Below are 57,500 nucleotides of genomic sequence, written 5' to 3' on the forward strand. Positions count from 1 at the left end.
AACTAAAAAGAAGGAGAATTCGTGACAATATCAGAGCTTGAAATGAATGAAAACAAACTGCTGGTTATGAAGGTCGATGAAAAACGAGTTGCCAAAACTAACAAACAAAAAAAAGAGTTATTAGAAGCTGAAGTGCTTCGGAGAGACGGGTTGGAAGGCAGCAGCGGAGCCAGATCCTGGTCTGTGCGCCCTGGGGGGGTCCCGCTGGAGTCTGAGCTGAAGGAGCGTCTGGTGACCCTGTGGGCTGTGAATCGTTTTGTCTTATTTGGGGGGGGTGTCTGATATTTAGAATGAGTATAAAGAAGTCTTCTTGCTGATGGTCTGGTTTACTAATGTAGGTCACAGAGGGACAATATTAAACTGAGACGGTTCAGAACCAGTTAAAAGTTCCTCAGTGACTTTAATATGAAATCTCTCTGATTAGCGCAGCTTTCATCAAAGTCATAACCAAATGTTTTTGATGTCTGAGCCTACAGTAACGACACCATTAGATACTTCTGTGCAGTACAAAAAGGGGAAGAAAAAAAACATTGAGAGCAAACATAATTCATGCATCAATTTCTCTTCCTTCGAAACATATTTGCCGAAGCAAAGCAGTAACATCTAAACACATTCTGTTGTTGACAGATTGGTTTCTGTGTGCTTTGTTATCTTTTTGCCCTGCGCACACACCAAGAAAGACTCACTCTGACCTTTCCGAGCGAGGAGTTTTCTCCAGAGCTTCTCGATTCTGAATGAGAGATCTCCATTTATGAATTTGTCTCCTGTTATTAGACCGTTATTGGCGGCGTGAGCGAATAAACTCTCTCCGGGTTATGTTTCATTCAGGAGTGACACGGAGCATTTCAAAAGGAGCTGACCTCATTTAAAAAGTGATTGATGGTTTGAATGGAAATCCCGTCGGTCGCTTTTCAGGGTCGGAGTCATTGTAAAAAACTTGGCTCAATGAGTGGCGATAACCTTGAGGATACAAAAGTCTGTGTATTTCTAATTATTGTATTTTTCCAAAATGGACACGGTGCTGTGGCTTCAGTGGGTAATGAAAAAGCAACATGAAGAATGCATGCCAAGTGGAAAGCACTTGACCAACGACCCCTCGGCTCCATCGCATGTTTCCCCTGAGAGGACGAGACATGTGCATTTCCAAAGCGCCACTCAGTCCACCAGACGTGTATTCGTTTTCTAATGAGCTCTCGGCAGTAATGTCCTTTCCCCGCCGCCGTCTCTCGGCCGTGCGCTGAGCTGGAGGAGAGTCGGCGCTGATGTCACTCCATCACAGATCGCTCGTGTGTTCTCATCCACGTGAGCCTGCTAAGAGATCCACAGAGTCACACCTGGGGGAGCGGGTCCGCTTCCAACCGGACTGGGAAGGTGTTGATGTTCAGTTTTAGACCTTCACTGGTTACCGGTGGCCGCCCGCATCCGCTTCAAAACATTGGTACTTGCGTACCGTGCTGCGTGCTGCGAACAGATGGGGTCCGGTCTACATCCAGGACATGGTCTAACCTCACACCCCAGCCCGTTCACTTCGCTCGGCTTCTGCCAATCGGCTTGTAGCTCCGTCACTTCGAGCTAAACACTCAACAAAGTCACGACTGTTTGCTGTGCTGGCTCCTCATTGGTGGAACGAGCTCCCCATTGACATCAGGACAGCAGAAAGTCTCTACATCTTCCGTCGCAAACTAAAAACACATCTTTTTCGACTATACCTTGAATAGGTAGCACTTAAATAATCAAGAGAAAGAAAAAACAAGGCCAAAAAGAAAATGAAGTCGAAAATGTCATTTGTGAAAGTGGAACAAAATTGAAAGGATTAATAAATCTATTAGCATTGCACCACGGTTAATACGTTGGACACGTTTTCTTTTGTACCTCCGATGCATGTTGTCTACACTTTTGTGTACTAAACATTCAAACGTTTCTAATGGGTCACATACCGAGGTCTGAATAGATGAGACTCAACCCAAAAGGTCCCAGCTCACGCATGTCTTTTCATACCGACGACGGATCTAGTCACATCCTAATATAGATTGGTCACCCAGAGAGCTGTGAAGGGGAGGACGTTTTACCCACAATGCCTTGCACGACCGTGAGTGAACATGTTTTTCAAGTGGAAATAAAACCTCTGACCCTGGCAGCATCGATCCACTGCAGAACAATGAAGAAGTGTTTGACTCAGTCGGCCTCTTCGTGTGGTTCATTCCAGGGTGCTCTGCTAAATAATTAATTTTTGTATTGCCACCAGCTAATAGGCTGTCGAGATCTCGTATGTTCAAGTGCGAGCAGATGCCAGCCTACGGGCTCTTCATTGGGTTAGCCGGCACGCCAAAGGTCACCACAAATTACAAGTGGTCATCTCGCCTCTGTCTACAGCGACCAGAACTCTGTCGGCAGAGAATTACACCACTGACCTTTATGTGTGTGTGTGTGTGTGTGTGTGTGTGTGTGTGTGTGTGTGTGTGTGCGTGTGTGTGTGTGCGTGTGTGTGTGTGTGAATGTGAGTTCTGTTATATCTCTGTCCCTCGTGTTTCCTTTCTGTCTAGGGGTTTGTGTGGCCCCGTTCATGGATGTGTTAATGCACGTGCATGTGTTCTCATGGAGGTATTTTCATATGTTGGTGTATGTTTCTGCCTCGTCTCACTCCAGCCTTGTACCTTCAGGCCCGACACTGATGTTATTACTGTTGCTGCCCTTTGTTTCATTACTCCAATGTGTGTGTGTGTGTGTGTGTGTGTGTGTGTGTGTGCATGTGTGTGTGTGTGCGTGCGTGCGTGCGTGCGTGCGTGCGTGCGTGCGTGCGTGCGGAAGAGTGATGTAGAGACACCGTATACAACTCTACGTCACTCCTGTCAATCACCTTGTTGCCCCGCCCTAAAGCATCCCCTGCTTTATGGTCTCTAAATAGATCATAATTTACTAAATGAACATCACGCTGTATTGAAGAAGACTTGAAACTAGAGATTGAGACCATAAACTCATGTTCACAATGTTTACTGAGGGAATAAATCAAGAGAAGTAGAGTCATTTATATAGACTTCTATACAACCAGAGGAGTCGCCCCCTGGTGGTCAGTAGAGAGAATGCAGCTTTAAAACATGAAGCATAGACGTCTATACAACCAGAGGAGTCGCCCCCTGCTGGTCAGTAGAGATAATGCAGCTTTAAAACATGAAGCATAGACTTCTATTCAACCAGAGGAGTCGCCCCCTGCTTGTCAGTAGAGATAATGCAGCTTTAAAACATGAAGCATAGACTTCTATTCAACCAGAGGAGTCGCCCCCTGCTTGTCAGTAGAGATAATGCAGGTTTTAAGACATCGGCTTCACTCCCCAGAACTGAAGGTTTCTGCCTGGTTTGGCCGTATATTACTCATGTTGTGGGGACGTAAATCTGTTTACATATTCATATTGTGGGGACCCGGCTTCCTATTAGGGGACTAACTGCACATCCCCCTAATGTAAATGTAGGATTAGGTTTAAATGGGTTGGATTAGCATTAGGCAAACACTTACGGTTCGGGTAAAGGTTAATGTTTTTTATTTATTATAAAAATGATGCAGTGAAAAAGCAACGGGAATAAAGGATATATTCAAAACAATACAACATTCAACACTACGAAGGCTCCTTAACCAGGAAGGCACACTTTATTGGACCTGTCCATCTTGACAAAGGCAGCACAAACCAGATCCTCCTCCGTCCATTCTTACCTTTCACAATAAAAGCCCTGTCCGTGCATGGCAGGCCACTGATGGCGTTTGTGTGCGTTCGCTTATCTTCATCGTCACAGAGCACCACACACTCTTCAACCAGGTGTCCAGATGGGTGATAATTCAACTTAAACGTTTGTACGTGTGTGTGCTCAGGTGTTTTTCGAGGCGTCACTGTATTTTTTGCCGAGTCATGTTTATGCAGTTGCACCTGTATTTATGTTTCTGCGTTTGATGGATTTATTCGATGTAAAGTAGATCATGTTTATTCAGGTGTGTAGTCGAGTGTGTGTGTGTGTGTGTGTGTGTGTGTGTGTGTGTGTTTGTGGGGTTGAGAGCTGGAGCGGCGGAATCATCTGCAGTGTAATGATTATGGCTTCTCTCAGAGTCATTTGCTCTCTCCTTTCTTTCTTTATTTCTTTCTTTCTTTCTCTCTCTCCCCTCCTTTCTTTCTTTGTCTCTCTTAATAGCATCCATTTCTTTCTTTTTTTCACCTTCTTCTCTCCCTTCCTTTCTTCAATTCTTAATGTATTTTTTTTCTTTCCTTCCCTTTTTTCCTTTTTCTTTTTGTCTGACTTTCTTTCTGTCTTTCTTTTAACTCACTCTATCTCTCCCTGCTTGGCTCCCTCTTTCCCCATCCATGAATAATCCATTCACCCAAGGCTGCCTATGAAATAACCAAAAGTTATGGAGCACTTTACGAATCCCCCTCTCTCTCCCTTCTCCCTCTCCCTCTCTCTCTCTCTCCCTATCCCTCCCTCTTTCTCTCTCTCTCCCTCTCTCTCTCTCTCTCTCCCTATCCCTCCCTCTTTCTCTCTCTCTCCCTCTCTCTCTCCCCCTCCCTCTCTCGCTCCCTCTTTCTCTCTCTCTCCCTCTCTCTCTCCCCCTCCCTCTCTCGCTCCCTCCCTCCCTCTCTCTCTCCCTCTTTCTCTCTCCCTCCCTCCCTCTCCGCTCCTGTAATCAGGAGGCTTCTGCAGAGCATTACGCCTGAGTCTGAGGATCTGCATCTCTCATGAGGGGTGTGTGTGTGTGTGTGTGTGTGTGTGTGTGTGTGTGTGTGTGTGTGTGTGTGATACTCTGCGGCTACCCTATTAATATTTTCTCCCAGTGAGGTCCATGTTGTGTGTTGTTTACATTTAAATTGCTGTGTACGTAAGATGGGATGGGGGGAGGTGACAGAATGAGGGTAAAACAGCCCTTTATTCGTGCTCCTATATGGGATGCACAGGGCCCGAAGGCGCACACACACAGCAGATTTAAACTCCTGTTGTATATTACATGCAAAAACCTGAATAGATAATAACAGGGAGTGACACGAACACACATGACATGTGTACATACAGTATACATGCCAGATGGTAAAGACGGCGAGAATGCCAAAGAGCAAGAGAACAGCGAGGAGGAGGAGGAGGAGGAGAGGGAGAGGGAGAGCCAGATGGAGGTGAGGAGCACAGACGTGGGTCAGCGCTTTGTACCAAAGTCAACTCAAGGGATCCATAAAGTAAGAGTCTCTCCTTCTTCCAGGACGTCAAAGTACAAATGGGTCCCAGTAGATGGCAGGTGGAGGGGGGGAAACAGGTCTGATTTCAAATAAATCAATAAATCGTTATTTTTGGCAGTGCAGATTGTTATCCAGGTCCAAATTAAAGGGCCAGTGTGGAGCATTTCGGGTGATCTATTTGCGGAAATGCAATGTATTTCTTTTGGGTATCACCAGCTGTAAAACATAATAATTGTGTTTCTGTTCACTGAGAGTCAGTCACTTCTACATAGGGAGCTGGTCCTCTTCCTCAGAGTCCACCATGTTGCACCACCGTGCTTCTACCGTAGCCCGGAGCGGCCAAACCAAACACTGGCTCCATAGAGGGCCTTTTCCTGTTTGTTTGTATGTTAACTTAACCTGAAGGCCACCGTAGTTCTCTGCAGGCTGATGTCATCCCGCGATCGTGTAGCAATACATGTGGAAAATAATGCGGCGTTATTTGTAGAGAAGTCTTTGTTGACGTTTTTGTCTCGTAACGTTCAGACTTCAGTAACAGTAAATATGGCACTTCCATATTTTATTTTATTTTCCCAAACCACGATCTGTTCCTGAACCCAGTCTGTTGCCTTGATCTAACTGAGTTTCCTGTGAAGACGGAAGTTTATTTTGAAATGTAACGAGCGGAAATGGACACGTGTTGTATGAGGATACGTTGTTCTGTAGCGTGAGCAGCAGAGTGTAAAACCATGTGTCTGGTTATTCAGGTGGTTGCAATCTGCAACAACACCACTAGATGCCACCAAATCCTTTAAGTTGGGACTAATGGGAATTAGCACCAAATGGTTCAAATGATATAGATGTCAGAATATTTGCTTTGCTCACTCCGGCGCATCTTCCCTATGACTGCTTTGTTGTTGTGATGTCCCCTTTATCCATAATGAGCCATAATTCACTTCACATGTTGCTTCCCAGATGTCCTGGTGTAATAAATGATCTGTTTTACTTAATGAAAATCAAGGTTAGCAATCAAGGTTACTTCAAGGGCAATGGGTCATGCACCAGGTCAGGGTTTCCTGCTGTACCAAGTCCAACTAATCCCCCATCGCACCGTTTGAGCAGACCATTACAGACACTCAAGTTTGGCTACATGGAGATACGATCTCAAAGCTGCGAAATCAATCAGGAATTCGTGGCCTGCATTCCCATCTCTGTTGATGCAGGGACACATATCTGGAGACCGGGCATCCCATGCAGCCTCATTCAGAGAGGAAAGCAAGCCAGCGTTGCTTCAAAGTACTATCTATCTGCCGCAGCAGTTCCCCCATTTACCCAAAATAACGTGAAACGGGAACTCGCACAGCACAGCACAGATTTCCCGTCTGTGAAGTCCAAAAAGCCTGTTCATAATGGTGATGGTTGGCACTTTGGTGGTGAGGCAACACACCAGTTAGCGTGATGGGACTGATGTGACCAATGATATGTGTCGAGGTGTCCTTGTAAGCCAGGAGTCGGCAACCCGCATGCGGCTCTTCAGCCCCCTGAGGCTTTGACACAAAAAGAAGATATATATATATATTTATTTATGTTTTGCCCTGTGGAGAATCATACAAAGGGAACACCTCTTATCTTTGAGTTTGAGCTATTACTGTGTCACTGAAAATAAATACTTTATATTTTATATAAATAAAATAAAATAATAATGTATATTTGTTTAACTAAAATGTGCATGGATAAATTTAAAAAAGAAAAGTCACAGAGAAAACTAGAGAGTTCAATTCTGCGTGGACGTATTAATTTGCTTTCACTGCCAACGATGCTGGCTTACCCGTATGCTTTATATGTGACAGGAATTATGAAACATGTAATGTTGAAAGACTCTTCCAGAACGAGCACACAGCGTTTGCTGAACGAGCGAAGAAGAGCCATTTCTCAACTGCTGCAGCAAACTACAAATAAATCTACTTTCACGAAGTGTCCAAACTCCACTGAGGCAGCTCGTGAGACGGTGAGGAGTCCGTTAGTGGACACGTGTCCGTCCTCGGTGCTCGAGTCTAAAGCTCCGTCAAAGTGACGACGCAGATATGCGTTTTAAAATGGTTACGTAGTAGTGTGGACATGGCCATTTCATTTCAGGACCTACATAGTTGTCTGTCACGTGTCTGCAAATCACGGCTAGTGACGTAGAGCCAGAGCCTTCAGTTATCAAGCTCCTCTTTTATGGAACCAGCTTCCACTTTCAGTCCAGGAGGCAGACACAGTCACCTCATTTAAGAATAGACTTAAGACTTTCCTCTTTAATAGTGCTTATAGTTAGGGCTGAATCAGGTTTGCCCTGGTCGAGCCCCTTGATATGCTGCTATAGGCTTATAGGCTGCTGGGGGACGTTTTAGGATACACTGAGCACCTATCTCCTCTTCTCTCTCTACTGGACGAATTCACGTCTCTTATTGCACATTACTAACAGTACCGCCTCCCCGGAGACTGCCTCTTTTTACCGGAACATCTGTAGAATAATTCCATACCTGATATGTTCTGATCCCCTAAAGTTAGGCAGGATACGAAAGAGAACAAATCACTGTTTTTGTTACCTTTGCCGACATCTTGACTGGAAGGGGGCTGGGAGGGACAATTAAGTGGATCTCAACTCTTCTTTGTTTGGGAGGAGAGAGGGAGACACACCTGGTGGAGGTCTGCCCTCTACACCTTATAGTTGCTCTTGTTATTTAGTCTGTGTGTTGTGATGTTATTCCCCTGAAGTCTGTGAGTGGCAGCTTTTTACCGCTTTGTCAGATCCAAATAAATAGCAACCCTCCAAGTCAGTTCTCAGGTTAAGAAAATATTTGCGTGGGTCTCCACCTCGCAACGCCGTTGTGAAAACAGGTGTGTTGAGAGAAAGCCTCAGAGTGGTTACCGCAGGAGAGGACATCTGTCATCCGGAGAGAGGGAGAGAGAGGGAGAGAGAGGGAGAGAAGGAGGGAGAGGGAGAGAGGGAGAGAGAGACAGAGAGAGGGAGAGAGAGAGAGAGAGAGAGAGAGAGAGAGGGAGAGAGAGAGAGCCCTTTGCAGCCTGCGGTCGCAGCACTTTGAGACATTTTTACCTGAATAATACAACTGAGACGAAGAAGATGCTCATCGGGATGCACTGCGTATCTCTAGACGAGGACACCGCCTATCACATGTTAGGTGTTCTTCCACTTTACAGGGCGAGGGCTGCGTACGCCGCTAGCACGGGCAGCTGGAGTTGGAGAATTCAAGACTTAACCTTGGCAGCGCTAAAGCCGCAATTAATATTCATTTCATCCCCCCCCCCCCCCCCTCTCTTCTTCTCTGTTCTTATTTCAGCTCTTTTCTTTCATCTGCTCCCCTCTCATCCCCTCTCAGCTCACCACCTTCCTTTCCTCTTTCAACTCCCTTCACCTCCTCTCTCCTTCTGTTTTTTCCCCTCCTCTCGTCTTTTATCTCCTTTACTCTCTCCCTCTGTCATTTGGGTTAACTCCGTCACACTTCTTCCTCTTCTCCTCTCCTCGCCTTCCCTATTTATCTTCTCTCCTCTCTTCTGAAACTATCGCTTCTCTTCTCCCTCCCTGCGAAACCTTGCGTGTGTGTGTGTGTGTGTGTGTGTGTGTGTGTGTGTGCGCGCGCACGTACACACTTCAAAACAACAGAAAACTTCATAAATGCATTTTTTCTTCTGCTCTTCAACTTTAACCAACTTTAACCTGTTATACTCCACAGGACGTGATAACATGACACACGCACACACACACACACACACACACACACACACACCTGGGCGCTAGTTAAAACTGAACATAGCCCTGAATTTCAACGGCGGTTGGCTGTTCAGTAAGCAGGACCACAGAGAGATGGAGCTCCTCTGCGTTTGATGTTGGATACCTTCACCTGCTCCACCTCTTCTCATCCTCCTCTTCCTCCTCTTCCTCCTTCATACTCCGTCCCTCTGTCTGCCTCAACTTATAGTACCTAGCCTTCTTGGCACATCTTTCCAAATGCACACACACACACACACACGCACACAAACACAGCGCTTACTTAGTCTTCCCCTCTTTTGTGAGTATTTGACACTTTGTACCATACAGTTTTTTTTCTCTCCCAATCATATAAACCACACACACACACACACACAGACACACACACAGACACACACACAGACACACACACATAGCAATGAGGTAACACATTTATGACACATGCATGCCTGAACATCCACACACACACACACACACACACACACCATGAACGGAGAGAAACGGACATTAGCGTTAATGAAGCAGAAAGCACAGGCTTCTGTCTTTTTTCCTGTCTCAGTATCTAAATTGTGATTTCTGTATTTTTTTGGAAGAAAAAAAGATTCCAATGTGTCTGCCTCAGTGTGTTTGTTTCGACGCCAAGAAGAATTACAGCGCAGCAGATTGTGCATTGAAGAGGAGAAACATTTCTTCTTCTTTTTCCAGGCAGAACGGGAAGTCAAATAATTCATGCAAATGTTGCAATCAACAGTTGACACGATGCACACATCACACAGCGGCCATCTGCCGCGCGGAGGGCTCGCGCTGAATGTAAATGCGGCGCGGCGGCGAGCAGCTCACTTCAGCAGAATCACAGCCGCTCGTCCGACTGGAAGCTGCGGTCCGTGTCGGGTGCACGCGAAGCCTGGCGCATTTGATTTATAGTTCGATCGCAAATCAAAAGCCAAATGTGCTTTTGTCGACAGGTGTTCCCCGGCGCTCTGACTGAGTCACTGAGGGAAATGAATGGTTTCAGCCCGGTGGGGTCCGCAACAGGAAAGTAACCAGAACACGTCGGGCGGTAGGGTGAGATAGATGGATGGATTCCACTCCCATGGTATGGTCAATATGAAGCTACAGCCAGCACCCGGTTAGCTTAGCTGGTTCTGTCCAAAGGTAACTAAATGTAAAGCTCAATAATTAGCACTGTGGGCTCTGCTTGTTTAATCCACATGAAAAGCTGTCTTTATGCTAAGCTAAGCTAACCTGTAGCTTAATATTTAGCGTACGGTATGAGAGTGGTATTGATCTCTTTGTCACATTCTCAGTAGGAATGTGAATAAGACAAGGTCAAAAGGGTCAGATTATTTCTTGAAACAATAAGTCAGTGAATTGGATATAGGTTCTTATTTGAATATTTGCTACTACCACTAAGATCTGCACCAAAATAATGAGTTTTCTATCACACATAAGTGTGAAACATGTGGAGCAAAGCATTCGGTCTTTATTGACCTCGCAGGAGAAATCAGATTCCCTGTTGAAGGTGCTACACGTTTTCCTTTTCTACAAAATGAACACTAGATTTCCCATGATGCCTGCTGTTTTTCTGTCACAAACCAGGACAATCAGTAAACAACAGGAACTGGCTGTGATTGCCTTCGAAAGAAGAGGAAACAATGGCAGCTGCGCCGGTGCATCGGAGCAGCTGATCTTTTCATTGGCCAACGTATTTGACAGTAATTAGACAAATATTAGTGTTGCAATGATTTATTGATGTCAGAATGCCTCAAGTAAGCACATAAAAGAAAGAAATCAGGAGATGATCTGAAACATCTCTGCTCATGAATCAAACATTTTGCCAGCAGGGAAACAGAGCTGCCTGTTTTAGAATGTGCTTGACATAAGGGTGAACATGACAGATGGATGCGTTTGAGTACCTGATGTCATTATGAGTAGTGTGTGTGTGTGTGTGTTTGTTTATATGTGTGTGTGCCGCATGTGATGAGAATATAGTATGTGGTGCACCTGAGGCGTGGTGCCAAGGGTGTGCTCTGTGAAGGAAACTTTATCCTGAAAAGAAACGGGGAGGCTGAAGATCGTGCGTGTGTGTGTGTGTGTGTGTGTGTCTTGTGTGTGTGTGTGTCTTGTGTGTGTGTCTGCCCGGGTGTTGTGTTTCGCCATTGTGTTTTCTCCCCTCTCATTTCTCCGATGGCCATTGGCAGCATTACCTGCTTGAAATGCAGCTGCTGCCTGTGAAGCCTGAGGTCACCATCTGTCTTAGGCTTTCAGAGTGAGGACATTCTGGGGGAATGTGGACATTTGGGCCAGTTCTCACTCCTCCAAAGGCCTGTTTGAGGCTTCAGACTTGGTTTTAAAGGTCAGGGTTAGGTAATATATAGTTGTGATCACTAAGGTAAAGGTGATTTTCAATTCCCAGCGGTGCGTGTTTAAAACTGCGACCGTAATCCGCTTGCATTCGAGACGACATTGAGAACGCAATTAATTCAATTCAATTCAATTTATTTTATATAGCTCAAAATAACTCATTTCAAATTTGTCTCAGAGGGCTTTACAATCTGTACACATACGACATCCCTGTCTAAGGACCTCACATCAGGTCAGGAAAAAACTTTCACGGGGAAAAAGGTGAAGAACCCTTCAGGAGAGCAACAGAGGAGGATCCCTCTCCCCGGATGGACAGAAGTAATAGATGTCATGTGTACAGAATGAACAGAGTTACAGAGATACATAAACATATTACATCAATATGACAGAAATTATTAATAATGAGTAGTAGGCATGGACCACGAGGCCAATGAAGAAGGAGGCTAAGCCCAGGCCAGGGGCAGGATGCAGGAAGCAGGGGCAGAGAGTCAGGGGGCGGGGCCTGTGAAGTCGTATGGGAACGTCATTTTATTTCAGGAGGCAGTGTTTCTGTTCCTCATACCTGTGACAGGTTTTGTTTTACATGAGCATACATGAGTCCCGGTGAGTGCGTCTCAAACAGAAAATCCATGTGTGCTGTTTTACCAACAAGTGGTGAACCGTGCATGCCTTCAGCGTGCTTTACATGATCGTTGACTTCCTAAGAATGTGTCTCTTTGTCTGTGCTTGTCTGCCGTGCATGTTGCCTCCTGTGTATGTGTGTGTGTGTGTGCGTGTAGGTGTGTGTGTTATGTTATCCGTCCTGTGCCTCCAGAGAAAAATAGGTAAAGACAATTTGACAGGCTTCTCAGAAAACAGCCAACTCTCGGGGGCTTGTCAGCACCGCGACTGGAATCCTTCACATTAACGTGTGTCTGTGTGAATATTTAGTGTATTGAATGTTGGCTTCCTTTTCTGTGTGTGTGTGTGTGTGTGTGTGTGTGTGTGTGTGTGTGTGTGTGCGCAGGTTGAGAGTTGCCACTGCACAAGCTGCATGAGCGACTTTCACCTTTAGGACTGTGCCCACACACGTTCACGCTTTTACCAACACACACACACACACACACACACACACACAGATCTGCCCCTGAGAAATGCTCGCAACACCAGCTGTGGCGTAAATGTCATGAGGAGTGAAAGAAGAGCACAACACCTGAGCCCAGACAGGTGCACGAGCTCCGTTTCTCCTATTTGTCTTTTTCTCCCGTCAAAGAACAAATAACCATTTAGTTTTGTGAAAATGTCATTTATTTGACATGGCCTTTCTTTTAAATAATCAGCATTCTCTCTCTCTCTCTGTCTCTCTCTATCTCTGTCTCTCTCTTTCTCTCTTGTTCTCTCATGCGTGCACACACACACACACACACACAGACCCCTAACCTTCCTAGACTCCTTCTGTCAGCAAGGTGACCAGAGGAGAAGACAGCATACATTAGTCCCATTGACACCACGCCCTTTTATTATGTTAATGACCACCTGATTTGCATGGATGGTGTGTGTGTGTGCGTGTGTGTGCGTGTGTGTGCGTGTGTGTGCGTGTGCATGTGTGTGTGCGTGTGCATGTGTGTGTGTGTGTGTGTGTCCTTCTGTCAACTGAAACTAATGCAGACCTGCTGGTTTTCATATAGCCTCGCTTGTATTTGCTTCGGCTCAGATTCACGAGTGGTGTGTGTTTTTTTAATCATTAAAGCCTGCGTGTCGTTACTCGCAATACATTTACCTTCTTTGTTGTGCTCATGCATGCGCAAAGCCCCCCGTCGGCTGTCGCCCGGCAATACGTTTAACTCCACAAATGCAGGTCACGACTTTGCTCCTCCCAGCTGCGCATCACACATTAAAGGTGTGTTCCGACCATCGGTATGTCATTGTCAAACTAGCCGTGATATCTGGGTGTAATTACAGCAAACAAAAGAGACCCCGACAGAGAGAATCGGGGGCCTCAGCCTGCACCGCTGTAATCGGTGCCCCGCGTTTCCCGGAATCGGCACCGCCGTGTTTCTCGTAGAAACCCCCGTTGCGCCGGGCTCGCTGTGCCCGGCGGTGAGGCTGCCGATGGGCACGGTCTCGCTTGTAGTGGTATAATAGCACTAATGCCTCATTGAACGTGGCAATGGCTTATTGTTGATAACCAGCACTTAGCAGCTCTAGCTGGTCTAATGAGAGCCGGTTGAAGCGGCTGCTGCTTTGTTTCACTTAGACTCATATTTTCGATATTGATCAATTATGAAAGTATAGTCGCACATATGTCGTGGTTTAAACAGACATCACTGGTGTGAAAAAAAGCCTTCAAAGCCACTGTAGCTCATTTTACATAATCTGTGTGTGGCTTTTAGCTCTTTCGTCTCAGTGTCCCATTGTTGGACCAGTATAGAGGGAAGGTGTTTTTTATTTTTTTTTAAACTGCATCAGAAAATATTTGTATTCAATATTATAACTTTAGTTAAGTTGTGGTTCAGTTCAATTCAGTTTATTTTGTATAGCCCAATATCACAAACTACACATCCCTGACCTTTGACCTCACATTGTATCAGGAGGAGGATCCCTCTCCCCGGATGGACAGATGCAATAGATGTCATGTGTACAGAATGAACAGCATTACAGAGTTACATAAACACATTACATGAATATGACAATGTATGAATGGGCCTTTACAATCCATGAAACAGAAGGAGGTAGAGAGGAGGGGGGGCGGGGCGCATCAGCAGGGCCAACGCGGGAGGCCGGCTCACCAGGCATCAGACACCTCCAGGTCCAATGGACCCTATGAGACGTGAAGTCACAACGACTCCGGGGAGGAAGCAGAGTAATAAGGTGCAATGGAGAGATGTAAATTCATCCATAAGGAGAGAGAGGGGATGAGATAGGTGCTCAGTGTATCCTAAAACATCCCCCACCAGCCTATAAGCCTATAGCAGCATATCAAGGGGCTGGACCAGGGCAAACCTGATTCAGCCCTAACTATAAGCACTATTAAAGAGGAAAGTCTTAAGTCTATTCTTAAATGAGGTGACTGTGTCTGCCTCCAGGACTGAAAGTGGAAGCTGGTTCCATAAAAGAGGAGCTTGATAACTGAAGACTCTGGCTCCCATCCTACTTTTTAGGACTCTAGGAACCACAAGTAGCCCCGCATTTAGTGAGTGCAGCTCTCTAGTGGGGCAATATGGTACTACAAGCTCCTTAAGATATGATGGTGCATCACCAATCAAGGCTTTGTAGGTGAGGAGAAGAATTTTAAATGTGATTCTTGATTTTACAGGGAGCCAGTGCAGAGCAGCTAATACAGGTTCAATGTTTAGGATCAGGCTGCAATTTTGGTTTAAGACATTCAAATAATTCAGAAAGTGAAGCGGTTCCAGTGCTAACCAGCTAGCCCTGGCCCGTCCTGTCCTGTAATACCACTTGTACCTGGAGAGGCGATAGTGAGTCCAGTCTGCCCTACACGTCCAACACAAGGACGAAGAAGTAGAGCTGCCCCGAGGGCTTGACGACCAAGTGGAAGGTACGGGGGCCGCGTACAGAAACCAGACAAACGGGAGACGGACCCCCAGTTTGCAGCTAGCTCGAAATAACCCCAGAATCGGGGGGGGGGATCCAGGGGGGGGCGCCCCGACTCCCTTGGGTTCAGTATAAGACCCAGCACTTCATCAGCATTCTACATAAGCACACGTCCTATTCTGTTTTACAGAAAGGAAAGATGGAGATGGTTGGATTTTGATATAAAAAAACAAAAAGAAATGTTTTGGTTTTTTGCATATATTGTTAAATAGGCGCAGAACATGAACTGACATGATCTGAGAGTCAAATGTATTGAGCATGTTTGTTTGTATGTATATGCCTGCCTGCGTGCGTGCGGATGTATTCATTTCCGAGAAGAGGCCTCCCTTCATGCTCGGTTAGCCACCATAACAATTAGAGTCCGCATTATTACCCCCCATTAACATCATACAGGCCTCGATCACACACACACAGACACACACACACAAACACACACACAAACACACAATGGCTCAGAGCCCATAGGGGCTAATCAAGCCGCTCATTATTAACAACTTTGATGCAATGCAACTGGTCAACAAAACATCAAACAAGCTGGTAACTGCATTTGGGGAACACACACACACACACACACACACACACAGAAACACACACACACACACACACATGGGGCTGGATTCTCCTAAAGACTCTTCAGTTCCACCTGCACACAATGTGTCATTTGAATAACTGCGCGTGCATGTGCACGTGTCTGAATGCATGGGAATCGTGTCACTGCTCCTCTTTCCTCCGCTCCTTGGCGTGCTACGTGTTGTCTTCTGGAGTTGAAGTGCTAATTACCGTCGGCCTCCTGCAGCACCAGATTGGAGCTGCCAAGGGCTCCGAGGCGGGACCCGCTCTCCTTCTGAGGCGGCCTACCGCCTCTGCGTGATGTTACCTAAGCACGTAAAAAAAAATGTAAAAGAGCTCTGCGATGGTCGGTAAAATGCTTTAGAGGGATCTCACATTTTGGGAGGGGGTCCAGTTCCCCTCGTGTCTCGCTTGCATGCGCTTCCCCTCCGGTTTTCACTTGAACAAATTCACTCTGCACATTCAAAAGACATCCCACATGTGTCTGTTATTTACATGTTGAGAACAAATTCGAAATACTTTGTAAAAGAATGTGTGCTATTACGAATGTAAACTTGCATTGAAATGAGAATTAAAGGTCAAATACGTATTTATATATATTTGTTTATTCATCAAGTGCAGGCTTAAACGTTCAAATGCCAAAGTGCTGAGGAGAGGGCCGGGCGGTCTGCGACTGACAATGGTGGTCCGCGTCCCAGCTGATGACCATCAAAGAACACCGGCTAGTGGAGCCGGGGATCGAACCGCCGATCCTCTGATTAAAGGACGACCCTCATCACCGCTGTCGACAGTCGCCCTCAATGATATCTTCTTAGTAGTGTGCACATACAGTATATAGTAAATATAGTCAATCCTCACATAGGTTTTGTGAGTAGAGTGGCTGCAGTGAGCACCACCCAACACTCTCCGCCTCCTACAGCCACCTCGCCATCACAGATAGCCGTGTTGTTGATGGCTGTCCCTCTCAAGCAGTTTCACGTCATTGACATGCACTTTGTGGGAAATAATTAATAACTGGCTACGGCCATGATGATCCCACCATGTAGAGGCGCTCCCATGTATTTCATCAAGCTGTATCTAGCCAGCTGCATGTCGCCTGGTTCACTACAGCTGTATGAACACAAAATAAACTATAATGCTGGCATTTAATTGCAATAAACATATTTTTTAAAAAGATGCCAAAATAATTAAATAATGTATAATGTCGGAATTCATGTTTTGTTAGTTCTCTCTGCAAGACGACAAGCAAATCACTTTTAAAATGCTTGTTTTCTGAATGGAGCTCAGCTGGAGTGTTGCTAGGCTATGCTAACACTGTAGAAGCTCCATCAACACAAATAACGCCCCAGAGGCTGAAGTACGGCACTTTGTACCCTATGGTTTATACTAATATCAGCTATTGCAGAGCTCTGGGTGCCCACCTATGGCAACAGTAGTGTTGACAGGAGGACCGTTGAAGTCTTTCACAACACAGAGTAACGCGAATGATGCTAGTGTTGTACCTGCGTCCGTTTCCGTCTTTGCATTGACTTTTTAATATAATCCACTCGCGTGAACAATTTGCGCCGCGTTTGATGCGAACGCAGCATTACAGTAATATAGTCGTAAATTCTGCACTCTAAAGTCAGCGTTTTTACCCATTTTATATATTTAAATTCAGGGTAGCGTTATTGTCTTGTTCTCCAGTCATATATTCAATGTGTCAGATTCTTGTATTAGTACATATTCAGCGTTCCCACTCACAGAGCCCACTGCGTGAAGACATTTGTGTGGTCTGTATGTGTTTTTGCGACTCCCAACTGATTACAATATAAGTATGACTAATGGACTGCTTCTGTTTACACCCAACCTCTCTCAGTGTGTGTGTGTGTGTGTGTGTGTGCTCTGCTCCACTGTGCTGGTTTTGATTTCCGTCATAATAAAGCCTGTTGCTCTCTCTCTCATTTACAGACATTAGCGAGCGTCGGACTAGCAGGGAGCGTGGTGCGGAGAAATACCGAGCAATAGATATGAAAAACAGAGTTAGGGGAATGCAGATATTACCGAGCGGCCCTGCTTGTGCTCTCTGCATGATAAATAGTTAGAGAGGACGATGGAGGGAGAGAAAGCAGGGGGGGGGGGGGGGGGGGGGGGGGGGGGGGAGTTATAGAGATGATTAAAAAAAAGGTAATAGGATTGAGATGCAGAGATAGAAAATGAGAGAACAAGAACCAGCACCGATGTGGAAAAGCACTTTTCGTGTTCTGCGAGATTGTACTCACCGTAAAAACGACAGCACTCATCATTTGTTCAAACGGCCTGAAAAACAACCTTCTTTACGTTTCCCTGAGGGGGGGGGGGGACCTTAAGAGGTCCCCTTAAGGGGATAAATGACAATTGTTGACAGTCTTCACATTCAGGAGTGAAGCGGGAATCAGACGGACATTTTCATACTGCAGTAGAAAATACAAGTCAGGGAAGATGGATGAACGAAATGATGCGCTGAGGAGTTCACATCCTGTCTCTTACCAGCATGCTAACTCTGTGTCTGTTAAAGGCCCCCCATGCAATTATATTAGCGCATTAATGTGATGTGTCTCCTTTTGGAACGGAACATTGCACAGGATATTGGACAGTGAGGGATCAGAGTTAAATGTAATCTGATGGACTGTTATTTATGGAGAGAAACGCAGTCTGATTTGATAGAACAGAGCACAGAGAGGTTTGAAAATGTCTTTGAGCATGTTGGATACTTTAGTCATGTTCCCATTTCCTGGGATTTTTAACCATTCAGGGGATCGTTTCTCCACATTAAAGGCACACTGTGGAGTTTCTGACCACCAGTAGCGCTATGGAGCAATGTTCTCACAGGCGAGGGTCAAGACATTTCTTGGTTTCATACTGGATATATGGTGGTAAAGCACAAAGAAATCCAGTTATGTGCAAGCAAAGGAAAGGAAGAGGACTACAAGCTAGTAAAGATGCAGAAAAAAATATGAAATTAAATATAATATAACAGAAACCTTACTTATTTACAAGAAAACTTCGCTGGGCACCTTCGACAAAATGAATGATGTACTTATTTGTACTATTGATGTTGGCGGAACACAAATATATATATCATTTTTAAATGATTTATTTTGTCAATAAAGGAAAATGTGTTGATATTTTCTGCAGCCGTAGATATGCTGAATGTCCATGTTTTTGCATTCGGTCAGAGCAAGTGCTGAAATGCAACCAGTGATGCACAGAGCAGGTGACATATTATATCGAGCAACCGTCAATCAAAGTCATGTGGTCGGATGAGTAACAAGTATGACAAGCGAGGGAGAGACCACTAAGGTCAGAAGGAGGTCAAATGAATGCACCCAGGAGACCACTGTTCATGTCGCATGTGAAACCAAAGGTAAACTTTGTCTGCTCAGGGCGTTTTTATATCTATTTACACTAGTTACATTGTTTCTCATTACACGTGTGTTATGCCCTGTTACATTACGCTGTCACATTGCGCTGTTACGTTGTTGCGTTATTACGTTCATATTTGAAGTCAAAACATCTATTTTCTCACCTTAACCAAGTAGTTTTGTCCACAAACCTAACCAATACTTTCAAAACACAAACGCTGTTTAATTGTGCGTTATGTTACGTATCCGTGAAACTTTAATTTAGTTCAGAAACGTCAACGTTCAACACATGGGGGGCCTTTGGAGAAATGTACAGTATCGGTATTTGTTGGTTCTACAGTACAAACACGACACAAGATGTTGGCTAAACTAAGAAAAGAGATCACATGACTCCTGTATTAGCTGCTCTGCACTGGCTCCCTGTAAAATCAAGAATCACATTTAAAATTCTTCTCCTCACCTACAAAGCCTTGATTGGTGATGCACCATCATATCTTAAGGAGCTTGTAGTACCATATTGCCCCACTAGAGAGCTGCTCACTAAATGTGGGGCTACTCGTGGTTCCTAGAGTCACCTCATTCAAGAATAGACTTAAGACTTTCCTCTTTAATAGTGCTTATAGTTAGGGCTGAATCAGGTTTGCCCTGGTCCAGCCCCTTGATATGCTGCTATAGGCTTATAGGCTGCTGGGGGATGTTTTAGGATACACTGAGCACCTATCTCCTCTTCTTTCTCTCCTTATGGATGAATTTACATCCCTCCATTGCACCTTATTAACTCTGCTTCCTCCCCGGAGTCGTTGTGACTTCACATCTCATCGGGTCCATTGGACCTGGAGGTGTCTGATTCTGGTGAGCCGGCCTCCCGCGTTGGCCCTGCTGATGCGCCCCGCCCCCCCTCCTCTCTACCTCCTTCTGTTTCATAGATTGGAGTTCCATTCATACATTGTCATATTCATGTAATGTGTTTATGTAACTTTGTAATGCTGTTCATTCTGAACACATGACACCTATTCATCTGTCCATCCGGGTAGAGGGATCCTCCTCTGTTGCTCTCCTGAAGGTTTCTTCCCTTTTTTCCCTGTCAAAGGTTATTTTTGGGGAGTTTTTCCTGATCCGATGTGAGGTCAAAGATCAGGGATGTCGTATGTGTACAGATTGTAAAGCCCTCTGAGGATAATTTGTAATTTGTGATTTGGGGCTTTACAAAATAAACTGAATTTGAATTTGAATTTAGCGTCCTTGACCTGGAAGGAACAAGGAGCCGTATTTGTACCAATCGTGGTGACAGGAGGAGCATCAGTGGTAGCTGTTGAAAGGAAGTATTCTGTATATGGAATATGGAGAGAATCAGTAATCTAATTGTCCAATACATGTTCAATATCTCAACAGTACATATGTAAACTCAAAGCAGAGCACCAAATCAAGGACATGGCTCCCAAAGCAACAACGATGAAAAGGTCACGTATGACTGCACTGGGATCAGGCCAAAGCCTGAATGCACAAGGAAACACTGGAGTGCATTTTCTTCTATTTATATCCTCATGTATTTAGTCAATTCGGCTCAGAGACTATGTGCTTTATCTCTAGCTTCACATTCCGCCCCCTTTTCACTGTAATTAACAAGTGGAATTATTTCCCATGTGGATGAAATGTTCCGTGACCAAACCGAGCCATCGCTAATACCTTGTAACTTGATAATTACATGGCCATCAATTGGGAAAATGGAGCATTTTTTATCTCAATTACACAAAAGTTCGCCCAAGTGCCAACATTTATTTATTTCCGCTGGACCCCACCAACCGTTAAATTTAGTTTTCTTTGAGTATTCATTAGTGGTTCCTCTCCCATTCCCCCTCCGAAACATGTTGATTAGCTGGGGATCGGGTTTTTGGGTCTTGATTGCTGTGTCAACACAGCATATGTGACTACATGCTGCTTTGTGTGTGTGTGTGTGTGTGTGTGTGTGTGTGTGTGTGTGTGTGTGTGTGTGTGTGTGTGTGTGTGAGAAGCTTCTTTAGTCCTTTCAGATTTTTTCCCCGGGGAAGTGATTAGTGTATCTCGCCTTTGTTGCGTTTCTATTTTAAAGACAACTCTTTTTAGTGTGCGTGTGTGTGTCTGTGTGTGTGTGTGTGTTGTGTTGTGTTGTTAGCTGAGTGCATGCCAGCAGAGTGTAGGTGTGTATTTGCATAGTGTGGATTAGTAATGCCATCATTAACTAATTTTCGCTATGTAAATACAATATATATATGTGTGTGTGTGTGTGTGTGTGTGTGTGAAGAGTTTACAGACTTTGGTTAGTGGTTTTCACCTCATCTGCTAACACCTCTGCTCTGAGGAATATGTTTATCTTGTTCTTGTATTGAGTTCATTGTTGAACATTTCTTTATTCCAATTTCATGCTGTTATTCTTTTATCTATTAGATTTAGTCGGAAAATTGTTGTTTCTACAGTATTCAGATTCAGCTTCAACTTTATTATCCGGTATTATAATTCGGTCAACAACAGCCTCCGTAATTACAGCTTGTCCTCATCATCCAACAATTTTCCACCTTCCACTCATATGGACCTGATGAATTGTGGCCATCAAATAAATCAAAGACCGCCTGACAAGAGATTTGTAAACAACTGGTCCAAATCCAAAAGAAATGCCATGCCGTTGGCCGCGGTCCCGTCCACAGGAGTGGACGAAACCCCCGCGGCTCAACAGCTGATCCAGTTCTTTGACTGTAACAACGGCATTTCAAGGCCAGAGATAGTGTTCAGCTGCGACTGAAGCTTTAATGAAGTTGGGGCAAGGTGTGTTTACGTCTCCATGTGATGGTCTTCAGAATCCTCGTTATCCACTCTAGTGTGGAGCCATCGCCATGATCGCACAATGATCGGAAGTACCAGGGAGCCCAACTCTTTTATCCCTCAATTCGACTCAATTCGACTCAATTCGACTCTAATCGACGTTTTACACTTGTGTTTGCTGCGTTTTAGAGGTTTACACTGTTTCTTTTTTATTGCCCTCGATGTTACTCATTTTCTCCCTTCCTGTCTTTGATGGCTTCCCACCAGTGCTGTTTCCTCCGGGCTCAAAGTTGCGGTGCGTAATTTTCTATCGATTACTGCGGAGTGGAAACCGACAGGCAGGGGAACCACCGAGTCGAATACGTGCAAAAGTATTTTGCCAACAGACCTGTTTTTCATACCCTCATCAGCTCTCGTGGTTGGCACGTTTTCTGGTCTGTTCTCCTCTTATGGAGCTCGAACACGGGAGATGAAAGAATGACAACGCTGCCGTTAACCCTCTGCTTCCACGCCATCAGGCTGTTAGCATTCCGCAGCTGTTGCAGGTAAACAATTACTGCAAAGGGAGCGTTGTTTGCACGCAGGTGAAGACGGCGGTGTAATGCGCTGAAAACGTCCGTCTCGGAGCGAGATGGAGTGAGAGAGCCTGGCTGCGGTGCCCGTTGAGCTTTGAAAGGCTTCTGCACACACAAGAAACAAAGAAGAAATGTCTCCTCGCTGGTTTTCTTCAGCTTCATCCACTGATCCGCGACATCGGACGCCGGGCTCAATGAATCCTCCTCGCCTGCGCTTTCAGTCTCAGGATTGATTTTGGATTTACATCAGTGTTTGTCATACCCCCCCCCCCCCCCCCCCCCCCCCCCCAACTCCATTTGGGCTCCCAGACTGAGAACATTCAACTCTGTTGAAATCGATTTCCTCTTCTTTTTTTCAAGTCTGTTCAATGCGACTTTCGCACACATTTTATAGCCAAGTCTGACACACACACACACACACACACACACACACACACACACACATATTTTGTTCCCTATTCTTCTGTTTTATTGGCATGAGACACAACACGAGGTCTCCGACAGCTTTATCTTTTCATTGAAGCGGATTATATGATTTTGGACTCTACAGTTCAGTTCTGTTGGCCGTTGGGAATCTGATTCTGACCGGGCTAATTAATCTGTCCGCCCCTGTCACCAGTTTTCTCTACCCTATTTTCCCACAACGCACCTCTCTCTCCTCCACCAGGCGGGTTTATACTCCTGTGTTGAACACCGGACGCCTGTGCCTGGTCCGCTCCTTCTTCTCCGTGGACCGAAACCAGAGACAGTTATGTGCATTCGTACGACTCCTTTAAACGTTTATTAGCTCCGACGTTCATCTGTGAATGAGCCATGGGATGGTTGTCGGGGGGGGGGTCCTCTGGGGTCGGGGCCTTCTCTGCCCCCTCTCCTCTGGTGTGTGAGTGCCCCCCTTCCCCCTTCAGCTTTGTGTGTTGTGTATTTATTCCCTCCATCTCACGGCTTTGGGCTGTTAACCCTGCAAACACTATCACTCATCACAGTACACAACGAGGCTTAAGAGCTCTCAGGGAAGCGTTCGCCTCCCCGTGCTCCTCTCTTCACTTCCTCTCTCTCTCTCTCTCTCTCGCTCACTTGTTTTTGTCTGCTTTTCTATTCCCCCTTCTCCTCCCCTTCTCCCTCCAAAGCTCCCACGTAACACTTTACTTTCTTTTGAGTGCTGAGCACAGGCTCTCCCCCTCCTTCCTGCGCCTTGTCTCTTGATCCCTCTTTGGTAATCTCTTTCTGCTGCTCTTCTTCTGCTGCAACTTTCTTCGTTCTCTCTCGCCCTCACTGTCTCCTTAAGAAGCGACCGCGAGCTGCTGCAGGTTTCCACGTTTTTTTTCTGTGCAGCAAACACAAATTCAGAACCACTTCCAGTCCAAACTGGAACCCTTTCAAGACGATTTGCGCCATGCGGTGTTGTTATTGTTCATTAATGGCGCCAAATGGCGGCCGCATTTCAAGCTTTTATCGAACAGATGAATGTGCTCGGCAATAAAAAAAACGACAACATGATTAGTCGTATAAGTGCAATCAGCTGCAGCACAGAGGACGCGAGGATGGACCGATATTTTACAGATGACATTTCACGACGTCCGAAGCCCATTTTTAGCTGACAAAAGGCCATTAATCAGGACGGCCATGCATTATTCATCAGAGTAATGAGTGTCCATCACTTTGATACTTCATTTCTTTATCAACGGCGAAATCTGATTGATCGGAGGGACCAAGGGGTTGGAGGCAGTGCAGAGAAGGGATAAGTCGAGGAGAGAATGAAGGCGTGTATAGGAGGAAGGAGGCAGAGGAAATGAAGAGGAAAGGTCGGGGAAAGAGAGAGAGGAGAAAAAAGAGTTCAGACGAGGAGTCTAACGACGGTGCAAAGTGATGGATGAGTGTGTAGGAAGTGTGCGGAATGAGAGGAAACGGTTGCCTTGGCGCCCAAGAGCCGGCAATTGTAAGTCAGCTGTTAGCCCTGCAGCGGGTGTGCACGTTTGTGTCTCCATTATGTGTGTGTCTCTTTCATGTGTGCGCCTCTTTTACTTGTGCGCGTGTTCAGCCGGGAGCTCCGAGTCAAGCGAGGATATTGTCTGAGGTCCCAAAAGTTCACTGCCGGCTGCAACAAATCACTTCCAAGACAAAACACACACCGGAAAGCCAAGACAGCGGCATCAGGGGGAGGGTTCGCTTTTATAGGGACACACACACACACACACACACACACACACACACACCTGTCATGTACAAACACGCCGTGGGTTCTAAAGCACGGCGTGAAGAAGGCGAGTGTAAACGCTGGTCTGTGAGTCGGAGCTGTCACACCTGGTGACAGTAAATGCATCAAGTACGGGTTTTAAATTCCAACGCAGCTGCAGGAGCTCTGCACGCGCACACGCACACGCACACCATTTGACGGTTATTAACAGCAAGTGCATATTTTTCGTGGACCCTATTAGAGTGCTGCAGGCTGTGCTCAAGCAGCGTTCGGAGATGTACCCGACAAAATTAATGCACTGTCCCATGAAAATCCCATGAAATCAATTTTGCAGGGAGCAAGTTCGCACCCCACGAGGAACGAGAAGTCAACGTTGATTTATTTGTCCCAAAGCTGCCATGATTCAGTCACACCACATCCGTATTAATTGTGATCTTTTTCCTGAACCCTAACTGAGTGTTTCAGAAACCTCTCCAAACATAACTCAGTCGTTTTGTTGTCTAAACTTTCCTTTCACTGGCCTGTGAATTATGAAATGTATGCATGTAACGAGTGCAAAAGGAAAATACATGAAGAATGAGGAGTCCCTTGTTCATAAGATGTCATGGAGAGGAAGTTGAGTGCTTCAAAGATGATGTATTTTTTGTAGGCCAAACAGGAAGTTATCATCACACTGGCGTCCTCTACAAAGCGCCGATGGGAGTTTTCCATTAGTTTTGGATTATTGCAGAACGTAAACTCTGTGGCAAACAAACGTTCATGATTCTCACGTGATTTGTTCGTCAAGATGGTCTTCACAAATGCACGCCACATTAATGATTTTTGAAGCGTGAGTAAAAAGCGTACGTCTGTAAAGGAACTCCTCTGGGTCACATGACCTCCCACCACCACCACTGAGCTAAAGGAGGACCAGTGCTCCAGTAAGGACGCTCAGTCCACTCAGTCAGCCTCTTGTTAGCAACCGCTATTTTTTGTAAGACGTGTAAAAGCTTCTAAATTCATCAGAGGGTTGTTTACTGACCTATTTTATATCAAAGTTATAAGTGGCTTCTGTCAACCATGGACCTTATTAAAAGCATCTGAACCAAAAACCCGGATTGGAAAAAAAAGTGGAAAGAATGCTGACTCATTTCTGGGTTTTATAATTCATTCCTGCATCCCTCTATTCCCACTAATAATGAGAATAAAGATGCCTCATGTAACGACCTCAAGCGGAACACGCTGACACGAACCGGCCCCCTAATAAACGTTTTCAATTCAATCGTTTCTCTCTGGTATATATTATTTCCGCACGCAGATACATCATCATAATCAGCATAAGTCACGATCTCTTATATTTCTGCGATAATTCTATTTAATTGCATCACATCAACAGACACTTTCCCGTGCACTTTCACAGATGTGGAAATATCTGTGCAAAAATTTTCCGCTGTATAATTTCCGTCAGGGGACACCGAGAACCAAATTGTTGCGGTTGTCATCAAATTAACACGCGGAACCAGTTCTTCACCTTCAATACTCCATGTGATGAATGAAAAGAGTCGGGCTGAAAACGCTCTGATACCTGCAACCCCAAAGTCTGGAACATGGAGACATCAGAGACATGAGGCAGGTTTTATGTAAGCCGTGATGAACTGATATAAAACTAATGGATGAGCTGGAGACGGCTTCACGCTGCGTCTGCACAGGAGAAACATTCGTGGCTGTGACCAGACTGGCTTGATGAGGGTTACCGTAGTGATTCCATGCTTTACTTTATATTCTATGTGCTCTAGACTGTTAAATAATCTGTGGTTGAACTGTCAGCCATGCTTTAAAGGCAGGCGAGGCATCTTAACCCTGTTACTGTGAGGGTACCGATGCATCGATATTTTATTTGTTATAGTTATACTCACCATCGGTTCACGGTTCAGGACGTACGGCTGGGCCTCGCTGGAGGGAAGGGAGGCCAAGAGAACCAGAACCAGGACTGACAGGGTCAGACTGTCAGACCCCGCTGCAGTACAATGAGAGCTTTTCTAAAGGGTGTCTGGGGCGAGGAAACACTACCACTTTTGTCCAGAGGGACCGCCAAAGTCCACACAAAATGAAAGTTCTTCATATTAAATTTAAGTAAAAACAGAAGTACAAAACTATTATCAGGAAAATTTACTCTTACTGCTAAAGTAAAAGTTATTATTGAGCAGAAACTAAATAGTCCACTTAATGTTGGGATTTGTTAATGTGTGGCCAATTCTTTTGTATTTTTTGTTCAGTGCATCATATTTAATAAGCGTCTCATATGTTTTGCATGTCAAATCTTAATCTAAAACTGTTAAATAAGTACGATGTTTCTCTGTGAAATGCTACCATGAAATTGTACTTAATGACAGTAGTAAACGTACTTAGTTACATTCCTCTCCTGAAAGCATTGCTTCCAAGGTTTCAAGACAAGTCTGAATCTAATTCCTGGATAAATTAGCAAAAGCAATTTTTAAATACAATGAGGGGAAAATAATTGTCACTTTAAATTGTCATGAGTGCAAGTAATGTTCAATCAGCGATGAAGAGGCTCAAGTTGCTTTAATTTAAGGGGTCTCGGGCCAAAAGAAAGGGAGAACGCGGCCGTCCGTTTACCGTGTGCCTTCAAACAAATGCTGATGCTTCAAAAGTATGAGGCTTTTTTCCATTAGGAAGAGTTTTTTAAGTCCTTGAAAATGTGGAATTTAATTAAAAGCACTGATAGCTCAGAACGGCAACTCCACTCTCGCATTAAATGTTTCCGGCACTGAACAAGAAGAGGATTCCCAACAAAGGTTTTTGAAGTAATCATTCTCATTATCATCAATGAAAAGGTCCTGATTAAGTCTGTTTCGCCAGCGAGAGTTAACTCGTCACATGGCTGGAAGCAGAAGTATTGTTGCCATGGTTATCTCAGTCCATAACTTGTGCACTGTTTGCTGGGGATTTTGGGAGTCTTTTCGTGACTGGTGGCCGCTGCATAGCAACCAAACCGTGCGAGGCCAAACACACGCTGCCTCTTCCAGCAGCGTGAAGCATTTCACTTCTATCAGGAAGCTTTATCGAGAGAATTGGTTCTTTCAACGTGAGCTACACTGCCAGCAGGAGAACGTTTTCTCGTGAATCTCTTGCACATGTTGCACACAACAGGTGATTGTCCTAGTTACTGGATATTCTCTTTAGGCGAAGAGTGGCACATGCAGGGGGGGGGGGGGGGGGGTCTCTAGCCGTTTGGAAAAATCTGTTTATACAATGATGCGGGGAATCAACGTTGATATTTTTGTCACACAACTTTCAAAATTAGTTAATAAGTAGTTTTTTTCCTCAACCTAACCAAGTAGTTTAAAACCAAATAAGTATTTTCCGATCTTTTCCAATACCGAACTAAGTATTTTACGATTTTTTATTTTTGTAACTTTGCGTGAGGCATCATACGAACCTTCATATGACACGTCGCATGACGTCATACTGCATCTGTGTTTTTTGCTTCAATTTGTACAGCGAGGATGATGTATATGTATTAGTTAATCGTTGAGGATTTGGAATCCTTTGAGTTTGAAGTTTCCGTCGGTATCTTTGTGTAAATGACCCTTCTGCTTTACGCTCCTGTCTGCTGTTGATTTTCTTTATCAATATCAAGCTCATCTTACGGGGCTTTACAGCAGATTGTGTTTTCTCTTGTGAGGACACATTCAATCTGAAATGCCCCGTGTGTATTGATGTCTGTATACACAATGTTTCTGTTCATGTGTGTGTGTGTGTGTGTGTGTGTGTGTATGTGTGTGTGTGCACGCGGGCATCTATCTGTGTGTGTTTGTGCGCATGATATTATGATGTGTGCTATTTTTGTATTGTTGTGTTTATTCACCTTGTTGTTGCATGCATGGATTTGTTGTGTGTGTCTGTGTGTGTGTGTGTGTGTGTGTGTGTGTGTGTGTGTGTGTGTGTGTGTGTGCACGCGGGCAACTATCTGTGTGTGTGTGTGTGTGTGAGAGAGAGAGAGAGACTGTGTGTGTGTAGGTCAGTAGTGAGGGGACAGATGACCGATAGGGTTCCAAGGACAGGAAGGCCGTCGGGGCCTTGGGCTTTGCGTATGTGCTCGCAAGCGTATGTGTGTGTGCGTGTGTGTGTGTGTGTGTGCGTGTGTGTTGTGAGAGAGAATATGAGTGTGTGCGTGAGTAATTCGGTGTGGCAGTGGATGGCAGCAAGCATACGGTTCCCCGCGAGCAGAGAACAGTGTCACAGAAAGTGGAGCTAACACACAGACACGCTGACTTACACACCAAACTTTAATCATAGAGACAGATAGGATCCACACATACACAATAAACAAAACACACACACACACACACAGAGAGAAGTGTGAACTGTCCTTCAAACATATTCATTTAGGAGGAAAGGCAGTTGAGAAACACACACTGGAATAACACGCTCAGCTGACTGAGTGTGTGTGTGTGTATCACACACACACACACACACACACACACACACAAGCCAAATGAACACGCTGAGATGAGAAATGAACACACACTTGTGTATCAACAGAAACTCCCTCATAATTCCTGGTTTGAATTTATTTGAGAGAAAATAGAACAAAAGGCTGAAGCTCTGAGAAGTAAAGACACCGCCCGCCATCTTAACGCTGCGGGGCCCTTTCATCATCAGATAGGTGACGGGATGACTCACAACATGTAATGCTAAAATCTATATTATTATGTCTCTCGAGGTGATTGAAGTGTTTCCCGGCCGTGTCGATTCCACGCCGGCATCCAGGACCAGAAAACCTCTGCAAGGCCTTCATTTGACTTTAAAAGTGTTTCTGCTTTCTTCTCTTTCCTCCGTGTATTTTCAGTTATCTTAGTTGGGTGAATATTTAGTGGAAGTAGTGGTGATGACTTTCACGTGTGTGTTTGTGTTTGTGTGTGTGTGTGTGTGTGTGTGTGTGTGTGTGTGTGTGTGTGTGTGTGTGTGTGTGTGTGTGTGTGTGTGTGTGTGTGCGTGCACTGGTATTCTGGTTTTGTTCATAACCGGGGTCTGATGCTGACACCAAACAGACCGTTGTCCCGAAGTAAAAAATGGGTACAAAAAATGCACCGAGTTGCGGAAGCAAGAAACCTGAATGTGATGTTTGTAAATGCCAAACATGAACCATGTTCCAAAAACCTGATCATAACCAGCAATCTACTGTGTATGCGAACACCCTCAGTTTTACTGACACTGAGGAAAAACACAACACACACACTGCGTTGCACCCCTCAGTGTAATACCCAGTCCCCAGACAGTTTAAATGTGACAGGCTATCTTAAAAGGGTGAGAAGATTAGTCAGTGTGTGGGGCGTATTAACTGGAAGTGTGTTGGCTTAACTGCGTGTACAAATGCGAATGGTTGTGAGTCTGCTCACATTGTGTATGTTTATTCCTTCATTGATGGAACCTAATCCGTGCATTCTGTGGTTCTTTGAGGTCGTCTCCATCGTGTTATTATGCACCACGTGACTCCATTGTGATGCGTGCGAACCCTCCGGTCCACGCGCGCCACCTGTCTGCGTTGTTTGACCTTCCGCCCTCTCCTGTGTGAGCGCCTGGGCCCCTCTGTCGACCTCTGCCTCTCCCACAATGCCCCTCTCCTGCTCCTGCCTACACCCCGATGCCTTTGCCTATTGCACAGTTACCTGGTAACAGACAGCTGCTGTTGCCATGGCATTGCCGGGGGTACCCATGTGTCCAAATCGCTCTCTGAATGATGGTTGGCTGTCGATGGCTTGCTCTGTTGTTTATTTTTCTCCCTCGCACACACACACACACACACACACACACACACGCACACACACATATGCATATAAACATGATCTGAGTCCCAGTGATAGGGACACACACACACAGACAGTCACATCCTCACATTCAGGGGCGTAATGATTGGCTGTCAGGAGAACATGACCCTGATTTGGGCCTGTGGGACTTGAAGTTTTGGCATGAAGTGTGTTTGAAGAGGCTTGAAGTGACGTGTGTGTGTGTTTGTGTGTGTGTGTGTGTGTGTGTGTGTGTGTGTGTGTGTGTGTGTGTGTGTGCGTGCGTGTGTGTGTGCAGGAGTGAGTGAACCGAGCAGTGAAGTAGGTTGAATATTAAAAGTGCTCCCTTGGCTTCAGACCGTGGGCAAAATTGCACTTGAATATATTCCAAACGCTTGAAATAACCCGGGGAGCGCTTGATACGACTGATCTTTGCTCTACTCTCAAGGCCATTTCAACTTTCATAGCGTTCCCCGAGTCCTTCAAATATTACTACCCACTTTTGCCTTCTCGCACTTTGGTGCAGGTATTACCCCGGTAGCTTAACCTCTAAACTGTGCTGCTCAGCCAGCTGGCATTGAGAGCCAAATTGACTCTGGAGTTCTCTCTGCGCAACTGCCAGAGTGAAAAAAGCTAAAGATGAATGTGCAGTCGGCGACCGCAGGTATTCCGTGTGAGTCGCGTCTGATCTCTTCATGATCAGCTTTACAGGGAGGAGAAATGATTTGGTCCGGGCCGCTGACAATACAACGGCTGAAACTTCATTTCAAGTCATTTTGAAATCTGCACATTTTCAACTTTTCTTCCTAACGTCGCTAATACTGGCCAATTAATTTGCGCGGGGGACCCCTGTTCACTCTGAGCAGTATGCTTGGTAATTAATTACAATTTAATATATTTCTATAGTTTTGATTTTACATTACGGACGGAGAGAGATTCCAAAGATAGATGAGGTAATCAAAACTTTGTTTTGTCATTTGAGAAATAAATGGTTCAACTGAAAAGCTCTTGTATGTTTGCAGTCTGATTTCCCCCCTGATTTTTCTATCATCAGTATCTTTTATCTGATTTTATATTCTCCGGGGCTTTTTTACGTTCATAGAGGCCAATATTAGAAAAGAACATGTCTCATAACAGCAGTAGATCCTGAGCTCTTTAAGAGATCTCCCCTCCTCAGAGCCCAGGCCACTATAGGTGTTGCAGCTGTGTACATCATTCAGCTTCAGAATGAATAGACACCGGTTTTCACACAGGGTGAAACAGATGAGCCTTTAACAAGTTTAAATTAATCCTGTGCTACCTGGGCGAGTGATAATGCATCTTTTCAGATGCTAACGTCGAAATTCAATATCTCTGTAGTATTCTGCCTCCACTCGCTTCTCCAATCGATACTCCAATGGATACGTGCTCCTAAAATCTAAACTAATTGGCAGAACCCACTGCTGCTCGTTTCACCAACCCGCTCTCACTCCTAACAGTACGGACGGTTTAGTCTGTGCCCTCGCCGCCTCGAGGCACCCTTCTGTGTGACGCGTCAGGCTTTTGAATAACTCCAATGTAAACCCATTGGCATCATTGTTAGCCTCTCGGAGAAGCTAACGTAGTATTTAAAAGTTGACCACGGGTGGTCGCAAGGGGAGGTTGGGCGGGTCAATCAAACACAGACTTTCACCAAGGAGTCCGCTGTTCGTGTCCCATGTGAAACTAAGCGTCATCGTCACTCGTCATCACGTAAGTCTCTTTTCCTAACCTTAGAGGCCTGTTGCCTAAACCAAACTTCCCGTGAAGACAGAAATTAGATTTGAAAAGATGTAACAAGTATATATTGACGCGCCGTCTCTGATATGTGAAATGTTGCTGCTCGTGGGGATGATCGAGAGTACTGACCAAGCCAGCAAGTTGAAAGTGACAATGTGTTGGTTTGACACTCACACCATAGAAAACAAGCTGGAAGATTAAGAATAAACAAACTAAATATATATTGAACAGAATGCAATATGTTTGACAGGAAACAAGATCGGACAAACTTCCACCAAATGTTAAAACCTGATTAGGATCAACTGCCAGGCTAATTGGCACACAGCCAACCCGGGGGCAGATAGCATTCTGCCAGAGGGATACTGGTTGGGCTCATGGTGAAATGCAATTAAGGTGCCATATGTATTCTACTGTGAGACTGAGAGTGGTTGGGGCATTTTTGATGCTGGGCCACTCATTAATCTAAGAATAAGGTCTTGATTGGTCGCAGACCCAATAGCATTCATATTTTATTTATGTCGACATGTGTGGATTAATGGTCCTTTGGGCATAGACATGCAAAATACTCCTTCATAGGAGCAATATGCAGACTTTATAGTTGTTTAGCCCTTTTCTTTCTTTTCGTTTTGGGTTTCCTTGTATTCATTCTGTGTCTCATTGTTTTGTGATTTTTTGTGAGTCTCTTAGTAGTTTTTCTGCATCTCTTTGTAGTTGTGCCGGTCTCTTTGTGGTCTTTCTGCATCTCTTTGTAGTAGTGCCGGTCTCTTTGTGGTCTTTATGCATCTCCTTGTAGTAGTGCCAGTCTATTTGTGGTCTTTCTGCATCTCTTTGTAGTTGTGCCAGTCTCTTTGTGGTCTTTCTGCATCTCTTTGTAGTTGTGCCGGTCTCTTTGTAGTCTTTCTGCATCTCTTTGTAGTAGTGCCGGTCTCTTTGTGGTCTTTCTGCATCTCTTTGTAGTAATGCTGGTCTCTTGGTGGTCTTTCTGCATCTATTTGTAGTAGTGCCAGTCTCTTTGTGGTCTTTCTGCATCTCTTTGTAGTAGTGCTGGTCTCTTTGTAGTCTTTCTCCTTCTCTTTGTAGTTGTGCTTGTCTCTTTGTAGTCTTTCTCCTTCTCTCTGTAGTTGTGCCGGTCTCTTTGTGGTCTTTATGCATCTCCTTGTAGTTGTGCCGGTCTCTTTGTGGTCTTTATGCATCTCCTTGTAGTTGTGCCGGTCTCTTTGTGGTCTTTCTGCATATCTTTGTAGTAGTGCTGGTCTCTTTGTGGTCTTTCTGCATATTTGTGTAGTAGTGCTGGTCTCTTTGTGGTCTTTCTGTATCTCTCTGTGGTCATTTTGATTTGGGTCCTTTGGCCTGTGCCCTGGTAGTTCAGTAATGATGCTCAGAGGATCCTCTGTCTGCTACATAGCTGTCATGAGGAGGTCCAAATTCCAAATTCAAAGACAATTGGCTGTTTAACCAAGCGGCGGCGTGGCTGAAACCAGGACAAGGCAAACACGTTTAAAACATGTCACAATTGAGTCAAGGCAGCGGAATCCCACATGCAGCGTGAGAAACACACAATTGCCAATAACCCTCTCCATCAAACGCCCAGACCTGTTCTACCCTCGTCTGTTATGTTACAATAAACATTTGTGGAAAAATTGCCCCTAATCCCAACCAATTGATGTTGCTTCATGTTTTTCTTTCTTTTTTCAATTGGTCTTAAATGTCATTCCTAGTGGCATGAAAGGAGTCTTTTAAAGTCTTGAACTTTACAACTCTAAATGTCGCGACTAGGCAGGGGGACAATCGCAGAGGCGAGATCATTTCAGCTCCTCCTTTTCACTCTCCTAATTCTTCTTCTCCCCTCCTCATTTGTGTTTGCTCCCTTTTTTTTCTCTGCCAGTGTCTCCCTCTCGCGCTCTCTGAGTATCTGACCTAGTTTGATCCTGAATGGTTTGGGGCTGTCTGTCTCTGAGATAAACTCATTTGCTCCGGATCATTTAGAGAGCAATGCCATTTCCCTCCCCACCCCTCCACGGATGCTATTTGGGGAAGCAAGGAGCAGAATGTGTCTGCATGTGGTTTGTGTGTGTGTGTGTGTGTGTGTGTGTGTGTGTGTTCTTTAATCTGTTAAGTGGGTAGGGACATATGGGGGGAGAAAGGACTCGCACACACAGAGCTGTCAGAAAATGAAAGGGGGGAACGCTGGCTACAGATAAGGCTGGGAAGTGTTGCATATCCAAAGATATCTGTCACACAAACACAGCGAGCACTGATAGGCAGATTTATTTAAAAAGGTTGCGCTGCACTTGAGCTGTGTGTGTGTGTTTGTGTGTCTGTGTGTGCGTGTGTGTGTGTGTGTGTGTGTGTGTGTTCTTGTACTTTTATTCCCGTGGGGACTTTTACCTGAGTGCACTAAGACCAATGGGGACTACTGTCACCGTGGGGACCAAAAATGAGGTCCCCACTGGCACTCCACTCCCACAAGCTTCAAAACAGTAGACACGCCCAATGCAGTTATCCCCATGAAATGCGTGTGTGGAAATAGGATATTAATCTATCCATCTCTCTTTGGGTATATGATCTGGTTGACCTCCCAACACATATTCCGTGTCCTATGAGCATTTTAGCTCTTTCAACGATAACAAAGCTGAAATGCCGCAATCAGAGAATTCTTAAATAAAATATTGATCTATCCATCTCTCTCTCTCAATTAAATTGACATAAAATTAAAAAATTAACATATAACACAACATTACAACTGTAACATAATAATTAATCATTGAGAGGTCATTAAATCTTATTTTCATTTACATAGTCATTTTTGGAGCCATCAAAGAGCCACACTGTTGTGTAATGTTCCTTCATTACAATAAACACAGGCTCTGTAATAGTAGACCATGTATCAGGTTCTAAAAGCACTTAATCTGCTGGATACATCTTTCAAAAGGGTGTGGAGGGGATCGAACCACAAGGTAGCCGGTTCGATCCCCGCTCTCCACATAGCATGTCGAAGTGTCCTTGATCAAGACACTGAGCCACCAGTTGCTCCCTGGGCGCTATAAAAAAGAATAAAAGTGTACATTTCTTTCCTTATTGTAATGAAGGAACATATCATTCAGTGCAAACATGTTGTGCAGGTCCACACGCTCACTGTGTTTGTGTGTGTGTGTGTGTGTGTGTGTGTGTGTGTGTGTGTGTGTGTGTGTGTGTGTGTGTGTGTGTGTGTGTGAGACAGAGAGTTACGCTCTGCAATGGGATTGCATTTAAAGTGCATTTAGCGATCCCATGGGCCCTGCTTCCCTATTAGTGACACACGTGGGCGCAAACGTTGTGTGTTTTTTGCGTTTTGTTCCTCAGGCCGCTCAGTAACCAATAGAGCCGTGGCTTTGGATGGCTCTCGTCTGGTCTCAGAAGGCTAATTACACTGAGTGCACAGTGATGGAGCTGCCTAGAAATTATTCATGATTCTTCCGCTGTCCCACTTGTTCCAGTCAGCCGAGTCATCATCCGATGCGTTTTCGATTGGCTCATGAATCCTGATCCTTCTTTTTTGCCCTCTTCCTCTTTTGTTTTCAAATTACTCTGAAAACACTGCAAGTACAATTCTGCCCTCTCTCATATCTTCAATCAGCCCTGGAGACTTTGTCCGTTGGCCGATCAATGCAACTTGAGCAAGGGGCTGCTACACCGTGACATTTACCACTGAAGTTTTTAGATCATTAAAACTATTTCTGTTTCTCCCCGTTTCGTGTCCTCCCCATTTCGCCTTTTGTCTACAGAGAAAGGGAAAACTCACCACAACAAAAGAAACCGAAATTGGACCTTGGAACACTGGCTGCCTCACCAGTAGCTGTTTCAAACTGCATTTCAGTGCTTTACAGTCTTTCAGAATGCTGTCAAACACATCTTCAAGAACACGAAACAAGCACTTTGTCTTCAGGATCTTCTCCAACAGAAGTCGGAAAAAGATCCATCCATCCATTATCTTTACCTGCTTGTCCTGTTCAGGGTCGATGGGGGCGGGGACGATCCCAGCTGACATTGGGCAAAGGCAGGGTACACCCTGGACAATGGTCGCGTCCACATTCACACCTACAGGCCAATTTACAGTCTTCAGTTAACCTGAGCAGCATGTCTTTGGACTGTGGGAGGAAGCTGGAGAACCCACAGGGAACCCACGCTGACATGGGGAGAACATGCAAACTCCACACAGAACTGGTCTAGCTCAGTATGTAGCATTTCAGAGAAGAGAGACTTCCAAGTGCCGAGCAGTCTGACTACTGTTACTCCTCAAGAAGTGCTATTATGGTATGGATGGCCTCTGAGCGAGGTGAATGAGGCTCACGTTGCCGCATTCAGTCGGTTGTAATCTGCAACAACACTTTGCGATATCACTAAAGGCCTATATCATCTTACTTGTTCACAATTATTGATGTTGAAATGAATCTTGCAATTTGATTGATTGTCATCCAGGGCAACTGGCAAATTATCTTTTAAAATGTTTGTGATGTTATCCAGTTTGAGCATTTCTGCAATGAAAGACAGTAAAACAGCTTGAATGTTAAACAGACTATTCAATTCCATTCTGTGTTTTCCCCCACTCACCTTTTCCTTTCTCATCCCCACTAACTCTCTCTCTCTCTCTCTCTCTCTCTCTCTCTCTTGCTCTACAGCTCTCTAACCTTCTTTTTTTTTAAGTGCCTCGCTGAAACGATTAAAGAAGCTTTTATTCTCTAAGATTACAATCATTCCGTTAAATTCATCATAATTGCTCGCTGATTGCAGTCATTTCGGTGGTCTCTTTAGTGCTCGGTGGGCCACACGCCACTCGCTCATATTTATGGATGTGCGCTTTGTGTGTTTGTGAGAGTCAATTTGTCTTTTCAGAGTCTGTAAATGCGAGAGGGCGCACTTAATGCGGCTGTTTGTGAGTCAGAGTCGGGGGGGGGGTCGCACTGGGACCAAATAGGTGTTTTTGTAAAGGGAAGGAAAAAGCAACAGGGGCATTTTTCATACTGGCACGGGAGTGGAGAACAAGTGAGCAACACATTGCAACAGAAGGCGACAAAAAAGAGAGAACCAAACAAGCGTTTGAGAGACTTTGTCTTAACTGGAGGCATGGAGAAGCACAGTGCAGTTGTCTGATGGAGGGTTGAAGGACGAGCATGAGAGGCATGAAAGGAAAAAGAGAGGAAGAGGTTGAGACTCCGCGAAGGAGGATGACGGGAGAGAGAGTGAAAAACAATATCGGGAGGGTTACAGAGAAAGAAATAAGAAGGATTTTGAGACACTGAGAGAGCGAGAGAGGCAGTTGTTGTTCCAGTGTCACTCATGGCCTCCCTCGGGAGTGTTTAGACCTTTAAAATCTCCTCCTCTTTTTTTTCCCGCAGGCCGCTAATGCTCCCATCGCCCCCCGTTCCTCCTCCTCAGCCCTCCTTCCCTCTCTCGTTTATCGCTCCTCATCCCTCCCCTTTCTCGAACCACTAGCCCTTCTCAGTTTGCTTCACCTTCAAGCTCCTCTCTGTTTTCCTTCCTTCCTTCCTTTCTTCTCCCCTCTCTTGTTTCCGTTCCCATCGACTCTCAGATCCCAGCATTCTTTTCTCGTCTTACCCTCTTGCTTCCCACCTTCCCTGAAACTCTGAGGCTGCTATTATTAAATTGCCTATATGAACGTTTAGGGAAAGAAACAGGCGCAACTAGTATTGTTTGTTTGAATGGACACAACCCACAATCAGGCCCGGACTGGGGACATATTTCAGGCTGGAAATCTGACTTCGTCCCAGGGGAATCTCCACACATTCACAACAGACCACGTATCGGCGACTGTACCGGAACCTGTTGTTACCGGGCGGCAACCAATGCTTCACGTCTTAAAGCATGCAGCCGTGACTACCCAACATATTATGCAGTTTGGTGCATCAGTATGCAAGATTAGCCATGGACAGACACCAAGATGCACACATAACCCATATTGAAAATGTCAGTGGCTGAATGTGATGGTAACGTTCATTCATATGCTGTCATATTGCATTTCCGGTCTACATTTCAGGCACGCAGCTGCAGGGTTTCTCCTTTAGCACACAGAGAAATGTTTTTGTCAAACGCATTTGGGTAGCACAACCTTAAAAAGTCACTCAATCAGCTGCAAGTTTGAAAATGTGCGCTTATCAAAATGGCATTTTATGGATGTGTGCGCAGCAGCACCAGGCTCAGTCTTTCAATTCTTTCTCTTTTCTCATCTCAGCGGTTATTGTTCTGATTACAGTGCGCTGGGTTCTCACCATTTCCTAAATGACTCCTCTGGTTCTTTACTGGAGCTTACTGTGACTTCCTGTCGCAAGATATAAGGGACTAAAGTTGTTTCAAACACTGAAGTCAAGCAGCAGTCTGTCTATCCTTCTCCTCGGCTCCTCAGTACACTAAACAGAGAAAATGTATGGAACACAAAACCGGAGCCAATCTCACAAATGGAGCTCTAGCTCCATACAGACAGGAAGACCAGACCCCTCAGCCCGCATTTATTCCTCACATGTCTGCCAATCATCCCTCACGCATGCTCATTCATTGCTTACTTGCCGTCATTGTTCTGCGCCGTCAATCATGACACCAGTTGCGCAGATAAGCTGATCCCCTCTATCCAATAAGCACACGGTAACAATGACACGGTTAGCCAATCATCTCGCTGCTGTCTCATTTAAATATGACTGTCTCTCTACCTTCAGTTCATTCATGCTGCTGTTACGCACCCCTCCACCTCCCCATCTCCGCCCAGTCTTCACGGATCCATCAGCTTCATCAGCTCATCATTCTATCAGCTCATCACCACCAGGTCTGGAATCCACGGGGGGGTCTATCTCATTGCTGATCGGGGCGTCGGCCCTCAATTGCAAATCTCCCCGCAGAGTCCAAGCGCCAAAGACTCTGAGACTTCATCATTTCATATCATCTGTTAACAATAAGCATCATCCTTTCTTTATCTAACTGGTCTCTCCCTGATTGAAATGAGAATATGGATCAATGAGCAAAAAACAAAAAAGCACAACATGACGAACCGTCGACGATCAGAACTGAGCAATCTGAAACTGTGAACAGCACAATGTGCACGGAACTCGACCCTCATGTGAGACCTTTTGTTGTATCGATCCTATTGTATTGAACACTGTTGTCACGGTTAAATTGTGCTCAAGTTTTTTTATCCTCACCTTCCGCAAGAGACTCTGAACTGCGAGAGGTTCGTCTGCCTTGGTCTCCAAGCGGTCTGTAGAGACAGAACTACTCCGAGTCCGTGGTGTGTGTTTGGGAGTACAGCCGAGGCTCGAGTAGATGATTTACACATATCCAGCGTTTCGGGGGAGTAAATTCAGTATGGCCTAAATTAGTTAGACAAATTGCCTCGCCTCTGGTTTGATTTGTTTCCCACTCTGTGACTTGTGATCTCGATTCCTGAACATTAGAAGCAACCTTTCAGTCACGTTAGTGCTTCTGTGGTGCATGAATATGTGCGTCCATTTGTATGTGTGTGTGTGTGCAGCAATGTGTTTTTTGTTTGTTTTGCAGTTGTTATTTTTGACCAAAAATGTTATCCATGTTGCATTTCAGGGAGAGCTAGTTAAGTGCAGGCCTTGAGCACGATGTGTTCCGCTGATGGCTGACACAGCCCACACAATGGAGCGCTTGATACGAGACAGGGGACTGTTGTTTCAATGTCATTTGAATTGCTTGTGATGCGGTAGCAATTTCTCACCACGTGTGTCACTTGGATAATAGCGTTACATGTGGGGGGGTTTTGCTTCCAAGCGAGGGAGTGAGAAACAGACAGAAACCGACGGAGCTAAGCAGGAGTGGAGGTCTGCTGGAGTGTGCATGTGTGGGCCAGCGAGTTCCCACCCACCCGTTTTCACATCTAAAAAGCTATGCTACTAAATGAAGCCCAGGCTATTGATTTAACTATATCAATGTTTGATAATTCATATAAATATTCTAGCAACTCCAGCAGGAGCCAGCACCTACTCGCTGATGAGGACATCGAGCTGCAGTTCGGATAAAGATTGCCTGTAATGGATGGAGTTGAATGGGAGTTGAAAGGTGAGAACAGATGAGGACGTGTGGAGCCCGGGACAGTGGGTGGGTTGACTCACCACCAAATCATGTGGGGGAGTCGAAACTTTAGCCAAGAAGCTACAGTAGACAAATTTTATCAAGGTATGTTTCCACCTACATGTGGAGGAAACTTAATGGGCACAAAAACGTTTGCTAAAGTTGGGAAAGGTGTACTGGTGATGAAAAGACAAGCATTAATAAGTGCTCCAGACGCCCTACACGTCCATCCCCCCCCTCAACTTTACGCCATGTCCTGACGAGGAACACTGGTACTGGTGCACAATTGTCCGATATTGCTTCTGGAACATATTGTGCTGCATGGATGACGTTTTAGTTTTTTCTTTGTCGGACAACTGAGAGGTTCGCATCGCACTGGTTGACTTGAGAAAGAGCCGATGAGATTTTGCCATTTTATTATTGCAGAAAAAGAAGCTCTGCGGCGAACACACGATTATGACACTTGTGCGCTTTATTCGGCAAGATGATCTTCACCAATGAAAACCACTTGATATGATTTTTGAAGCGTGGATGCGATCACCGGGAGCAAAGTGCGAGGCTGGAGAGGAAAGAGTAAACACACCCAGGCTGTAAAGGACGACTGGGCTTCTCGTGATGCTGTTTAGCCGTCTCATCCAGACACTTGTTAGAAACCAGCTTGTGTCAATCACACACCTTATATCCTCGTGTTAGGAATCATAACACTTAAGCATTAGATTACACGTCTCGTCGCAGCTCATACAGCCGTGTATCAATTCATTAATAATAATACAGCCGAGACAGCTTTTTCAAATGGGAGTTTGTGCAAGATTGCAGTGATTAATGCTGTCGCCTCACAGCAAGAGGGATCCTAGTCCGGCCCACCAGGTGTGCTCCCACAGTCTAAAGAAATGCAGATTCCAAGACTCTAAATTGCCCACAGTGTGAATGGTTGACTGTTTCCATGTGTCGGCCCTGAGATAGTCTGTCCAGGGTGAAGCCACCCCCTGAGACCCCGAATAGGATAATGGATGGATGGAGTTTACTGTAAAAAAAAACCGAGCATGAAGAATGCTGTAACTACATTTGAGACCACGTTGCGCTTACATTTTGCCAGATTTTGTATCACAAACTCCAACTAACAGCAGAGTCAACAGCCAGAAACCGGTCCTGAAATGGCATTATTTATTAGAATTGTCCATATCAGTAACCAACTTATACCGCAGCTGTATTTCGCCGTGCATTTCCATTCCGCTTTGATTTTCCGTGCTCATAAACCCAGGTGGATGCAAACACAATGTGATACCTCTGGTTGGCCTGCAGAGAGATGAGAGGAGCAGGTGGGCTCCATGAGGGCAGTGGCTGAGGCTTCCTGCCTGCTCTGGGATGTAATGAGTAGGAAAGGTGTGAGTAATCCATCTTCTCCCCTTTTTACTCTTCTGGGGTACACTCCACCCTTCACACAACCCCCGCCCGCCTTTCTCTGACCAATCAGATGCCTGTCCTCCATCCTTGTCCTCATATACAGCCCCCCCCCCCTCCTCCTCCTCTCCTATGCAGACATCCAGTGAGCCTCCGATGCATGCCGATGCATTTGTGTGCATCTGTGTGTTTGTGGCTCTCCAGGTGTGAGCAAAGGCCTGTGTCACTCTCTACTCCGCCCCCCCCCCCCCCCCCATCCATCTGTCTCTCCATGCCGTCATTGTGTATTCTCCTTCTGTTTTCTCTCCCCACCTTGAATCCGTCCTCCCTTCCTTCCTCGCTTCCCTCGTCATCCTCTGCTCCACCTCAATCCTTCTCCCCCTCCTTCATCTCCCATCTCTCTGTCCATCTCTCTCTCTCTGTCTGTCTGTCACTGTTTCTCTCTCTCTCTCCTTGAGGGCCGTGAAAGCTTGGAACAGAGCCACCTGCTGGCGAGGAGTAGGAGGAGGAAACGCAGCCTTCCTCACCTTTTTCTCACTTATGACTTGTTACATCTAGCTATACATGTATTTAAATACAATGGAGGTTCATGGAAATCCAGGAAGGAATCAAATATTCTATATATTTTAAACATTTAAAATGCAACTTTCCTTTTCTGGAAACAATCAGCAGACCTCTTTCTTTTCTTTTTTATTATAAGGACTATTCCTTTGTTCAAAAGGTTGATGTGGGTCCAGCTGAACCTCATTGTTTATTGTCTCCATCATTTCTATTTCTTTGGTTTCTTTTGATCCCTCCATGGTAATAGTTCTTTGAAGGTGGGCGGGGAAGGATGAGGATGATAACACTGGATGCTCTTTGTGACAATAAAGAAAGAAGTGGGTTCTTGTTTGATGCAAATGTGTTTTTTTAAACGTATTCAATTGCACTCTGATGTGTTTCACAGTTTCAGGGAAGACTCGATAATGTACAGTAATTGCAGTTCAGTGTGTATCTCGCAGCACGCTTCATTCCCGGTGAATAATCACGCGTGTGTGTCAGCTAAAATGTGTGTGGTAAAGTTAACAAGTGCCAATCACGGGGACAGTTATCCTTTTATCATCTCTGTATCAAACGTGGCGGAGTGCTTTTTTCATCGCCGCTGGTGATGAAATATGATTTTCCTGACAGAGAGGACCAAACAACCTGTGGAAATAATTCAACCCTACCTTTGTAGTTGCAGCCCATGATTGGTCAGAACCATTGGTGGTGATTGGTGTTGTGTGCAGCTGCCTTTTCAAATTAGAACGCGCTCCCGCAGTGAGACTTTTTTTACAGTAACTCTAGAGGCCTCGCAAGCCCTCGGCCAATCACAAACAGGCTGCTAATTGACAGGAGAGGTCGAGGTCAGCGTGACGCTCAGCTGATGAAGCTGCATTGTCAAGAATTACGGCATTCGTGAGTGTTGCTTCACAACAAAAAGCTTTGAGCTGAATTCTCCTAATAAATTATTTATGCTTATGTGGCACCGTAGAGACGCATGAATGGAAACTATTGATTTTCTGCTCATCATCCCTGTCGTGGTTACAATTATTCCATTAAAACCAAACTCGTTCCTCCGTGTGTCGCATTTTTTGTTACTCGGCTGCCTAAAAATACAAATATAAGTGAAATTCAAACAAATTGCTTACAAAAAAAAATAAAAAATGAATATCCACTTTGTTTTTCTTCTCCTCTTTCTTCAGAGGAGAGGACGATCACTCCGGCTCCGTCTTCGGGCGCCGTCATCGGGGGCATCCTCGGCTCCTTGGCCTTCATCGGCATCATCGTCTGCATCGTCTTCTACATCCGCAAGCGCCAGGAGGACGGAGAGTGAGTCTTCATTAGCGTCCACTTCATCGTCGATGTAACCTTCCCTTCCCTATTGCTCATTGAGACTTGGTTCATGTCACCAGGAGGCCCAGCGGGGGAAAGAAGCTCGGTCACAATCCCGACCTGAGGTTGGCAGTGTGAGGCCGCCTGCAGCCATCCTCGGACCATCCTTATATCATTTGTTCTTTTCATATTCAAATCTTAAATCCCAAATCCCAAATTGAATGGCCATCTTCAAACCTCAGCTATACCCCTGTAAAGTGTGTTGACTCCCTCTTGCACAACAACATCTGTCCACAGACAGACAGATGACTAAAACACGTGGCAAAGTAGTCTCATCCAGTCTCATAATATTTCACGACATGACTGTAAAATGATATGAAAGCCTTGAACCATACCGTTTGGACATCATGCGGTGTGTTTACGGATTCTGAAAGCTGAAGAGGCCCTATTTTTAAAACATAATGTCATTAATATCTCTCCCTCAATAGACCGTCCTCCATCATGCTCTTTATGTAAATGCCCTAGAGGGGGGAACCTGGTGCTGGTTTGTGTTAAACCGTATCTCTAACCCAAACAAGCACCTTGACCTCACCTTTAACACGACTTGATAGGGGAACCGACTTTGGCATTACACCGGGTCCGTCGGGCATGAAGGGCCTCACGTTGTTTTTACAAGGTCTCCAGTTCAACTGGTGCCTTGTCACTCAGGAAAAGAAAAGCGGTGTCATTCTTTAGTCTTATTACAGATTTATCTGCCGGCACAATTAGTCTGCTCTCGGGTTCAAGTGCAAAAACCTCAAAGACAAATCATTCCGCTTTAATTGGATTTTTTAAATTGTTTTTTTATACTGCCATTAAAAGACTCATTAATAAAAATGTGACTGGTTTATGACAAAAGAAAATCTGACGCGTGAACAAAAAGCCTCAATCAGCATTGCATTGTCTTTGTCTTTCTCTCCAACCAGGGGCCCTCCCAAGCACAAGCCCCCTCCCCCTGTGAAGGCAGGCAGCTCGACAGAGATGGTGAGCGCTCGACGTGAACTCAAATCAATGTTTATTGTCACCGCGATTATGTTCCTCACACCAAACTACACACAAATACACATGTGCACTCCATTTGGTCATAATGGTGCTAATGGCTATTGATTGGTTAGTTGGCTTATGTGTGTCGAAACAATTAGCTTGGTTTGTGAAGAGCTCCATTAGAGCACTCCTGTCCACCTCTTCCTCCTCCCCGTGTTATTCCATCATTCGATTCCATTTTTTTGTGATCGCTGTGCTTATTAAGGGGGGGAAAAAACTGCAATTTAATGTGTATTAGATGTATAAAAGATGTCTAAACGCCCGGTAATGCCCCAAATAGGGATCACTAGGATCACTGGCAAGAACATCCAGAAACTACAATACATTCAAAACAGCGCTGCCAGGATCCTGATGAGAGTCCGGAAATATGAGCACATAACACCCGTTCTCCACTCACTCCGCTGGCTCCTTGTCTCAACCCGGATTGACTACAAAGTCATACTCCTCACCCATAAATGCATACAAGAACTCATTACTCCCCAAACCTCCACCCACACCCTCAGATCTACAAACCGCTCGCTCCTCCGGGTCCCCAACACCAAGCTCCAGCTCCTGAGGGCAACACAGACACTGGACTCTTTTAAGACTGGCCTAAAAACCTTTTTATTCAGGAAGGTGTTTATGAGTTGAGTTTTATGACTCAACTATTCCTTTTTTTATTTTATTTGTATTATTGTTAGTTCTAACTATGTACTGGCTCTGTGGCACTCTGAGATTCTTGGATGAAGAGTGCCTTACAAATAGAATGCATTATTATTATTATTATTATTATTATTATTATTATTATTAAATATAGAAAGTTCAATTGAATAATATCTTAGCAATATTTATTTTCAGTTTAAGTAAAATAAGGGCTGGCTTAAAGAAGAAATCGCAAAGCAGAAAGCTTTTTTGTTAATCTTAAAATAAAGTAATACATTGAAGACAAATGTATTTAACCAAATTGTCTTTGCCCTGCAGCTTTAAATTCAGTGTGTGAAGTAATGCTCTTAAAACGTTTATTTTATTTGCCTTAATTTTGGATGTGAGTGATTACATTTATTCAAAGGAGTTGTGCTTTGTCTCGTAGTGGAGCTTCACATTACAGTTTTTAATAATGGCCACGGTCTCTCTGAACACATATATACTGACATACTGGTGTTAAACTGCCCGTTGGAATAATGAACATTTAAGAGTCTGTCCATTCTTGGTTAAAGGCTCTGGTCTCACTGACCACATTTCTCTTTTTGCTCTCGTCTTTGAGGGTAAGAAGTTTTTAAGAGCAAACTCCAAGTCGTCAGGTCTCTATGCCGAATAAAGAAATGGAAACATCGGGGGGAAAAAAGCTGTTTAATTAATTGTTTTTCCAAATGTGTTCCTTGGCTGGATACGGTGGAGTTCGGTACAAAGACAACGTCTCGCAGCCCCATCCCGCTCCAGACATCTCTGCAGCCGATGCCTCACACTCGGCAGCTCGCACCACAACTATTTCTGTTTATCTCTGACGTCTTCACATTAAGTTCATGAGTGCAGGTCGAAAGAATCGATTGGATTTTCCTATTTCTGTTATGTTACACGACTAGTTGGAGTTAGCCGACATGAATACCAGACACGAGAGGCTGTCGTGTCTAAACTAATGAGCGACAGGGCCTTACATTGCCCCAGTTCAGCTACCTATTTGCAAGCGGAAGAGTGAGTTGTTTGTTTTTTTCAAAGTGCACGTATTTGTGCTGCATTGTGTGGAGCGCTCGTCTTCTGGGCTGCATGACGCTGTGCTGTTTTCTGATACGCTGTGGTCTCTGTGCACGTAGCTGAATAAGCCATCAGAGCCTCCCACGGCCACAGAGACGGCCCCTCTCAGCCCGGGAGAGGTTTACTACGAGCCCACGGGGGGAGAGCCCGTCACGGTAACTAACACACACACACACACACACACACACACACACACACAGAGGCATGTGTTTGACACAGTGGGCTCAACATCGGTTTGGACAGCAACACACTGTGTTGTAGGGACGTCGTGGTTTTTTTACTTTGTCCCAGTCAATCAAATTATATTAATATTAAGCCGGGTATAATTACTAAAACAGTCGAAAAGTGTGTTGTTGTGCAACATTAGTCCTTGTTGCTACCAGGAACTTTTAATTGGTTATGAAACAATCTCAATTGAATACTGATGCTGCAATATGACCTGCATAAGTAAAGAAGAACATTAGTGGGAACATTGTCTATTTCTGTGTAGTTATTCTTAATCGGTGCCACCGGGTCCGGTTCTGGCAAAATCTGACAAAATCATGGAGATTCAGCAGAAACTCCTTCAGCTCAGACTCCAGCGGGGTCTCCGTGGACAGACCCAGATCCAGCAGAGACCAGTCCACCGTGGACAGACCCAGATCCAGCAGAGACCAGTCCACCGTGGACAGACCCAGATCCAGCAGAGACCAGTCCACCGTGGACAGACCCAGATCCAGCAGAGACCAGTCCACCGTGGACAGACCCAGATTCAGTAGAGACCAGTCCACCGTGGACAGACCCAGATCCAGCAGAGACCAGTCCACCGTGGACAGACCCAGATCCAGTAGAGACCAGTCCACCGTGGACAGACCCAGATCCAGCAGAGACCAGTCCACCGTGGACCCAGATCCAGCAGAGACCAGTCCACCGTGGACAGACCGAAATCCAGCAGAGATCAGTCCACCGTGGACAGACCCAAATCCAGCAGAGACCAGTCCAGCGTGGACAGACCCAGATCCAGCAGAGACCAGTCCACCGTGGACAGACCCAGATCCAGCAGAGACCAGTCCACCGTGGACAGACCCAAATCCAGCAGAGACCAGTCCACCGTGGACAGACCCAGATCCAGCAGAGACGAGTCCACTGTGGACAGACCCAGATCCAGCAGAGACCAGTCCAGCGTGGACAGACCCAAATCCAGCAGAGACGAGTCCACTGTGGACAGACCCAGATCCAGCAGAGACCAGTCCAGCGTGGACAGACCGAAATCCCGCAGAGACCAGTCCAGCGTGGACAGACCCAGATCCAGCAGAGACCAGTCCACCGTGGACAGACCCAGATCCAGCAGAGACCAGTCCACCGTGGACAGATCCAGATCCAGCAGAGACCAGTCCAGCGTGGACAGACCCAGATCCAGCAGAGACCAGTCCAGCGTGGACAGACCCAGATCGGAGCTGCAGAGGGAGGAGGAGAGCTCATCTCCCAGCAGCGTTGTCTCCTCCTCCTCCTTCAGGAGCAGAGCTTCTCCTCTGCAGAGAGCTGACACCACAATGCTGGAGACCCAGGACATATTGCTGGACCCGCTAGAGGGAAGGGGGGCACTGGGAGAACCAGGACTGTCAGACCCTGCTGCAGTAAAATGAAAGTATTCCAAACTGACTAAACATTACCGTTTCTTTTCACAAGAACCCCCAAAATCAACAACAAATGAAAGTTCCTTGTCGTAACTTTAAAGATCTTTGCACCTTTCCTTAATATCCCATGATTCTCTTCATATGACTGGATGTAATGTGTTTGTATTCCCCATAAACACGTGTGACACCTTGCAGAACCTGGATGACGAGACCACTGGAGCCCTGAACGGCGGCGCCCCTCCGGTCCTGGGCCACTCGGCCAAAGTCAACGAGCTCGCCGCCGATGGTCACCGCGGCAACGACTTGGATTTGTCCAATCACGAGCAACCGGTTACCAACATCTCCCGTGGCGAGAGCTTCGTATCTCCCGCCATGTACGTGTAGCCGTGGCAACCGCAGCCACCGCATCACAGGCGTATGGGCACGTTCCAGGTCACCTAAATTTGCATGAGAGGCAAATGGCGCACGCACACTTGTTCCACGCTAGAAAGTTTGAACCCACACACGATGACATTTGGCATCCAAGTTTATCTTTCTTTACCAGGCACAACTATAGTTTTAATTTCTGCAATGGAAGCAAGGGTAACAAGCTTTTCCTTTTTTCAAATATTTATAACTCCTGCATGCGTCATACACACTTTTAATCATTTAATCATCAGAAAAAGCAAAAATATGGCACAAAATATCAAAGTTTCCAAAGCAGTTTAGCACACACACACACACACAGTAGTTTGTGATATCTGAAGAGGTAACTGAAACTGAAATCACATGTGCATTGTGTATAATGAGGCGGGCTTTTACAATATGTTAATTACATGGTTGAGAGGTGTCGCCACGTAGGTGAACTGGAACACTCCCTGCAGCTAATTAAACCACCACGCTCTGCCTGTGTGATGCTTGTGAATCCAAATTTCAGCCAAAAAAAACAACAGCAAGTCAACAGCATTTTAAGAGGATTCAGTGTGAAATATTATATGCAACATTTTGTGCCATGAACATACAACGTCCCCCGTCGCAAAAATGAGTGTTTCATGTGAAGCTGCCAGTCCTGGGCTCTTCTGTGTACAGCCAAGGAACGTGATTTAAACATCTCTATTTTAAGGATTAAACAGCAGGCTCCGGTTGAGGCCTTGCAATACTGAGGAAGTAAAAAAAAATATATATATATATATTTTAAATCCGTTCAAAGAACTCATCTTCAATGGTTGGTTTGGTTTTAATTACAAACCATGTGAATATGGTCCCAGAAAGTCCAAAGCATGTTGCTCTCCGAGCAGCTTCAATTAATCACTCAAGATCTTTGAAAGTATATCAGTTCTTTATCAACTCCGACAATAACTCTAAAGAAAAATTCCAACCTTTCCCACTATTTTCCAGGCTACAGTCCAATAAAGAAACATTCCACTTTATTATGTTGTCAAAAAGGCCTGTCTTTCCCCGGAGTGCCGGTTGCTCGTTAGTGCTAACGAAGGGGAAGTGACATTGTTTTGAAGCTGCGTAACCTGGCAACATGACATGATTAAGATTCCACGATGCGTAATCGCAAGAGTTGTGTGTGTTGGGGAGATGAAACCTGGTTTACAGCAAAGCACACACACACCACAGGGTGCAAGTAATGCCAATGTTTGTATTCAGTCCTCTAATAAATCCCACTAATAAGGCTGAGAAACCATTACGAGGAATGTATTTTCAGAGAGTGAAAATGCTCAGCACGTATTAGAAAAATACTGCCATTACAGCCATTTTATCAGATTAAAATGGTCACACACTCTGATACATGCAGAACATTTTACATATGTAGAAAATATGCATTTTGCATTTTTAGCCAATTGTCAACTTGAGGTAAAAAGGTGAGCAACAACTATGCCTGGCTTAATCAAAAATAAATTGGTCTTCATAGATGTCAGATGGTACCAAATGATGAACAAACAGTGTAAATAGTATTGATAATATTGGTGAGTAATATATTGTTGGTGAAATGTGTACACATCAAAAAATAAACCAGTGTAGGTGTTATCAGTGCCTCTGTACAGGGGATGGAAGTGTGTTAAATGTCCAATTGAGCGGTTTAAAAAAAAAACACAAAAAAAACAAAGTGTATATTACTATTTTATTTTTCACGGGTACATTGAGGTTGTCACTTAATACAAAAATGTTTTCTTTGAATGTATGAAAAAAAATGCAATGTGTGGATTTTACTCCTTGTTCATATTACTCTGCATGGCATGATCGGTGGCTTGTTGAAACACTTTTCCCAAGGCTGTTTGCGGAATAATCTTCTCCATTTGTAAAAGCATTTTTGAATGTCAAAAAAAACAAAACAAGAAAGATGTTTTTGTTTGTTTTTGTCTCCGTCTCAGTGCATCTGTCACATTCACGCACACTACGAGCACAAGTCCAATTTAAGTTGAGAGAACGGGAGGTGTTTTTTTTTGGTTTCGTTGTATGACGGCTCGACAGGCTTCTGTTTTTGGTCTTTAGCACTGATCTGAAAATGCTGCCAGCATGTGATCGTCAATGCACACAGAGATGCAATATTTCCTCTCCTCTCTAATCCTAAACTTGAGGCCTCGAGACACACAGATCTTCCTGAGGAACAACGTTGACAGTTGGGACCATAGGATGTAGCTAACAGCGGCCGGGATCCGATATGTTCTCACTCTCCAACCCATCACATGCGGACAATTGGCGTCACATTTTAGCGCACTGCGTGGCCCTTAAGCGTAATCTTTCATGTTTGCGGGGTAGTCCGATAGCTCAACCTTACCTAACTTAAGTAACATTCCTAAGTTAAGTACATTGCGTACGTTAACTTATAAGCGGGGTCTTTTGATACAGCTTGATATAGCACTAAATGAATACAATGCGATTCAGTTTAACTTAATTCATAGTATTGTCATATTTCCTATACCAATATGGCAGTATGCAGCTTCAAACTATATCTAATTTCAAACTATATCTATAAACTCTACAGAGACAGCATACTAAATCTACTTGAACCACAGACAAGCGTTGACGCCACGGATTGTGTTCAATTAAATTCAGTTTATTTTGTATAGCCCACAATCACAAATTACAAATTTGCCTCAGCATCCCTGTCCCAGGTGTTGACTTCAAAAGCTAGCTGCTTTCTAGCAGGGTCTCAGTTAGCGATGCTAATTCATCAACACTTGCTAACGTTTAGCCAACAAGCCAAAGAAGGTGGCCAAAAACTCAGAATGTAGCTCAGCCTCTTTGCATGCAAAACGATCATCTGGCACATTTTGATCCCATTTGTTTTTGTGGCTCGACATAGCTTGTTAGCTAGCTAGCTCCCCATTAGCGACGTGTGTCTTTCTCTGCCTCTCTCTTTCCACTCATACACCTATTTATACATCCATGTCATAAACGCAGATAAGATGGGAGCCCTTTCTGACGTTTCACGACACCTTTTGGAAACATTCCCCTCAAAATGTTCAAGATTCAGAATTTTGTACCAACATTGCTATGGACTCTTGTAATGATTATTTGACAATTACAGTATCTTTACACCCCTATTAACTTACTTACTTAAATTAAAATAAGTGAACATTTACTTTTGGTTTCACATTTGACAAGAACAGCAGCCTCCTGGGTGAAAGTCCCGGGTTTCACACCCTGACATCATACTAAGTCACCTGACTTCCTCCTTTTCTCCAATCTTGATTACTATGGCCACTAGAGGCAGCCCTGCACAAGCTAAACTGACACTAGAGGGGTTCGTGGAGCGTTACAGTTTGACCCGTAGGGCCACGGACCATTTGATCTGCTGGGAGAGAGAACGGGGTTCCCCAAACCCCCCTCAAGAGCACATGGTCGGGTGGCAGTTACACTGCAGAACTGAAATGGGTTTTAAGATTTAAACAAGAGGAGACACGAATGGAGACGTACAACTAGATTGCTAAAAGATGATCGAAAGGAAAAGATTACAACAAGAAACAAGGGACATTTTCTCATCACAGCGATCACTCTCTGCAAGGTCGGCACAAAGTGCAATATTTCCGTTTTTCTGACATACGACAATCATCTGTTAATATTCAACCATGTCTAGCTTTGGTGGAGAGTTTTTTGGGGGGTTTTATTTATAAATTAGTTCTGCTGCATGCTAACTGAAACTCAAGATTTGATCCATCCTAAAAAGAGAAATAAATTTGTCTTGCCAATTTGATTTCATCTATTGATCTAGTGTAACATAACTGATGGTGTGGTAATTGGTTGGTTTTTGAAGTTGATTTAATTGGTTCTGATCTATAATAATAGAATCCACGGTATAAATTCAGCACGAGTGCAGGATAAATAGAGACTTCTACGGTGGCCAGCCGTGTAAACGAGTTGTTCATTTTGATTAAAGGGAACGTCTCCATGCTGCATGGACCAATGGGATGAAAGCTTCCAGTTGTCCAGAGTCGGACCACCATGACCAGTACGTCACTTTCTGACTCGCTTGTATGTCAGACAATCACATATGATGTGTCTCATGACCACAGAAGAAAAATGTCATGAAGCAGAATCAAATGTGATGTTTCTTTTCTTTTTCTTTTTTGTCTGTAAATGAAAAAATATTTAGTTTTCTGTGCATTCATGTGTTGGCTGCTGCCGATAGATTAAGCACAAAGGGAAAGACAATTATTGGAACGCATTATATCACAGACCACTGATTCAGCAAGTGTTCAGTATTGAGTTTCAGCTCTGCCGTCTTATTTGTGGCATCATTCAGTTTTACCCAGAGCCTTATACGTTTAATAGAGCTGCTTCATTCGGAGGTATCTGGAATTACAATCTAGACATCGCCAGGAGTGCCGTCACGGAGCTGCCAACAAAAACGGAAATTGCTCAGAGATACTAGATCCAAGTCAGGTTACAGGCGATACTTTCTCAATAAGCATCAGTCAGCAGTTATAAAAGGGTGAGAAGTGAGAGGAGTTGTGATTTTAAAGTAGCTGCTACATTGAGGGCCCATGTCCGCGGTAGCTGCAGGGTTGCATTTCGGCCAAGGTGCTTTGCGCCGTCTCCCCGCTTCCCCCCGTTCTGGGTCCGATGCCAGAAACACCAGCTGTAACGGTCTAAATCTGGTCCTCTCCCTCATTTACCCCTCTTTCTGGTATTTTTTTAACCCCCCTCCCCTTCACCTTGCCGTTCTCTCTCTTTCAACCATTGTGATCACAACTTTTCATCACGGAGCCAGACGTGCCTTCTTTATGTTATTTTTAGCTTCTCAGTTTTCCACTTCTTGTCTTGACAGTTGAACGAATGATGAAAGGGGGTAAACACACAAACATGTGATGGGCTTGATGTTGATGATGGCAATGTTAGGAAAAAAAAGAAAGAAAAAAACGCTCACACACACTGGAGATGTAATCATATTTTGTGTTGATCGATTTTCTTTCATTTATTTAGTTTTATCGCGGTTGGATTATCATTTTGTATGCTTTTTGGGAAACCTATTGTACATGTTTTACAGATCATTGTCTTGTCAAATAAAATGTAAACCAAAAAGGACAGGATGGTCTTGGTGGTTATTATCGACTCGTGTCGGCTGCCCAGGATGAAGAGTGAAGCTGAAGAAAGCAGCAGAGCGGCATAGCGGTCCAAACATATTGTTCTTGTATCTTCGGGTAATGATTTAGCCTTGAGATGGTCCTGTGATCTTTAAAAGGTTTATCACTTTCTTGTAGAAGCTTGGCCCGGTTCTGCAGGATTCAGGAAGTAAACAAATCATTTAGCAGTGATGCTAAGCTAAAGGCCGCTCCATGGGCTCTAGTCAGAAGCCCATGGCTTATTATCTGTCATTAGTATCAACTGGAATCTGGATGGTACCATCCATCTTTGCGTTCAGCAGTGTGTGTGACACCAGTCGACTGAGAGCGGCGAGGTGGTTGAGCGGACTTTTTAAAATGGGGGGCCGCTTAGCTAAGGGTTTCCTGCAATTCAGATTAATTCAATTCAGTTTATTTTGTATAGTCCAATCACAAATTACAAATTTGCCTCAGAGGGCTTTACAATCTGTACACATACGACATCCCTGTCCCAGGACCTCACATCGGATCAGGAACAACCCTTTCACGGGAAAAAGAAAAAAAAGAATGGACGAAAGGTTGGTCAAAAATATGTCCGGAGCTATTATTTAGCTATTTATCTAAAAACCTTCAAACCTACACTATGTATATACAGTACAAGGCAGCAACCCTCAGTTCTGCCAAGTGAAGCCAATGCTGGAGTGTCTTCAAACTTGAATTACCCCCCCCCCCCCCCCCCACCCCAGAAATCACACGATGTGACGTTGTTCAAACTGTCACAGTGAAAATGGTTCAGCTATTGCTGGCGTGTTCACTGTGCTCTGGATGGAAGGCTCACTCTCCCGGTGTTTAGGATAATACCTGTATTTCACTTTTACTTTGTGTTCTGAGATAGCACAGCAAGTGGAGCACATTTTGAGGCCATTGAGTGCGCTGCGGCTGCATCAGAACAGAGATTATCTTTTGACAAAGGAAAAGTTGCCTGGTCTTTAAAGCCGTAAGTGCAGAGTGACTGGCAATACCCACAATGTGAGATGCCTGTTATGTGGTAGCAGGTGTGCACTATATTTCAAGCCAAGCCCGGGCTCTTTTGCTGAGCCCTGTCGGATGAGATGAGACGAGACACGTCAGCGAGCATTTGTTCACTTGTGTTGCTAATTAGCTGTGTGGCTAAGTTCATCTTGGTCCCTGCCGGGCTAACACTGCTTTTGACAAAGATTTTGAGTGAGTGAGGAGAGGGTCGGGCATCAGGAGTGGTTTGATTCAAATCCGACAGACTGTCATATGATGGACGATCGCATTAAATGTTGAACAGAATGGGTGATGAAACCGCAGGGCCACTGCTACTGCAGAGAGGCCGCGCAGATTTATGTTCTCGTTCCGATGGATTCGGGCCTCCGTCAAAGCAAACATCTCAGATGGTATTTCAGGTTTGATTTTTGAAGAACCTCTGAGGGAGGGTTTGTCCTAGTCTTGATGAATTAGACTCTTCTGTTGGAGAACTGGGTTTAAAGGTACTGAGATGAGGGTTCTAAAATGCAGCCCTTTTCAGTGGCGTCACGTTACATCGTTTGACATGCCTCAACTATTAATGTGTCACTGAATGTGAGGTAGTGTACATAGAGTAGCCAGGATGTGACTATCTAGGCAGCAAATTTGAGTTATAAAAAAATATGTATCTCTGCTTTGACATAAGACAATAGACAATAGAACACCAACAGGTATATAGAAAACAATGGGGCGGTACTGAACGTGTGACATGACAACAAGATGTTCAGCCCTGAAGAGGGAAACTCATCAAACCTATCTCTTAATTGTATAAGTCTCTCAACTTCATTATTCAAGATTCACTGATAATTCTCACAGATGGATTCTTCATACGACTTTCTAATTATAGAATGTGGATCCTAAAAGTATTTCAGTTACCTTTATGACTTAAAATATAAACTTCAAAATTGCAATGAATAAAACATTCTTCGTATTGGTTTTAACAGAGAGATCTATTTTAAAAGTTATTTTCCAAAATGTTAGAACCGACTGTGTAGAAGAAGCGGACGAAGTCAAAGTGACGTCACACATTGTTTTGTGGACTGCGGTCTGAAAGCCTCAAGTTTGTCATTTTGTTCATCGCCATCTTAGTTTTATGGAGCCAGAAGTGACCAGATTTGGACAAGAGGGTGCAGCTGAAGAGGAGCGAGGCACAGCGGGGTCAGGTCAGGTAGCCCTCGCTTGGTTAGTAAGCTGCTACCATGATTCAGGTTCAACTGTTATTGTCAATTTTGAAAAACATGCTGTAAACAAAATGATTAGCGTCAAAAACTTAACAGCCGACTTGATGCACAGTGGTAGCAACCCCGTGGTAGCGACCCCGTGGTAGCGACACCGTGGTAGCGACACCGTGGTAGCGACACCGTGGTAGCGACACCGTGGTAGCGACACCGTGGTAGCGACCCCGTGGTAGCGACCCCGTGGTAGCGACCCCGTGGTAGCGACCCCGTGGTAGCGACACCGTGGTAGCGACCCCGTGGTAGCGACCCCGTGGTAGCGACCCCGTGGTAGCGACCCCGTGGTAGCGACACCGTGGTAGCGACACCGTGGTAGCGACACCGTGGTAGCGACACCGTGGTAGCGACACCGTGGTAGCGACTTGTGAGTCACATGGGAGCCCCGCCCTAAAGCATACCCTGCTTTATGGTCTTTATTTACTAGATGAACATCATGCTGTGTTGAAGAAGACTTGAAAGTAGAGATTGAGAAACATCTAAGAGACAAGATTTTTCTATAGATTTATATACAACCAGAGGAGTCGCCCCCTGGTGGACAGTAGAGAGAATGCCGCTTTTAAGACAATATCGCTTCTCGAGGCAGCCAACGCAACCAACGCAAGTGTCCTTTTTGAGCCGTGTTGTGATGTCAGTAATTGGCCCAATAGACTACTTCAAGAACAAACCCATTTTGATTTATAGCTTTGATTAAACTTAAATGAGATTTACTCTTTACTTTTTTTTGCAGTCTGTATTTTGAAGTGACCAACCCTGTGCCGCCAATTAGTCACAGTAATGAAACCACCTATTACTTACTGATTACCCAAGCCATGATCGAGGAGTGATTTAAAATATAGGTGGAGGAAGAGGACAAATGGATGAGATTAAGAGAGTGTAGGGATGTGAGAAAGTGGAAAGGAAAATAAATTGCAAGATAGAGGGATTAGTGTAAGCAGGTAGGGAGGTGGACTCCGACCGATTAGGAGAATGAGATAGACTGCGGGGCCGTTGAATCAATGAGAGTCGATAGTGAGTGGGAGAGATGTGTTGAGAGAGAAAAATGGCATGGAGTAGGAGAAGGGAAAACGCCCCCTGTTGTGTTGGAGCCCTTGTTGAGAGTAAATGAGAATCCACAGCACTCCACAAGTGATTGAAAAAGCCTGTTTTATTTTGGCTTATCATCCAGAGCAGGTACAGATTCGAGATAATTCGGTGACAGTTATTCTCCCAGGGAAAAATTAATCAGGTAATAGATGCTTCACGATTTAAGAAGTGGCAAAGACACGCATATAATAAATCCCTAATCTCAGTGGGAGATTAATTATTGTTGTCGGGATGATAGGCAGACACCCAGAGCGATAGGATGGATGAATGAAATGTAATGAGAGCCGTAAAGCGGGATGCCTGAGGCTATTACTGTTGACAACTGGTAATTAAAGAGAAAAACTTTATTTTAAAAGCAAAAAAAATATTTTAAAGTAGACTTCCAGTCTGCAGGTGAACTCGAGGTATTCCATTGCTGAAGAAAAAGAGTTTTATTCAGTAAGTCAAAACCACTTTTCTTTTTATCTACTAGAAAACCAGTGGCTAGGCTTGACATTTCAAAGGATGTGTTAAATGTTTCTAAAAAACGTGGTTTTACAAGAGAGGACGACTGTACGAATCTGTCTGAGCTCAGAAATATCCACGGGTAACAAAATGATCCAACGCTGCAAAGATGTGGTAAGAAAACAAATCTGAAATGGGGAATACTGTGTTACTGCTGCTGCTGTTGGATTACTGCAGAACATTATAACTCTGTTAATGATAATCTGATAATCTTCACAAATGAACACCAAATCGGCAGAAGTGAAAAGCTCTAAAGTTGGGCTATAAACAAACTATTTAGAGTATTTCAAGGCGGATTACTGTTTCGGCGCGATGACGTCCAACGAGATTACGTACAAAGTTAATG

At 44.8% G+C, this 57,500-nt stretch overlaps 1 protein-coding gene across 1 annotated transcript; it reads left to right on the forward strand.

The window, feature by feature from the left end:
• Positions 1-5,054: 5,054 nt before the first annotated feature.
• LOC117739128 (tau-tubulin kinase 1-like) lies at positions 5,055-48,748 on the forward strand. The gene is made up of 5 exons (XM_034545420.1): positions 5,055-5,166; positions 43,189-43,315; positions 44,284-44,341; positions 46,192-46,287; positions 47,944-48,748. The coding sequence occupies exons 1-5, from the start codon at positions 5,055-5,057 to the stop codon at positions 48,130-48,132; spliced, it is 582 nt and encodes a 193-aa protein (XP_034401311.1). The 3' UTR covers positions 48,133-48,748.
• Positions 48,749-57,500: the final 8,752 nt, after the last annotated feature.

Source organism: Cyclopterus lumpus, chromosome 11 (genome assembly GCF_009769545.1).
Source record: "Cyclopterus lumpus isolate fCycLum1 chromosome 11, fCycLum1.pri, whole genome shotgun sequence".
Lineage (NCBI taxonomy): Eukaryota > Metazoa > Chordata > Actinopteri > Perciformes > Cyclopteridae > Cyclopterus > Cyclopterus lumpus.

What these genes read in the sequence shown, in the direction of transcription:
- LOC117739128 (XM_034545420.1), top strand. Translation starts at nt 5,055, where the DNA reads ATGCCAGATGGTAAAGACGGCGAGAATGCCAAAGAGCAAGAGAACAGC. An exon ending in CAGGCAGCTCGACAGAGATG is followed by an intron (nt 44,342 to 46,191) that starts GTGAGCGCTCGA and finishes CTGTGCACGTAG; the next exon opens with CTGAATAAGCCATCAGAGCC. An exon ending in CGGGGGGAGAGCCCGTCACG is followed by an intron (nt 46,288 to 47,943) that starts GTAACTAACACA and finishes GACACCTTGCAG; the next exon opens with AACCTGGATGACGAGACCAC.